Genomic DNA, 70,855 nt, shown 5'->3' with positions numbered 1-70,855 from the left:
CTTATTTTTAATGGAAGTGTTGTGAGCAAAACATAAACAATCAAAAACACGAAGATGGGCAAGAGTAGGAGGTGTTGTAAACAAAAACTCATGAGGTGATTTGCCATTTAACAAGGGGCTAGAAATTTTGTTAATGAGATAGCTGCGGTGAGAATGCATTCACCACCCCAGAAGGATAACGGAGATGAGCTTGAAAATGTAATGCTCGTACGTGTGCAACGTTGAGCAAGCGACGATGTTTTCTTTCAACAACAGCGTTTTGTTGGGGAGTAGCAACACAACTACATTGGTGGATAACCCCATGTTTGGAAAAAAAAATTGTTGCATGTTATGGGATATAAATTCGGATCCATTGTTGGATCGAAGGACTTGGATTTCATGAAAATGGTCATCAATGTTGCTATGGACAAATATGAGCGAATGTATTGTAGAATTAAATTGAGTATGAACCATGGCAAAAAAAGATTGTAAATACATAGCAGTTTTAGATTTGACAGTCATAAGATAAATTCATGTAACACAACTAAAATCATCAACAATAGTTAAGAAAAAATGAGCATTGGAATAGAATGGTAAATGAAAAGGACCCCAAATGTCACAATGAATTATTTGAAAAGGTCTAATAGTTTTTATTGAATAATGAGAAAACATACATTGCAAATAGCATTATTGGAACTAGAAATGAAAGGAAACTGCTTAGCTAAAATCTGCAAAGGCGTGGAAGAGAGATGTCCTAAGCGATAATGCCATAAATTATTGGTGGTAGAGTTGTGGGATGAGCAAACGGAAGCTAGTTGGAGATGGTAGAGTCCCCCATTAAGCCGTCCCAATCCAATCTTCTTCTTCGCTAACTGGTCCTGAAAAAGGCAAGAATCATTAGTGAACGTGACAGAGATAGGGTGAGACTTGACTAGTTCACTAATGGAAAGCAAATTAAAATGAAAAGTGGAAACAAACAGAACGTTGTCAAGATGCAATAAAGGAGAGAGAATAACACTACCAACATGAGTAATTAAATGGTATGATCTATCCGGAAGTTTAAGAGTAGAATGTGTTAAGCAAGTATGATAATGAGAAAATAGATATAATGAGGAACAGACATGATTGGTAGCACGCACCAGACTCAATGATCCATGCATATGGATTTAGAAAAACATGAGAGAGAAATACATGTCAGTCTTGCTTGTGAAGTGGTGCTACTTGAATCAAGCAAACTGAGAAGTTGGTTGTATGGTTTTGTGGAAAAAACAAGAGAATTGGAGTCCGTAGCAACCGAATTGGCTTGAGCAGGCTTGGGGGGATAATTGTGCAGTTTGTAATATGTACCAATATGATGTCCAACTCGGTTATAGTGATTGCATAATGGACGAGCGCGTGCGCGCTCTAGTTACCCTATATCTGAGGGCACGCGCACTCGAGGCTGTTGCGAACCAGTGTTTTGCTGCAGAGGTTTAGATGGGCCTATTTCGAAGAAGAAACCCAGTTGGTCTTTTGAAAGTGGATACTCAGGGCAACATCGTCTAGAGCATAAGGAAGAGAGAGTGCATGAGTCTCTTGTTGCTTCTCTTCTTGTCGGATTAAAGAATAAATCTTGGACATACGAGGAAAAGGATCCATTAAGAGAATTTGACTGTGAATGGATTGAAAACGAGCATCTAGGCCTTGCATAAATTTCATAGAACGACCGTCTTCAATCTCTTTGGCAAAAATATATGCATGACCACAAGTACAAGCAGGCATAGTAGACAAAGAACTTAATTCATCCCATAAAGATTTAAGCAAAGTGAAGTAAACAGATACCGGACGATTATCTTGTTTGAGAAGAGTGACAGAATCCTTCAGTTGAAAGACCTTGGGTGCATTAGTTTGTGAAAAACGGTCACCTAGATCTTTCCAGATTTTGGATGCAGAGTCGGCATAGAGGATGTTTCCACGGATATCTAGAGTAACAGAATTGAGAATCCATGAAGCAACTAGGTCATCACATCGCGACCAGTTGGATTTTTCTTTGGGAGTAGTGGGAGGTGTGACAGAGCCATCGACAAAACCAAATTTATTCTTTGCTCGAAGGGATCTAGAAATAGATTGTAACCAAGTTGGATAATTGTCACCGGATAACAGAGGAGAGACGAGAATAGCCGTAGGACTATCTGAGTAGTGTACAAAGAAAGAATCATCTGAACCTAAAGGAGAGTCATTATTGGTGTTTGAGGCATCGGCCATTGAGAATTGAGAGGAGGCGGAAGCTTAGAGCGGTTAGGGTTAAGGTTTGGATCGAAATTAGGCTAATACCGTACCATGATAAATTAGAGAGAAAGATTGAGTTGAGAGAATATTTACGTGATTAATTTCTACTGTTTACACAATTGTTTATATAGAGATTATAAGTTTCTAATACGTACACATTGTTTCTATCTACGTTAATATAAATCCTAAAACAAATAGGAAACAAACGGTACAGGGTGCGATACTGGAATGGAAGGCGTGTGCGCGCTCTAGTTGTTCGATGTCAGAGCGCGCACTCTTCTAATATTTTCCTCCTTTTTAACACATTTGAAGAATCTGTTTTCTAGTTTTTTATTTTCCATTGTGAACCAAACATTCAAAAGTTTTCAATTTCCTTGGAAACACTTTCTTTTTCTCAATTTTCTTTGAACCAAAGACAGCCTTAATTTCAAGTAGTTTTTTTGTAAGCTAAAAACATTGATTACAAGCTTTCCAATTCAATGAAATTCCTCTCTATTTTCTGGTTGGCAGGGGATTTGGGATGGAAGGTGGCGGCAACATTGTTGAAGTCAGTTGTTTCAAAAGTCATAACATTCCTGATAAAATACATAAAACACCACCTGGGGGGTCAGGTGCCACCTATCTCAGTACTTTTTCTTCAAAACGTGCCATATGACTTATATCATTTGGACTCGTGTAAAATCATAATTTGTTGCACAAAATTTAAGGTAGGGTTCTATACCTTCCACACTTGCCATTTTCAAAATTAATATTTTATGAACTACTCCTCATATCAAGTCAATTTCTGGTCTTCTCTCTTTTGCGCGTATAAGCTGTTTTCTACGTCCTATAGGCATTTATCTGTCACGAAAATATAGTAAAGAACTAATGAGAATCGTATCATTCCTAGGTTCCAGCTTCCAACATGTTCTTTTATCTTGTCTTGGCAATACCTTGGACTCTTGGAGGCCTGGACTGCTGGACACATTCAGTTAACAAAATGTATACCTCTGCATGGCCTCTGGGACAAAGCTTTGTTGTTGACTTCTTGTGGATCAGAAGCACTTTGTACGAACTAATTAGAGCAAAGATTATCAATGTGTGCAACCCCTTGCTGAAACTCATAAAAGAGAAAAAAAGGGATTCTGATACTATAACACTGGAGTATTAAAATGATATCAAGTGATATTAAAAGCATATCACTTCAGTGCTGTTGGGAAATCAAAAGAAAAAAGAAACAAGTACTGTACGGATGGGAAGTCCACCTTCCTGTTATGGTCAAACCGACAGCTACCAATGCCGGTGACAGTCCAAATCTATTGTCGAACGCCCAAATCTTAGTAATGGAATCCAGAAAACTACACTTTCATCCAGCTGTTTTTCTAACTACCTGTAAAAGTTTCAAATATCATATCAGTGACTCTATCCATGCTCATTCCTATGTAAGATTCAACACTTGGATAACAGATTTTCCTATTATTTTATATATACTAAACAAACCCATACTTCTAAACAGAAACATATAAATTTCGTACCACTCTTGGTAGTTACTAAGAAGCTCCCTCATTCCATACTTTAAAAGTCACATGTTTCTAATCCTTCACCATGACTACCTATATATAGTTCATACTCAATGTGATGATTTGAAGGCTTAAGGCTTAAACCTATATGAAACATTTCTGAACAGAATCTTTATCTCAAATCTACCACCATACTTCATGGATCAAAATATTATTGGTATCGGTGGCACGCAGTTCCCTTCAAATGAAAAATGTGATTATCGGGGAATTCGCAAGAGGAAATGGGGGAAATGGGTATGTGAGATTCGAGAGCCTGGAACAAAAAGTAGAGTATGGTTAGGGAGCTTTTCAACACCGGAAATGGCTGCCATTGCCCATGATGTAGCTGCATTATACTTTAGGGGACAAGGGGCACGACTCAACTTTCCGGAAATGGTAGATAGGCTACCCCGACCAATTAGTTCCAATCCTGATGACATTCGATCAGCAGCTCATGAGGCAGCTTCACGTCTTGTTGGTTCAGCAGGCGCTCTGCTTGAAGTTGAGTGTTCAAGTTCAAGTTCAGGTCCAACGAGAGTTAGACTCTCCCCAAGTCAAATTCAAGCAATCAATGAGTCACCATTGGATTCACCAATGTGGAATGAGTTAACACAAGCGCTGCAGATTGCATCGCCTTTTTCTAACTATACTGAATACAGTGAGTGGGAGCAACACGACTCACTTTGGGAGTTATAGCAAATACGAAAGTTGAGATATTCCATGTACCACGGGGAAGTACTCGATCTGCAGTCTTAATATATATTGATAGATAGGAACAAGGAGAGTGAGTAAGTGAGACAGTGAGTAACACAATATGACGTCAAATTAAAGTCCCTTCGATTATTAAAAAAAAAAATTATCTCAGTCTAGATACAGTATGTTGTGTGCAAACTACTACAAAATGTCCTCAAAAAGAGAATGTGACGAGGTCAGGAGCGCACTCTCACGAAATTGTTTGAATAATATGTTTGCTAATTTGCTATCATTATATCAGTGCAAATGTGAATCCGTTGAGTGAGTGAAGAGATTTGTAAGGTTCTAAATTACATAGCTTGTGGCCTTGTGCGTGTAAGGAAGGATTCAGAAGCCCCGAAGTGTTACCTGGCCGTGTAAATGAGGTGTTTATTGCTCATACATACATATTTACAAAATTACAAGTTCGGTTACTGTTGAAGATATCTAAATTAAATTTTTATGACTTGCATATCAAGGTTTTTTCCTTTCCTTTTATTTTGTTTTTAGATCATATGATTGTCTGATTGGAAGGAGAAGGGGGGTGATGGGGATTATAGTTTGTGGTTTTCCTTGTAACTGGAATAATAATGCAGGGTTCTGTGAAATGTATCCCAGACCTAAACATGATCCTATTCGGGCACTTGTGTCTTCTCCTTAAGTCCTTCCTGAATCTTGTAAGTTATAACCAAAACTTGAATCCAAAACCAATTTGGCCAAACCTCACACTTATTCAATGCTCAAATCCATACCAAACCCCTGCACAATATCAAAATGATGTAGCATAGCAATTGCCGTTGATGATCCATCCAACACTCACGCATCCGTCGTTACCATCTCGAGTCTCGAATCACTTCTACTGTATACGGAAATAATCAGGAAACCTGGGTAAAATTTTAAAATGAGGCTACTTCCAAAAGCTCCGAAAGTTTTGATTAATACGTTGGAAGAATACGTTGCAGACCAGAGAATACAATTTTACGAGAAGGTTATCCCCCCCACTCAATGGAAATATGCCCCCTATCAGGCTATCACCAATGACCAATCCAAACTGTTCTCATCACATACGTTATTCTTTTGATAAATTCAGCCAACATTTTCCTCTCAAATTTAGACAATATTTTGATAAACCATGCGGTAGCTCTGTTAAAAATCAAGAAGGTATGTAACTATTTGAACGTGTATCACTTTTTAACGTAGTACTTATCACTCTTGTAATTTACAGAGGTGGCAAACAATGTGGATTGTGGAACACATAAAAACACTGACTCCGTGACATTCATGCCTTACCATGCTTCTAAAACTAGAAAAAGATAACTCTTTTGCTCATTGACATACCTAAGTGGCTACGTCACACGGATGAGAAGCACAACCATGACGACTATACAAGTCATGAAAAAGATTATGAGCCATGTAAAGCATGTGGTTTTGAAACTTCATGAGTATGTCCCCATTGCCCGTGCATTAGCATGACCAGTACTTGCTAAGCTATGCTCCACTGCCTTCTCAGTAGAATCAAGTAGCTGTATGCAAACCACAACAAAGCTGTATGAGTAATCATCAAGGGGAGCAAAAACATGTAAGACAAAATATGTCCCCACACTGCTAGAGTAAACTTTGGTTATACAACTTTAAGTAAATACTATATAGGTCAGTTCTCTCATGTAACACAATTCCATTAGGTGAATTTTATTAGAGGTTAACACGATAGACTGAATATAATGAGTCCCTACACCTATGCTTCAGCTTCTATTATACTCAAAAACGAGAAAGCACTTCTTCACAAGGATTTTACACACACTTCTGTAAAGCCTACAATTATTTAAGCTTTTTAGGACTGAACAAAGAACCTACCTTAGTAAACACTGGACCAATACTTTCCAATATTTCATATCACACATCAGATCCTTCTTGAGAATGGAGAAGACTTCACTAACCAAGTTCCCATCAGTGAATACACGATGTTTCTGTTTTACTTAGTGAAAAGCAAATCAAATAAGCATTGGGCCCGACAAAATGATACATTGTCAAGCTCTCGAAACCAGCTTGTTCCAAAATAAAATTGGCTTAAATTGCACTTCAGTCTCTAGGCCAACTGGGCACTGTGAATAATGTTATAATGAGAAAATAATCAAAATATAATTTGACACGGGATCAGTGAATCATATGCCTTTTCCGTGTCTTGCAAGGGTTGATTCATCATGAGGCTACTCTCCTTAAGCTGTCGTGCCAGACCAACCATTTCATCTGTCAAGTCCTCCTGAAGCTTTCTGTTCAAAGAAAGCAAAACCAAAAATGTGAACCAACAGTGTGAATACACGAATTCTGAAAAGCACAAATTAACATCCATAGTATAAGTAAAAAAATTCCTGATAATGCCTTTCATTCCATGGAGATGGATATATAAGTATTCAAGCAGTTGTCATTCTGCTTCAAAGATATCAGAGTACCTATGCTTTTCGATGTGTGTCTATGCCCCAGCATCCAACTTGGCAGGGCTTGATGGATCAACTTCTGTAATATCATCATTTACATCTTCAGCTTTTGGATGAGATCTGAGCAGTTGACCACCACTATAATCATTGTAAATAATAAGATACACGAAAGAAAGAACAAGACCACCAAAATCGGTTGGGGTTACAGCTTAACTTGCATTCCTTCAATATATATGTTATGAAAAAGAGCCTTACACTAATCTCCTTCGCAATAGTGGAGGAGGAATGCGTGTTTTTTACTCCATTCTATGAGCTATTTGCTCATCTCTAGCCACATCAACAGCCTCCAAAGATCCTGGCATATCAAACTAGTAATGTTGCCAAAAAGTTGATTAAGGTGATGTTTTACCAAATATGATCAAAACACTAAGTGATGACAAAAGAGATGAATAACGTAGAGAAGTAGTAAGAAAAGTAATGGTGATCGAGAGAATGATGAGACTGTACCTTTCGATTTCCTACGTACCCAAATTATCAATGGGATCAAGTCTCAAGAATGTAGTTCTTTATCAAAAATAGTTTGGTATTTATATGTGTAGAGTAGAGATTTCTTGTAGCTCAAGTAATCTTGTAGCTTAAGTAATTGTAATTGAATATAATTTTCAATTGATAATTATTTCTTTGATAAGAAACGAATCTGGACATAAATTAATATACGTTAGTGGCAAACCATGTGGTTAAGGTTCAGCTTTAGACACATGAGTTAATGGGCATATACATTTATCGATGGTATTGCAAATTAGGTTTTAGCCCTGTCGATTAAACAAATAAAAATGGAGACCCCTACTACTGGATGTTTGCCACGTAGGTAGGGGTCGAAACAGGTGACATGCTAAAGTAGCTAATAAAGGAACTCAGCAAAAACAAATAAACAAAAAAAGAAAGAAGTACGAAACTTAGCAGATAGAATTGAGTCAAAACTCAGATCAAGCTAAATAACCTATTAAAGAGTAGGTTCGAGCATAGGATCTCTTAGCCAGTGTACAACAACCCAAGCAAGTCATTGATATGTCAAACAAAACCACTATGAAGTAAGTATTTTACATCTGGCTAAAAAGAGGCTCTCAGGCAGAAAGCATTAAAGAATTGGATCAGAGTGGGGGGGTCAAAATGCTGCAATTCCATTTAATAGCTCCAGACAGTAGAGTATGGATACATTGCAGCAGAAAAATGAGGAAATCAGACTATCATCTTAAAGCAAGTCCAAATGTCCAATGGGGGTGCTATATGGGCAATTATGGCAATTATCTTAGAGTATCCATACTTGCCATTGATGCAGGATAGGATACCTATACTCTAGATGATTCTAGAATAATATTATTAGGAGTTAAGTTATTTCTTAATTTGTGTCAAATTAGAATTAAAAGTAATTGTTGGGGGGGGGGATATGATGGTGATGGATCGCTTTCTAGATAGGAATCTAAAAAGTGTAGCTCTGAATACCAATTAATGTTGAACGAAGTAGAGATTTAGAAGAAAGAGATTATGAAATCTCGATTAGTAGAGAAGTGAAGAAGAAAGATAATAGATATAGATGAACAAGAACAATAAGTAAAAAGAAGATGAAGATTTAGAATACAATAGGGATGATAGGAAAGATAGATCAAATAAAATAAAATAAGATTAAATTCAATTCAATTGATAAATAATCATAATGAGTTGGTTCTTACAAAATACTAGAGAAGCCATATTTATAGATATGGCTTCTTGGACTCTAAGCAATGCAAAATAGGAATTACTTCTAATTCTAATTCGACACAAATTAAGAAATAACTTAAGTCCTAATAATAATCGAGAATCATCTAGAGTATAGGTACCCTATCCGACATCAGCCATCATCTTAAAGAAGGTAAGAAACGGTAAAATTTGTGCGATATGTACGTCACTTAGTATACATACAGAACAATTTTTGCCCTGAATGCATTTTTTTTTACATGCTAAAAATCCCCAGTGGAACATTTTCACCTGCTAAATATACCTAGCATGCTAAAAGTTTCAAATTGCTGAGTTGGCACCCTACTAGCATGCAAAATATACCATTCCCCATTGGACTTGCGGTTAGAGGTGATTATTAGAAGGCAAGTGGCTTAGTATTCTCAATTCTCAAACATCTTGGACCAACAGGCGGAACATAAAGTGGAAACCTAAGTTAATTTTCTGCCATTCCAAAATCCAAAGGGGATCCGTATAGACCAGATGTGTCTCTTAAAACAACAGCCTTATTTCTACGGGTGTCACCATGGACCCGGTCGTTAAAAGCATTTGTAAGAAAACTTGAAATGATATTATCCATATGGTTTTCTCAAAGGACTTAAACCATTACACGCACCGGTGGGTAGGAAAACCTGGCAGCAATGTCTTCAATCTTCTCCGAGTAGCCACTATCTATGATCTTCCACATGATTGTTTTCTCAGAAAATGAAGATAAAGAAGATATTACAGATTAGACAGAATTTACAAGACTATCAAAACAAAGAAAGTGATAAGGCCCTCATGTACATACAAACATAGCAGCCTCCTCCTATAATTCCCAAGTTTTAATTGGCCACATGCGTAGCAATGCCACAGCTTCAAGGGTTTTTTAAGGAGTCATCATTAAATATCACAACTAATTTTAGCCCTAATTGTTTTCACATAATTATTGCATACATAAAAAGCTATTGCATGCACATAGTAACACAGGATGACAAACAGGAGAGAAAAATATGCTAACCTTGGCAAGCCATCCGGCGTAGTCTCTGCCTTCAGTTGTTCCAATAACTCCCATAGTAAACAAATTTGTATTACTTACATGCATGAGCTTTGCCTCATTCTGTTGACGAGGTGCCGCGCTAAGCAACGTTAGCAAGTTTATCTCAGTCTTGCTGACTCCCATGACAAAATCTGGAACAATTAACAATTCTTTTTCAGATATCATCTACAGTCTTTTTTTTTTTTTTATTCCTTAAGACACTACATGGTCTCTTTTGAGGCATATCTTCAAACAGATTACGAAGAACCAGTAATAAGAACGAGATTGTGCAGTTATCAGCTTTCTGTTGTGGGCCTTTAATGTCTACGAATTTCAACAAGCGAAGGACAGTTATCGAAACATTCCGGTATGTCTCGTACTAGAACCATTAAAACTGATATTTTACGAAACGTTCTTCTTTGAAAAGTAAGAATAACAGCTGTTTACAGGTGTGATTTGGAGCTGCAAAGTAGCGTACGTTTTCTCTTTATGTTGCCATACTTTGATTTCATGTATGTCAATACTATTTTTTGTATTGCTTTGTGGTTACTATTTTAGTGTTGTATCGGTGTATTCTTTGGTTGAAGTTTTTATAAACTATGTTGCAAGAAATGTGCGTGATAGCTTTATATTGCTCACATATTCCATGTTCTAGAAATAGGCGCAACTGTTTTTCAACGCTGGGAAGGGTGCAAACGCTTTCAGGTTGATATATGAATGTAGGGATGGATAATTCTATATGTTTCTAGATGACCAATATGCATATTGCCGAGTTCTTGCATTGAATAATCCATGTACTGCTTACAGTTTTTTCTTTCTTTCAAATATATATACTTTTATGTTTATATGTAAAAATAAGTCACAATTATGTTTGTTTCATTATTTGCAATGTATTTGGACTTTGAAATGATATAGAGATATGTTTTGACGTATTTTTATGCTTGTTATTAGATCACTATTGTTGGGGTTTTGAGTTCTTGCTTTTTTGATTGGATGGTGTGTTAAAGGGGAAGAAAATTGAGAAAAATAAGCAAAAATTGTAAAGGAGATTTTTTTTTTACTTTATTATTATTTTATTGCATTATTGAACTTTTTAGGATGGGCATTTGGAATTTGGTAACAATCAATTTAAACCGTCAATTGAATTGTTTTTCAGGTCGGTCTTGTTCATGTGTAGACCTGCATTTTACCATTATTGTTGTTGTTGTTGAGGAAACTGAATATTATATTATTTGTGTTTTTTTTTAACAGAAAATTAAGTGGTTAACTGGGGGATTTAATATGGAGAAGGAAAAAGGAAAAGGAAGCTTGAAGTTAAACATTGCGATCATTCATCCTGATCTTGGAATAGGTTCAATTATCATCTCATTCCTTATTTAAGATAGTTTTGCTGATTGTGAGTAGTATTTTATCACGATGTTTGAATACATAACACTTTAGCTATTTATCTTTTACTTTTTAAGTATGGAAGTTGTAGAGTACCTTACAGATAGAATCTTTAGCTTAAGGAATCAGTTGACTAAGAATGGCTTTCACATCTTGGAGTTTAGTTCTAGTCACTCTCTTTAGTTTTATTTCAGTTTTTCTTTTTCTAGGTTAAATAATGAAGATATGTTATGTACTTTTTCAAAGAAATTTTAAAGTTGTAGTATTAGTGTGGTCTTTTATCTTTGATACATGCGTCGAAAACTACTTGAACAGTTGGATATTTTTATTTTTATTATTTTTTTTTTGTCCTACAATCGTTTACTTAAGGAAGAGTTCTATTGTTACCAATACCATCTTTTTATTGAGTAAAAAAACACATGATTTTCATCACTATTTTGTGAGCGGTTGATCTATCCTGTGTAGGTGGAGCTGAAAGGTTAATTGTTGACGCTGCTGTTGAACTAACATCACAAGGCCACAATGTCCATATATTCACTTCACATCATGACAAAACTCGGTGTTTTGAGGAAACTCTTGATGGTGTGTATTTTTGTTTCACTCTTCTTGAAGTTATTGTAGTGACTCTGAGCACAATAATAAATTATGTGTAAGAATAATTATGGCTGTGTTTGGTTCATAGATTAAGTTTCCACGGAAAGCTAAATTCATGGCTTCATGCAATCTCCCCCTCCTCTCTTTTTTCATACGATCTCTCCCTCTTATTCAGTATCAATGCAATTTTTCCTTATGGACCAAGCAAGACCATATATGACATTCATCCGTGTGATAGCCAGTGTTACCATAATATGACATGGTGATTGTATAAGAAAGAAGCTTGACTGTGGAAAAATCCTTGTTTAACTATTCAGGAAGTGATTAGTTATGATGAACGTGTATAAAAAATTAGGCATTTCATAAAGGCCCTGATGCTAAACACGAAGTAGAATAGAGCTGTTAGTCCACTAAAATATAAGACACCTAAAAGGCGAGAAGGCTACAAACAATGTAGAGCAGCAGAGGAGTCAAGGATTCAAACGGTTGGCAATTCTGCTGCCTTTAGTAGATTTGAGAAACTTCTATCATATCGTCTTCATCTTTCTTTGTTTTGTAGTGTGAACAATTCCCAAGATGCAACACGTTCTCGTAAACCATAGCTCTTATACAGTTGTAATGCAATTTTTCCTTGGGAACCAAGCAAAACCATTTGAGAATAAGCATGTGATTATATTACTTGTTCATGGCAAGTTGCTTCCTAATACTTATGAAGCTTCCGTATGCATTTATCATCCAGGTACATTTCCAGTAACGGTATATGGCTCTTTCCTACCTCGACATATAATCTACCGTTTCCACGCCGTCTGTGCATATTTACGATGTATCTTTGTTGCTCTCTGTGTACTACTAAGGTGGCGGGCATCTTTTGATGTTGTATTGGCAGACCAAGTCTCTATCGTCATCCCCTTCATAAAGACTATGAAGTCAACAAAAGTAAAATATAATTCCTTCTGATTTTTTTGGTGAAGCCTCGTGGAACTAGTTAATTTATATAGTGGCAGATAATCTCTCCAGGTTGTCTTCTATTGCCATTTTCCTGATTTGTTACTGGCACAACATTCAACTGCTCTGAGAAGGGTATATCGGAAACCAATCGACATGCTTGAAGAAGCAACTACTGGTTTGTTAATCACTAATTACACTTTCTCCATTCTCATTTGAAATGCATTTGCATCCACTAATTTCCATTTTATTCCATGCATATATCTGAGTGCTATTCGAATATACAGGGATGGCAGATCTGATTCTTGTTAACAGCAGATTTACGGCTTCCACTTTTGCCAATACATTCAAGCTTCTTAATTCACGGGGAATCCAACCAGCCGTTCTTTACCCTGCAGTTAATGTGGAGCAGTTTGATGAATCCACTTCTTATAAGTAATCAGCATGTTTGTATATCTTGGTATCTTGTAGGCTCAGCTGTTCTAACGTTATTCAGAGTATTTTGGTTATTCTACTTATCCTTGAAATGTCACATTTGAGTTACTTTTGTCACGCAGGAATTTTTTATCAATCAACCGTTTTGAAAGAAAAAAGAACATTGAGTTAGCTATTTCTTCATTTTCAATTCTTCGTTCGCTGCAAGATGTTTCTGAAGGTCAATATTTGGCCGGGGCTTCCCTGACCATTGCAGGTGAACTTCTTTGTCAATTTCCTGCTCATGACATCAACATGCAATATTGAATTGTTGAATCAGAGTATAGGATACCCTTAAGTCAAATCCAACAATCAGAGTCAGTAGTCCATGTCAATATGTCATTGTACTTTCTCTACCCTGAATCTTAACTCATTGACTAGACAATCTCCAGCAGGAATATTTGTTCCCGACAGCCGTAGGCAGATAAGGTGCCATAGAAAGAGTGCTTTAGGGATGGGGACGAGGATGCTCCTAAGGTTAAAGTTTTGTAAATGTGTCTTAGCCGAGTAATGAGAGTGCAATCTGGGAGTTCTTCTTGCACGTAGTTGTTCAAAGGAAGTTGAGTGGAATTTTCAGCACTGCAGGACATTTGTTGTACCGTGTGCAGACACATTTTAGTGATAAATAAGGACTTTGGGATAACCATGCGAGAGTTTTTTGTGCTTGGTATATGATGCTAGAGGGCCAGATATGGAACCCTTAAGCTTCCTATAAGTTTGACCTTATTGGCCTGTTGTTGATATTTATGTCTCAACTCTCAACCTGATCAGATTTTGTACCAATAAAAAAAAAATGCAAAACGTGATCAGATCTTGTATTGTGCTGATTTTGAGGATTATGTATCGTAGTGTGGATCAGCTGTTCTAGATAAGCTATATGAGTTACATTATTGTGCTTAAACATCATATTCAGTCGATTTTAGATGTACACGCCCTTAGATGAGATGATGGGAATTTTTTTGTGATAAATGCGTATGTTGTCTCGGTCTCTTTCCAACTTTCTTTTTAATGACCAGTTTTCCATATAAAATATCTGTCATTCCAGGTGGCTTTGATAAACGCCTCAGAGAGAATGTGGATTATCTGGAGGAACTGAAAAGCTTAGCAGAAAGGGAAGGAGTCTCCGACCGGATTAACTTCATTACATCCTGTTCCACAGCAGAAAGAAATGCACTGCTCTCTCAATGTTTATGTGTTTTATACACTCCGAAGGTGGATAGAATTTAATTTTGTCCTTTTATTTGGTAAGGTCCAAAATATGTTCAAAAGACAGGAATATAACTTTTTCCTAATGTAGGATGAGCACTTTGGCATTGTTCCCTTGGAAGCAATGGCAGCTCAGAAGCCTGTTATTGCATGCAACAGTGGTGGCCCTGTAGAGACTGTTAAGGATGGCGTCACCGGGTTTCTCTGTGATCCCACCCCTCAAGATTTCTCACTTGCTATGGCAAAGCTTATTAAGGATCCCAGTGTAGTAGATAAGATGGGTAGAGAAGCACGACAGCATGTCAGTGAGTCTTTCTCCACCAAAGTTTTTGGCCAACGACTTAACCAATATCTGATTGATGTCGTAAGGAGAAAGAGTGAGTGAGAAGACAAACACACACAGAATGAAGATTTTCTTTACCAAAATTTGCAGACTGCAGTACTTTGAAAATGAGTGGAGGTTGCATTTTTGTATCGAGACATTGCAGAATGAGAAAATATTGCTGTAATTTTTTGAGTTGCTGACGAAGGTATAGTTTCAAATTTCCAATCCACTAATCCACCAGTTAACTTAACCCAACTATATTAGCAATCAGCTAATTAGATAGAATGTTGATTTCATTTCACATGTTTTGGTAATTATTGCTGTCCGTTTCTGGTCACCTACTTGTTTTTAGTACGGGGTTGGCTGCTGTTGCTGTGTAGTAGTTGTTGCACTTGTTCCTTACGCAACAATTTTGTATTTCGGTTCAACAGTTACTCTTTTTGTCATTGTCAAGATTAATTCGCCTTATGTGAAGGAATAGGTAAGCAACCCACTGACATTTTCTTAATCATAAACAATTAACTTGCATGATGTATTGTTGTGAACCACTTGGTACTTAGAGGATCCCGACTATAGTCAGAGAACATGTATGGTTAGATTCCATTTGTTTATTTGGTGGAATCTGGCATATCTTATGCCAGCAATCAGGGAGAGGTTTCATATTTAATTTCCTGGATCCACTAGTGAGGCAGGTGCGAATGGGCTTTCATATCCAGTTGAGAGAGATGGATGGGGATATCACTTTTTCAACGACTATTTTAAGGGTCATGTTGGTCTGTGGAAATCTATCAGGTGTTATTTGTTGTCAGTGGCCATCAATATTAGAATGAATGTTTGAATGGTGAAGGTGTGGATAAATAATATGTTCTGTATGTCACGAAGTGATACGTTAAATGTTGGTGGGGGACGAGAAATTTGGCGTTTGGGTTATGCTGCTTTCTTACAGGTATTTCTAATCGGAAGCCTCTTTTCACCCAGGAATATCGGTTGTCGCTAAACAGGTAATTATTTCATCATGGAGTTAATTTGTCTTGTTTCATCAAACAAAACTAGATTTACTTGTATCATATAGGCATGTTATATAAGGTTGTGCTTATTATCGGAGAAAATAAATAAGATTGTGCTTGTTTACCTTGCAAATTGGAAAAACTTTCCCATTTTACCTTTCCAACCAAAAGAGTGACTCTTTCAAGGACATAGACACAAAGTTGTTGCCTTTTTTCCATCTTAGCTTTTGTATGGTGATTGCTATGACAATATGTTTATGATGATATATCATATATCAGAAGGTTTGTATATGTCCTATGTTGTACTTAAAATTGTATAGAGATTAATGCTATAAAGGTGTTAAATCCCGCATTGCGTCTTAACAAATGAGGTTTTGTTTGTCTTCATCAGGAAAGTTTGTTATGCTTTTGTTTTTGTCTTTATTCAGATTTAAGGAAAACTGAAGCTTTGTATTCATTCTGCATTTCTGCTAGACGCCACACCCCCCCCCCCCCCCAGGCATCAATTTGGTGTTATACTGTTATTAGCAAATTGTTTGCAGGAAAGGGTGGATTTAGTGCAATCTAGGGTCCCCCCGAATTGATAACTAAATTGACAACAGTGAGAAAAGATAATTTTATGTAATTTAGCCTATGGCTATTTTTATGGTTGCTTTAATTGTGATTTCCACTTTGTATTTAATTGGTTTTAGGCTGTAATAATATTTTAGGCTTACCACCTATGGCCAATTAGAATTGTTATCAATTAGGGATCGGCCATGAACGATTTGAAAATTCACTCCTTATCAGGTTAGGTTAAAACCATTTTTGACCCTTTAATGAGAGTTGTGCAGTTAAATTGCTACTCGTTTGAAGAGCGAGTAGGTGTAATCGGTCGGGTATTAATCGGGCAATTTTTCATAACACTATATTTTTTTACAAATACTTACTAAATATATTTAACTTTGAAATACCAACATAATGAAGCCAATTAAGAACCCAATCAATCAAATGAATCAATAAACAATTAAAACACTCAATCAACTAAAATAAATATGATTAAAGTGTAGAACTTTACAGAATCAAGGGTTGGTCGAATCAGTGAAATGTTGAGTTCAATGTTCAACATTAAAATAGTGAACACAATTACTCGGCTAATCGGCCAAGTACTCGGGGAGTTTTTAAGCCCGATTGTGATCGGAGATTAAACTGTTAGTCGGGTCGGCTAAATAGCGAGTTGCGATTACTCGGCGAGTACTCAACGATTTAATATCCCAATTCAGAGTGCATCAGACTCGTTGTGGTTGTGAAATACTTGGATAGTGTGCTAAAGGATGTGTAGCCACTTACTAGCTGGTAAATGACAAGGTTAGGGTGACAATGTAAACCTTGAGGTAGAGCTCAACGTACTACAAAAGTTTAGACTGGGGAAACTGTAATGGGTGAAAAACTGAAACTTTTAATTAGTAAGAAAAAAAAATCGTAAGAATTTAACGAAAAAAAAAAATCGTAAGAGTTAGCACAGTATAAGATTGACACTAGTTAAAATATGAAAATGGTCGTTTCTTAGTTTTCAAGACTTAAATTCCCATGCTTGTATATGGTATATGGAGTATGATGGCATTATGGTATTACTAGCCATGAAACTTTGATATTATTCCCCAAATTTATATGAATTTGGTAACTTACAGTCCTTTTTGTCGTCTGAAGGAGGCATATGAGGTTAGTTTCGTTTGTGAACAAGTTAAGTTCCTATCTTAATTTATTTGATACCTGCAGCAATTGTCAGAAATGTTTAATTTATTGTCATTTTAAATTTCCTATTTTTCCTTTGTCTCTTTTAGGAGTAATGGTGTGTGAATCTAGAAGAGTTACCAGGAAGGATGATTGCAGAGTTGCGGAATGGAGTTCGATGTAGTACCTTGTCCAGTCACATGGTAAATAAATATGGATGGTCTCCTTTTTTAAATGTCTTTTGTTGATCGGCAAAAGTACAGGGAGAGGATGATTTGCCTGTCTGTTGTTGTTTTGTGTCATGTTTGATTGTATGCTGATAGATCTGAGTGTTGAAGGAACATGTATCTCTATTTTGCAATCAAGTAGGCCACTCCTGGAACTGGGATCGCTAGTTGTATTTTTATCTGAAAAAAGTTGATGATTAACTTATAGTCTTATATTGTCTTTACATTGTTGAGCAATGAGCATTCTCTATTTATAGCTAATTATTGTGAGTCCGATTGCAGTGGCGATTTTGTTTTCATGGATTTGTATTTGATGCACCTACAGACACTGAAACACTTACAGTTTCATTTTTGACACAGGTCTGATGTCTTGAGGTTAAATAGGGAATTGTATTGGAATTAGGAAGTTACATACACTCTTAGTTGGTTGGGATTAAAGTTGGATTTGGAATACTATATATTGATTTAAAAATCACTTTCCATTCCAATCTATTTCTATCTATATCTTAATATTAAAGTTCCCATAAGGGATATTTTTCGAACTCTATTAAAATTCTACATCATTTCCTATTCAAATGGGAATCTTTTTTTACTACGAGAACTCTTCTTAAAACAAATTCTAACACTTCTAATTAAAGCGGAAATCATTCTCCTATTAAAATGGGAATTCTTCTCCTATTGAAAAGGGAAAATCTAACATATCTAATTAAAACGAGAACAAATTAGTCTTAATATTAAAGCTCCCACAAAAGGCATTTTTCGAGCTCTATTAAAATTACACGTCATCATCTCCTATTAAAACGGGAATTCCTTTCCTAACGGGAATCAATTTCCTATTAAAACATAAATTCCTCCTCTATTAGAAAAAATAAATTATAACACTTCTAATTAAAACGGAAATCTTTTTCCTATTAAAACAGGAATTCCTTCTATATTGAAAAGGAAAAATATAACATATTTAATTAAAATGAAAATTATTAAATTAAATCAACTATTAAAACGGGATTAAAAAATAGGTTTATAAAATTTAATTAAAACAATTTGTTAGAAAATTAAAACGAGTTTTTAAAATTTAATTAAAACGATTTGTTATGAAATTACAATAGATTAGCGACTAAAACGGGAATCACGATTTGGTAGAAAATTTCTATATGTATATAATTATGATTGTTGAACATGTTTACAAAAGAGACCGTACGCATGCACGGGCCTACTTTCTAGTTAAATATATGGAAGATATACATTTCCTGCTTCCTCGAATAAAGAAAATAAGCAATCACTTGATTACTAAGAATAATTTTTTATATATCTTTGTTATGTCTTTGGATTTGATTTGCGGTTTGGAATATTTCGTTCAGATCGATCACTTCAGTACTGCATTTTTTTTAGAAGTTTAGATCCTAAAATTTTTTGGTATTTAGTTTTTGCTGTCTAAAACTCTCTTTGTTGTTGACTTGTTGCCCAGTGTTTTAAAAGAAACAAATCACTACCATGGAAAAAGAAGTAGAACATCACGAAGAAACTGAAGAAAATGGAAAGAGAAGATAGCCATTTTTCAGAGCTCAGATTACCTCTCAAATCCTTTGTAAATGCAGAGGTGTCTGCAAACCATGGTATGATTTAATTGTTCATCCTAGTTTTTCCAAGTGACATTATTCAAAAGCATTAAAAACTAAATCACCTACTTGGGTTCTTCTTCGTTCGTCACTTCAATAACAAAGACTATTACTTAATTGATCCTAGAACTTTTGATAATTTTTCTACTTCGGCGACCGCATATAAGATTGGATTCCCAGAGTTTAAAAAAAATTACGCCTCTAGTAATAATGCACTTAATGTTCACGAAGTGTTGCCGCCGTTAATGGGTCGATATGTTTTTCTCCTGAGTCTTATATAATATTACTGAAGCCGTATTATATCTGCAATCCCATTACAGGATCGTGTTTCACAGTCCAGAAGTCGCCGAAGGTTGGCAGTAATTTGGGATATGGCAAAAATTCTGTACATAAATAATTCGAGAATTATTCGGTGATTCAAAAAAACGGTACTGTCAAATATTAGGTCAAAAATTCACAATACGGCAATTATGTGGTGTTTAATTAATACGCGTTTTAAAAGTTTGGTTGCAAAATTTCAAAAGTCAAAAATTCGTAATATTATGTTAGTAAATATTAATAATAATTGTCATTATTTACAACATCTATCTAACAAAATATAACGGGGTGGGACCTGAAGGCCCCATCTTCCTCACAAAATATGACATGGCAAATCGAAGTGATTTAGGAGTTTGTGCAATTTTGTTAAACCAAATTAGTGTCCATGGGATCTATCCAAAAAACACTAAAAAATCAACAATTACAGCTGGACTTATAAACACTGGACTAGCCCATAAACTATTGGGCCTCGAAATTTGACATGGTATTGCATATAGGACTGGCCCAATTGATGTTATTGGGCTGGCCTTGATTGGGTTTTCTGGCGCCAAAGACGTGATGAGTTGTTCAGTCCGTTACGGGCAAACCCTAGTAACAAACATATCTAAACAATTTAGCTACAAAAACATTGAAACCAATTGAATAGTCACCTTCATTTATTTGTTTTTGGATTGAAATTAATGTTCAAATTTCAAAATATACACACCATAACATGACAATTTAAATATTGTCCAAAAAGTATAAAATCAAAACGTTTTGATTAATTTATCACTAAAAATGTAAGAGTGAGGGACTTAAAATAAGAATGAAGACATAAAGTACATAAAAATAACAAAAACACAACCAAATTTTCATTCATTCATTTTTTTATTTTTTTTTAGCCGAATTCAAAAATTCGGCAAAATCTGTATTATTCGTTTCAAGACAAAAAATCGCGAATTATTGCAAATCTTTCAAACATTCGGAAGTATTATACGTTTTGTAATTCACTTCGCGAATAATTAGGTGAATTGCTAAGGGCATCTCCAATGGGGGGTGTAAACCGTATAGAGTGGAAATTTTACACCCCAAATATAAAAAAAACTCTCTCCAATGGGGGTACTATACCGTAGGTAATAGTGTATTAGCTAATAGAGAGGGTGGGGAATTCCCCTTCTCTCTATTAGTTAATAAAAAGCCCGGACGTCACTTCAACACACGTTTGAAGCTTTATTTTTCTGTTTGCGACGGTCTAAGTCCGTCGCTCAGTGATATATTAAACTTAAAAACACGGACGTTGCTTTGAATGACGTTTGAAAGTGGACCACTATTTGTTTTAAGCTTTTGCGACGGACCAAATCCGTTATTTTACATTATTTTGAATGGGCTGTGATAGTTTAAGTCCGTTGCTATCTATTTTTACACATTTGCCTCCACCTACTATTGGAATAGCCACAAATAGTAAATATACACTTTATGTATTTGGGATTTCTCTATAGTGTATAATCCTAATGGCGCCTATGTGGAGTCTATGTGGAGGTGGATTTTTCCACTCTCCATTGGAGATGCCCTTTAACAAGAAATTTAGTGGTGATTATAAGATTGTTCGGATATTGAAGAATTCAGCGAAAGAAAGATGGCAACGAGGTTGAGGTGTAGTCTGCATTTGGGCAGATGGAGAGAAGTATCGATAAATGTACCATGCCTTACTAAAGTGGTGCAAAGTAACGTACTTGTGAATGGACGATATCATTGGGCAGCGTATACAGTTGTTAATTGTGTGATTGTTTCTTTTGATGTGGCTACTGAGGAATTTAATACAATCCAACTGCCTACCAATTTCAACAAACGCAACAATCTCAACATAATCGATGGTTTAATGGTGTTAGGAGACTGCCTCAGCATGATTGTTGATCGTGCAAGGGGATATGGGTTCTGAAAGATTATGGAGTAGAGAGTTCTTTGTCTATGGATTATGTGATAAATATAGAGAATATGCTTTGCCAGGGGAGTCATGAAGTGATAGAAGATAGAACTAAGGAACGGTGCGCTCTTGATAAGAAAGGCATCGGATATTGTGACCCCCAGAAGAACACTTTTAGGCCTATCGCAATCCACACGTACAACAACAAGAAGAAAAAAGTACTAATAGATTTTGCTCGCAATAGCACAGGTGGGGAGCCCTATTTTCACCCAAGAATATTGGTCATGACTAAAGAGGTATCAAAATCCAAATGGATGTCGTTTTTATGCTCTATTTTTCGATTTGACAGTGAGCCCTTCAGTGTACCGTATAATCTATATGTGTTTTAAGGACAATACATATATTCAATAAAGAGATTTTGGTGTTGTTTCAAACGATTCTCTAATCTCTATTTATCTTAATTTCTCAATTTACTCTAGGAACTGTAGGGCTTGTAGGCAAACGATGCATATAATAATCTTAGGTTCATATTGTCACCAGTTCCTTAAGCATATCTCATCTTCTGTTTCTCAATATTAAACTTATCATTTTTATCATCCATGTTTGTGTATTCTCTTTGAGCAAAAAATTTAGACTCCACTCAATCTTCAGAAGAAGATATGGGCTGATCAGGATTTCCCAGCGCAAGATTAACGTATAGAATTTATGTAGACCACATTTGGTCGGCCTCAAAGATGGGTTGGACTTCTTCAAAGGCCCACTCTTGCAAGCCCAACCAAACACATCCATTTCTAGATAGCACCTGCTACTCGTTCTAAAACCTCTTGCCAGGGTTTAAGAAAGAAGAAGAGCTGGCCATGGATAAGATGAACAAAATGGAAGTAAAAAGGCTGAAGTAAATGAAAGACAAACCATTTCCCAACCTGCCCTCCGAACGTTTTCTTCGACAGGAATTTAATAGACTTTATGTCGATGTTATTAGTAATCAACTAATCAAGAAGTTGTTTCTTCTGTTAATGGGTTGATTTGTTTTTCCGTCGAGTCGTATATGTTTGTTCCCTTGCCGTATTATATCTGTAATCCTATTACTGGAGAGTATTTCACAGTCCCGGAATCGCCCCAAAGTTTATGAAGAACCTATGGCATCTGGGTTCGGGTTTGATAGTGTTAATGATGATTATAAGATAGTTCGGATATTGAGGAATATAGTGAGAAGGGGGAATGATGTTGAGGTTTATAGTTTGAGTTCCGGCAAATGGAAAGAGGTGCCGATAAATGTACCACGGATTACAGGCATGGTACTGTCTAATGTACTTCTGCATGGACGAATTCACTGGGCAGCCTATACGGACATAGGTTTTTTGATACTCACTGCACTTTCAATATGTCTACGGAGGAATTCGGTGTTATCTCTTTGCCTACTGGTTCCAGATTTAATATCGATGGTTTAATGGTGCTGGAAGAACGTCTCTGCATTTTGGCTAGTAAATTTTGTACTGACAAGGAGATATGGGTGATGAAAGATTATGGGGTAACGACCTCTTGGGCTAAGGAGTATGTTTTAAAAAGGTAAAAAATGGAATCCTGGATTTACCTTACCAGGGGAGTCATGAAGTGATCGAACTAGGGAACCGTGAGATCTTGACGCTTAATAAAGACAATTTTTTTGGATATTGTGACCTCCAAAATAGTAGTTTTAGGCCTATCGTGATATACAACCACAAGAAAGAATTACTAGAGAATTTAAATATGGCAATTGCACAGGTGGGGAGCCTATTTTCACCCAAGAATGTTGGTCATCAGTAGAGGTAACAAAATCTGGAAGCACGACTCTTTTATATATTAGTTTTGATGGTTGCATCTTTTGATATAATGATCTTTAACTGTACCATATTCATTACATATGTGCTTTCAAGGTTAATGCATTAATATTTCCATAAAGAGATTTGTCTGGTGAAGTTTAATAAACTCTGAAAAGCAGTTGTCTGATGCTATCTTAACCTTGTATGGTAAAGGAATCCTTCCAAAGTTCTATATTTTTTTTTTTTGTTTATCTGCCTTTGTTGTTGTTGTTGTGAATTATGGTGACTATCAAAAACGTATAATTATGATGTTAATTAGATTACATTCGGAGTTATGATTGAAATTTATCCTGCTTTTATAGTATTGATATGGTCGTTATCCCTTTACCACTCCATCTTCATTGGGTTTTTCTGCTTGATGGTTCTAGTAACTAGTATTGCTATGTATTTTAACAAATAAAATTAAGGGTATCTCTTCAAGAAACCTTGCTATTGTAAAAAGCAAATTGGACTTAAATGTTTATGTACTTGTATCTGCACTAAAGATTTTGTGTAGTTCTCCTACAGGCTACAGTCCTGTGTGTGCATATTTTAGCAAATAGATATGTAACACGTGGCAGCATCTTCTTAAGGCTCGGATATGATCTTGGTGTGGGTAGAAAGTACCAGAACACATTTCAAGTCTAAATCCTCTCACTTCCTAGGTTCGGAAGTGAGACACTTACTAGGTTTGGAGCAGGTTCGTGGGCTTTGGAACTAGTTGGAGTAGTAGATTCATATAACCAACTTCTAACTATGAACTCCAAATCTGGAACTCAACTACTAGGTTTGGAGCAGGTTCGTGGGCTTTGGAAATAGTTGGAGTAGTAGGTTCGTATAACCAACTCCTAACTATGAACTCCAAATCCGGAACTCAACTACTAGGTTCGGAGTAGGTTCGTAGGCTTTGGAACTAGTTGGATTAGTAGGTTCGTATAACCAACTCCTAACTATGAACTCTAAATCCGGAGCTCAACTACTATGCTCGGAGTTCTAACTACTACTCTGAACCTAAACATGTTTTTCTGTTATTTAAGTTAATAAAGGAAACCTATTTGACTTGGGAAAAATGGGGCTTCTAGAAGAGTCAAGATGAGACTTAACAAAAGACGGTCTCCTAGTTAAACACTAATTTGAAAACCTCATCTATTCTTATAAATAGAATAGTTGAACTACGCTTTGAGTTTGATTCCTATACACAAGATACGTAGGCAGCCATTAAAGATCGTGGTTCAACTCATCATCTTCTACATCCCTTATTCTTCCTGATCCAATACTTCATATTGTTCTTTGATCATCAACAAAATACTTGTGTTTCTAGATTAGGAAAAATCATCACACAATTGGCGTCGTCTGTAGGGAAGTCATACATAATTGATTTGATTTCTTGGTCGAAATTTTTTCGGTTCTAGGTTTTCCTACCCACCAATTTTTCTTGGGTTTGTTGTTCTTTTAAAAAATAAATAAATAATTCTTTTCTTCACTTTGATTCAAAATCATGGTTATTACAAGAGCCAACGCGAATCAAGGTAATGAGGGGAATCGAGATCAATAACCCACATGTTACTTCTCAAAAACAATCTGAACGTTGAGGAGATCATCGTTTTGGACAGGGGCGTGAAGAAGATGAGCCTAACAACGATACTCCCCAATCTGCCATAACCAACCAAGCAGTTATGGATATTGTGATGGCCGAACGTGGTCAGCAGGAGGCTCGTTTGCGTTTTTTTCCAAGACTACTACCGCACGGAGGGTCGTTCACCTCCAAAGGTGTTGCCTACTGATGGAAACTCGAGGGGGCAGTTCTGGCCACCAAGTCTCGACCATGGTGAGGGTTACGTCCCTACGCCTTATATCCCTTACTTTGTTGGGTATCATAGCGACCAACCAAATTCGGATTATAATCCAGAATTGGATCCAAACCGACACTCGAGTTCACACGGAACTGACTTCTCTTGGTATTCAAGTTCTCGAGGTACGAGGGATGGACGTCCGAATGTGTTTTCCCAGAATCCACAACTATCAAGGTCACCCTCGGTACGAAGAAGACTTTCAGTTCCAAGGGAACCTTCATTGCCTCAGAATCCCTCAGTTCCCCAATCCAATTTTGCAAACTCCTTCACTCGATCTTGGGAACCAGAACCACGTTGTTATCGAGATGAGAACTATGAGAGTCCAAGTTCGAGGTACAACAACGAGAGAACTCCAATTCATGAACCGACTACTCTTACACAACTCAAGGCAAATCTTTGGAACTCTGCGAGGTTGAAACCAACCAAGATGGATGAGTCAGTTGTTCAATCAGCAATCAAGGGAGACATTGGAACTCCTTTTTCACGACATGTTATGAGTAGATACATCCCCCATGATTATAAATCACCGAAGTTCTCTAAATTTAATGGCAAAGGAGATCTGGTATCTCATGTGCTCGTTTATCGTCAAGCAATGGTGGGTCTTTCTAAGAAAGATCATTATTTGTACCGGTATTTTGCTTCAAGTTTGACAGACTCGGCACTCATCTGGTACACGAAGCTGCCCAAGGGCAGCATTCACGAGTTTAAGGTGTTATCCATCAATTTCATTGTGAAATTCAGCTACAACCGACCCTACATTAAAACTGTTAATGCACTATTTGACATGAAGATCCGAAAGGACGAGCATATTAGAGATTTCACCAAAAGATTTAACAAGGTTCAATTGCATGTTGACAACGTCGATGAGACCCTCGCCATTGTGGCCTTTAGAAAGGGGTTAGATCCCACTTCTGGTCTATACATGTCCTTGAAGAATGAGAAGCCTACGAACATGACAGAGTTGCAAGCTCGGATCGATAAGTATGTGGAACTGGAAGAAGACCAATTGGATAGGGAATCTTCTCACAAAAGAGTGATAACCAGTGTCACCTCCGCTCCTGTTGGTAGGAGCTCTGCTAGTCATTATAATGATAAGAAGTCTGAGGAACCACAGTCAGAGCACAAGTTAGTCGACAAGAATTCCTATCAAGATAAGTCCAAGAGACAGAAGACTGGTGACACGTTCGGAAGTAATAAATTACCCCCCTCAGGATAGGGACTTTACCACTTTAACTTATCCTTATGAGGACATCTTTGAAGTTAACCAGGAACAAGATGTTCATGAAAGATCCTCCAGCTGTGAATCTCGATGCTAACATGTATTGTTTTCAAGTAATGTTACACTACTCTTAGCTTCTAAGAGACAAAATTTTCACAAATTTGGATCTGCTTCCACTATACTGGGGGCATGATCTATGCCAATCAATTCTCAATAAAAATTATATTTATCTTTTCAGAGCATTGTTTCTTTTATAATTTTCTGCTGGGATACTTTTTGGATGTTGGGGTGAGAGATCCCATATGTTGGCCAAAGTTGTATCAGAACCTTTAGAAAGCTTTCTCGGGATGATGAGTGAAAGATCTCATGTGTTGTTCCCTGTGTGATGGAGAAAGTTTAACTTAGCTTGGATTTTATCCTCCTAAGAGCAGTTCTAATATCTTATGCTTATAAGTGTCGGTTTATGCATTAGATATCAGATCATTTAAGGACTTTACAGGAAATAATACAGGGGCACACCCTACGTTCCTACAAAGTCTTATTTCTTAACAAAACTAAATATATTTACAGGAATTGACACAGCAAACCCTATTTTCCTACAAAGCCTTGTTTTTCTAAGATTCGGAATATAAATTTGTATAAAATATAATTCGACACTTTTGTCATTTTCCTTCAACGGTCGAATGTGCAACCATCATCTAAGAGAAAAGTGGGGAATCTGTGTATACATATTTATACAAATAAGGAGAAAAGAACACCACTTCCTAGCTAGTTTGGAACTTCACGTTCGGAACTTGTCCAAGTTCGAACCTCCACTTCCTAGCTAGTTAGGAACTCCACGTTCGAAACTCTACTTCCTAGCTAATCTGGAACTCCACGTTCGGAACTTGTCCAAGTTCGGAATTCAATTCACTTCCTAGCTAGTCAGGAACTCCACGTTTTGAACTTGTCCAAGTTCGGAACTCCACTTCCTAGCTAGTCAGGAACTCCACTTCCTAGCTAGTTAGGAACTCCACGTTCGGAACTTGTCCAAGTTCGGAACACCACTTCCTAGCTTGCCTGGAACTCCACGTTCGGAACTTGTCTAAGTTCGGAACTCCACTTCCTAGCTAATAAGGAACACATAAAGTCCAAGTTCGGTACTGTTCTCTCGAGTAACAAACGAAACTGTTATGTGGACAGAAGAATCCGAAACTACATTGTCAACTATAATACCCAGCCTATCCGAATTGCATTGTAACTTGACATATCCAGAACTGCCTCGACAATAGCATTGCCCAGTACTGGATTCAGAACTGAAATTTGTGGATTGAAGAGCCCGACATTGATTGGTGAGACATTGGATTTGGGAATACGCAATGATAGCAGTGGTACTAACTTGATCACTATGGACGTACGTGCTGGTTCACTAGCAAAGCCGATACTGAGTACTGACCAACACTAGAACTGATTGTTTAAGTTCTTAATATGGTTATTGGCTACCAAAACTTCGATTTCCTCAAGTCACCAATATATTGTGCTTTCGGCCCAATATGTGCATGTATGTGACGTTGCGAACAAACCAAGGCATTACTCTGTTGACCGAGACTTGGAAGTACTCGAGGGCATCTGCCATTAAAGAAGGCAAGGGGAGTCGAGTCCACTTTTCGCCAGATCCAAGGAATATCAAGGGACTTTCATCGGTTCCAAGGCCGGGTAGATCCAAAGTTTAGTTCCCCGATGGAGTGAATTCAACTCTAGATGAATAATATTGGGTGTAAATATAAAAGAAGCCGAAGGTTATAAGGAAAAGGAAATAAGACCAAGTCCGGATGGATTAGCAAGATATGTGCTGGGATTTGAGGGATTTCTCAACTCTGGGTCAAGTTCCAGTTTCGCAAGGCCCAGTTCCGGTTTACACTTCCGAGTCAAGGTGACTTAGTAAAATCTACTTAAGTCCGGGCCATGTGACCATGTTCGGTCTCTTAGATGAGCTAGTATTCTAGGTCCGGGTAAACGCATGACAGGTCCGGCTTTCACGAAGTTTAGTTCCGGAATGTAATCCAAAGTCCGGATCTTTGTGAAACATGGGTCGGATTGATCTGACAAAGTCTGGATCATCACAAAGCATGGCAGGACCAGTTTTCACCAAGTTCAGCCTAATATACAAGGCTCAAGGCATGATCATGGCAGGTCCGAATTTACAGTTTCTTGCACTGAAGGAATGCGAAATTTTTCCGATACATTCCACAGAGAAAATCGAGGCATAAGACGTCGCGTATATTTTTACCCGACCTTTTTCTTTAAGGGTTTGATTCACAATCCATGAATAAAAAAGGGGGCATCTGTGTGTGCATATTTTAGCAAATAGATATGTAACACGTGGCAGCATCTTCTTAAGGCTCGGATATGGTCTTGGTGTGGGTAGAAAGTACCATAACACATTTCAAATCCAAATCCTCTCACTTCCTAGGTTCGAAAGTGAGACACTTACTAGGTTTAGAGCAGGTTCGTGGGCTTTGGAACTAGTTGGAGTAGTAGGTTCGTATAACCAACTCCTAACTATGAACTCCAAATCTAGAACTCAACTACTAGGTTCGGAGAAGGTTTGTGGGCTTTGGAACTAGTTGGAGTAGTATATTCGTATAACCAACTCCTGACTATGAACTCCAAATTCGGAACTTAACTACTAGGTTCGGAGCAGGTTCGTAGGCTTTGGAACTAGTTGGATTAGTAGGTTCGTATAACCAACTCCTAACTATGAACTCTAAATCCGGAGCTCAACTACTAGGCTCAGATACTCTGAACCTAAACATGCTTTTCTGTTATTTAAGTTAATAAAGGAGACCTATTTGACTTGGGAAACACGGGGCTTCTAGAAGAGTCAAGATGAGACTTAACAAGAGACGGTCTCCTAGTTAAACACTAATTTGGAAACCTCATCTATTCTTATAAATAGAATAGTTGAACTACGCTTTGAGTTTGATTCCTATACACAAGATACGTAGGCAACCATTAAAGAACGTGGTTCAACTCATCATCTTCTACATCCCTTATTCTTCCTGATCCAATACTTTATATTGTTCTTTGATCATCAACAAAATACTTGTGTTTTTAGATTAGGAAAAATTATCACACAAGTCATATCCTTGGTATTTTCCTCCTCTTTAACCAATCTTTCAAAATCTCACTTTTAGGTGCTTTGAAGTGAAATGCTTTTATATGAAGTGAATGTTGAGATAGCAGATAAGATTTTTTGCATTCTAACAAACTTTTATGTGTATTCATATATAAAGAGAAAGGATTTACTGTCAACTACTTATGAGTTTTTCATAGCAGCAAAAAATATATATATATATATATATATATATATATATATATATATATATATATATATATATATATATATATATATATATATATATATCGGTTAGGCTATAGTGCCACTCTTATCTCACACCCCTCATGGTCCCTCAGATCTCTTCTCAAGATCATCAAATCTAATTCACTCAAAAATCGCAAAATTTTAAAATTTCGAAGTATTTCAAAAACAAAAAAACGAAAAAAGATAAAAACGCGAAATTGGTTTGGAAAACTCATCTCGGTCTTCTTCTTCTTCTCCAAAACCCAAACCCTTCAAACAAATTCATAAATTATTCAAACAAATCGGTTAAAAGAGGAAATCCAAAATTTCTTTATACAGTTGTTAAAAGAGGAAATGGATTTCGTAAGAAATCCAGGATGTTTATGGTAACTAATGAGCTAATTGTAGAGCCACTTTCACCAATCTCCAGTCTCCTTTGTCAATAAACTTGGTGTGCTACTCAGCGAATTAGAGGAACGAATTGTCAGCGTGGGTGAAAAAGAGGTAAATACTATGTCATCACTTCGCTCTTGAAATTATTTGTTCAAACTTGATTAAAGTGCAACTTTTGGTTGGATCTTGAATTTAGAAATCCTTCTGGACAAGTGAAATTGTCCATTGTTACTTCGTGTTACCTGTTAATACACCAAGTTCCCCATTCACACCAACTATCGCATGTATTTCATTGAAGGATGAGGGTTTTCCAACCTTCCCTCTACACGGAAGATTTGGATTCATTTATGTGAATCACTAAAAATTATTTTACTACTGAATTATTTGGCATTTATGAAATGATTTGTGTCAAAATGCATCTAGAACCATGTAGAATACTTAACTTGTAAACTTCAAATTTCATCCATATCAAAATCTCTATTTTGCCCAGCTAATCTCTACACTATATGACAGTCGGGTCATTCGAAAGCCTCCTCAACTCTCGAGTAGGCAAATTTAAATCTCTTTATTTACTTAATTTAGAAATACCTCCCTCACTAAATTTAGAATAAATCTCACTTTTATTAATATAATTTGAATAAAGTCATTTTTTTATTAATAATTTAGAAACACCTCTCTAATGTCACTTAAATTAACTAATTATCCCTATTTTCCATCTTGAAATTAAAACAATTTCTATTTTATTATTAATAATTTAAAATAACCTCTCTAATATCACTTAAATAACATAATTATCTTCTATTTTGTTTTAAAAAAATAAATAGATGAGTCTCTTTTATATAATTACAATTACCATTTATAATTAGAATCCAAATAAACCATATTAACTATTGACCTCGAAGGACGGTTTCAAGACTTAAAATAATCGGATGCGTAACCAGATTTGCATACTTGTTGAAACACGGGATCAGATATTTTAAAAATTAAAATACAAATCAATGGTACGGTGTATGTTTAGAAGACCATACGTAAAATTCTGGAAGGTCAGTACTGAAAAGCCCTATCACGGGTTCTCGTAATGATGAACTTGTGATTAAGAGAGTTCTAGTCTTTATTGAAGGAACCAAGGAAAACTGACTGGCCTATGGAAGAGCATTGAAGTTTAATCCTGACCCTTCTTGAGTTGAATTTTAGTCCACACTTATGTCTATTGCATATTTTGACTTCTAAATGATTATCTACTTATCTTGATTATATGCCGTTTTCTTGTAATCCTTTATCTTTCTGCAAATTTCAGGGGATCGAATTATAGCCAAATTCACATAATGGGCAACAAACTTTTTTTAACACTTCGGACATTGTGGTTTCCAATTTTAACAGTTTGTCATTTATTTATTTTTCTCGATAATCTCATTTTGTCATCCAAATCAGGTAATATAATGATTTTTTTTCTTAAATATATATTATTACACTTTATTTCCAAAATGTTTTTTATGTTGTGGTCCATTAAATTTAACTTGATATGACAATATCACATATGTAATTGTAGTTAAATGTAATTTTTCGGTTTTTTTTTTTCGGTTTTTTTTTTTTTAATCTTTTTTGCAATTAATTGTTTTTTTTTATAGTGGTCAATGTGTGTAAATGAGTATCCACATAAACTTTTGTTAACTATCCCCCTAGATGGGAAATTAGAGTCTCCCCCCTATACACACCGTTAACTTGGATTGGTTGTTAACTTTCAAGTCAAATAACTGAAAATGATACAAATACTAAACATATTCCAATAACATTTCAAAATAATAGCATTATACTAAATAACTGAGGAAGATGGCAAATGAGGAAGATCTACTGCGCATTCCAATAACATTTCGAGTAACACACATACCCCTTCCACTTATATTACCAGTAAACCTCATTGAGGAAAATTCTTCGAATGATGATAAGAACGTAGTCATATAACCTTATTCTAGTGTAGATCACGGGGGAAGAAGAGTGTACCAAAAGAATGACATTACATACTTTCCTGGTATGAAAAATTGTGACGAGGACGACGTTTGGTTTCAAAATAAACTGGAAATGCACTCTAACGGGGAGTTTCCCATTCACAGACAGAGCCAGGATTCTAAGTCAGGGGTGCGAGATTATATGCACACCCCACTCCCCCCCTCAAAAAAAAATAAGCAATTTTTTTTTTTTTTTTTTTTTCAGAATGTTTAAACAATAAAGATCAACAAAATTATGTATTTATTTCAATTTATAAAACTATAATACATTAACTACTAAGAATTTAATATGGACTGATGATGTTAACTACTTAAGCATTTAAGTCATTAATTGATACTACTATGTCTATATATATATACATAATCTAGTCTTCAAGTCTATGACAATTCAACAAATTGTTAACTTCCTATAACATATAGAGAAAACTATAAAATATTAACATTTTTTTTTTATTGGTAAGCCTGTTTTAAATGAGATAAGTAACTCTTTGATGCTGGCGGGGTTTGAGCCCCAGACCTCGGGTAGACTTAAAGGTTTTACCGATTTTGCTAGTCGGCACCTGCTAAAAAGATTAACATTGAAAGTAAAAAATTACCTTGTTTTGTTTTGTTTTGTTTTTTTAAGTGGAAATTGTATTGATAATGATAACGAGTTTTACAAATAATTAGGACAATCGTGGAATAAGCTGCGCCGCAAGTCTTTTCTAGATTTGTTTTTTGTTTTTTGTTTTTTGTTTTTTTGTTTTTGGTTGAGGTCTAACGCTTGTTTAAGAATTGAGAGCGAAAGAAAAGACGAAGAGCTTACGAGTTTGTTATGGGTAATTAGAATTATACAAACTAATCGGTTGGATTTTGGGGCCTTTGGCTATTTGTTTTAGTCTCATTAACCCATCAAACATTCAAAGACACATTTGTCTCTCTTTAATGATTTTGGACTCAAAATAAATGATGAATGATAATTTTGTAATGGTAAAAAAGAAAAGTAAAAAAAAACGTTGGTTTATTAGAATGTTTTTTATTAGTATTTTTTTTTTTTTTTGATACTAACTACTTTAAATATAATGGTTCGGTGAACAGTAGCTATTTACGATTATGTTAGAAATGAGGTTTGTAATAACACATGTGACGGAGGGGTAAAACCGTCTATTCTCCTTTAATTTATTACATTGCCCTCAATTTTACAAACAATTACGAGATTGCCACTGATGATTTTTGTGGATGGCCGGCCACACGTGCCAGTTAACTAGTCATGTATTATATGAAATGAGTAAGTGAATAACACACTCTCTCCATATACTGGTCAAGACGTCAAGTAATGCTATGCCCTTAATCTCGTATAGTTCTCTTAATAGAATACTATATGTATAAGAAGGCTCACTATACTTTGAAATAGCAATTTCTTTTTGTATTGTTTGATCTTGATTTCGTGAACATAATTTTTCTATGAACTTGTTTGAGAATACTTGTATCTAGCGCCAATTGCTTCCTATATCGAAAGCACTAGCGGTTCAGTAATTACTTCTGTATATATCAGCAATAACTTAAGTTATGCTACAATTTGAGTAAATGCTGTATTGCCATGCTTTGTAGACTGCAAAAGTGATTGGTAAATGGGATACAAGTATAAGAATTCTCAACTCACAACATTGGCAGGTGGTAAATGAGCGAATCTGAGTTTGCATAAATTATTTAAATTTTACTAGCCAGTAGTTGCAATATATATAAACATAACACATAATCATGAGATTGTATGTACATTATAATGTGACTGCTATCTAGATCATCCCAGAGAAATCAAAAGAAAGCCGATTAGATTAGTTTCCCTTACATAATTAGTGTATCTGGATTTTGCAGTTGCAATGTTTCACGGTACTGTACCAAACCAACAACGTCTGCATTATAGTAGGTTGTTATACTCTGACTTACAGAGTTGTTTCAAGGGAATATCCTGAGTGGAAGCTTATTGTTTAATAGTCTAGTTTGAGTATCTGAAAGCTTTCTGTCACCAAATATTATTGAAGATTGCTTAATGCCAGTTGATTTCTAATGCAGGCTCGCTCCATTCTCAAGGCATCATTAACCTCCAGGACAGCTCTTACCAGTGTATTTTGCCAGAAGAACTAAGGATCCAACTCGGACTGGAGTAGACTAGACTAGAAGATAATTCGAAGATACATACTAAAGATTGTAATACTTAGTGTTGTAATACTCTGACTGATCAAGATGTTGTCATACTTTGACTGATCGGAGGAACTCATCTTCACTGTTAAGCTTTATATTAGATACTTGATGAGACAAGTTTTTACTGGCATTCTCATTTGCTTTTGGTGTGTTTGAAATATTATTACCATGTGAAATTCAGGTTGGAATATTAAGGTTGTTCATACACGTAATGCAATCTCACTGATGTCTTTAACTTATGTTGATCTTATTATGAATTTTTAGTATTCCAAGTCACGCTTTGTAATACAACTTCTATTAATTACATATTTACATCATGAAAATTTAGTATCCAAAGGCCATAGAGATTTATTAGTCCCCAGCGCACTTCTAATGAGCTTGAAAACAGAATAAACAAAAACAGTACTTGTGATTACAAATTCCAAGTTAGAAGCCGAACTAAAACTCAACTAGCGGGTTTTAAGTTTTGACATGATGTTTACTAGCAGCGGGTCTGGATTTTGTGTTAATAAAAATAAAAGTTAATGGTGGTTTGGTTCTTCGGTCTTATTTCCAGTTGCTCAGAACTGCCAAGACAGCCGTTGCAGCTTGATTCCATAAGGTAAGGAATGTCATCCTGGAAAGTGTCTCATAACGAAAATGCTAGTTAAAACTCTGATAGAGTTCAAAACTCTGACACCGAACTCTGACAGAGTTCACCGAAAATGCTAGTTAAAATCTGACAGAGTTCACCGAAATGATGAAGGATGTAGTCAGGATATTTAAGTTGCACTGTACCTAATCACTCAATACCCAAACAGAAATCAAACTTAAGTTCACAGAAATAATTTCTACCTCGGTCATCAACCAAAGGAATCTAAACCATATTATACACCTCGACAGTAAGAAGTCTCACAATTTCACAATTTTAACAGTAGAAAATGTTCTAACAAAGTTATACAAGTAGATGACCTTTTCTAAAAACCAAACCCAGAAACAGGTCGACCCACAATGCAAAAGGAACTTTGGATATAAGGAGGAAACCCTAATATGAGCAGTAAATCAATCCATAGAGGCAAGTTATGCCTTTGCCTTTCCTGCTTGGAGAGCTTGAATCTTTTGTTGTAGCTTTAAGACCTGCAAAAAAACAAAATTCAACGTTATCCACATGTAACTTAGAAAACCAACTAGTAAATCTGCAACAAAAACAAATAACAAAGTGGGGGGCAACCAAAAGAACAAAGACTACTACTTACTGCATATGCCAAAGTTATTTTATACAAGAATTCCTGCCAAGCTAAGATAGCTTGGGTTGCAACATTGGCATACTGCATCCTTAGCATCCAACGAGCTGACAAAAGGAATGAAGTAATCTCTGCAAAATTTCTCCTCACCCGAACAGTTGATAGTCTTCGCCTGCATATACAATACCGTGCACATGTTACATTAAATCATATTCTTCAACTATAACATCAAACTTCAAGTCATGCGTGTTAGCACTTCAAGAACAGCGGTGAACATCAAACTTCAAATCTTTATTTCTTGTCTTTGACAATTTTTATCTTAATTCATTTGTGTAAAGAAGCGACATCGATTAATAGTGAAAAATATACAAGTAGAAGATCAAGGAATCAGACAATAGACCTACTAGGGAAAGTATAGTAAAACAAATCCAACCCATTGCAAAACCCACCGTTGACAGTAAAGGAATATATCAAACATCCAATAAACACAACCTAATAAAATTACCATAGTGACACCCTTATGGAAGACAAGAAATTACCATAGTGACATTCAATAAATTACAAGTTAAGTATTCTACAAGAAGGGTTCTAGATGCATTTTGACACAAATCATTTCATATATGCCAAATAATTCAGCTGTAAAATAATTTGTAGTGATTCACATAAATGAATCCAAATCCTCCGCGTGGAAGGAAGGTTGGAAAACCCTCATCCTTCAATGAAATACATGCGATAGTTGGTGTGAATGGGGAACTTGGTGTATTAACAGGTAACACGAAGTAACAATGGACAATTTCACTTGTCCAGAAGGATTTCTAAATAAAGTTGAACTTTAATCAAGTTTGAACAAATAATTTCAAGAGAGAAGTGATGACACAGTATTTACCTCTTTTTCACCCACGCTGACAATTCGTTCCTCTAATTCGCTGAGTGGCACACCCAGTTTATTGACAAAGGAGACACTGGAGATTGGTGAAAGTGGCTCTACAATTAGCTCATCAGTTACCATAAACATCCTGGATTTCTTACGAAATCCATTTCCTCTTTTAACAACTGTATCAAGAAATTTTGGATTTCCTCTTTTAACCGATTTGTTTGAATAATTTATGAATTTGTTTGAAGGGTTTGAGTTTTGGAGAAGAAGAAGAAGACCGAGATGAGTTTTCCAAACCAATTTCGCGTTTTTTCCTTTTTTTCGTTTTTTTGTTTTTGAAATTTCGCGATTTTTGAGTGAATTAGATCTGATGATCTTGAGAAGAAATCTGCGGGACCAGGAGAGGTGTTAGATAAAAGTGGCACTATAAGAGCATTTGCAATGCAGGTGATAGAGGGGGGGAAGTGAAAACTATCACCTACTTGGGTCCAAAATCTTTGTCTGTCTGCGGGGTGATAAACTTCGGTGATAATTTTCCCCTCAAAATAAGGTGAAACCTTCCACCGAAGTTTTTCATCGACTTGTTAACCGGACGGGATGTTGGATTCCGTCTGGATTACAAAACTCACCAGACGGAATCTAACATCCCGTCCGGAGTCCTAACGGCTAGTTTACCAACGGTAAAAACGGTCAAAATAAAAAACTTTGGTATATATACAACATTTGTTTCATTTCAACTCACACTTCCAACAATCATATATCATATTTCTTCTTCTTTAAAATTAGTTCTTAAAAAAACCAAATATCAAATGGCATCAACTCAAGCATCTCAAGCAAGTGGTAGCACTCAAGCAAAAGCAAGAGCTCACTTTAGCATGTCCGATGATCAAGCTCTATGTCTTGCTTGGATAAAAATTAGTGAAGACTCCATTGTTGGTGCTTTCCAAAATGCAAAAGGATTTTGGAATCGTGTAACAAACGAGTTCAATCAAGCACGTGGGTCGAATAGGTCTCCCGATTCAATTAGCGGTAGGTGGAAATATATTTCAAAAATGATGAACAAATTTGTTGCAATTGTGAATGCGGTGGAGGCTCGACATGCAAGTGGTACAACAATACAGAGCCGGGTAATTACAACATTGTCAATTTGGAATTTATTGATTATCTTAGTCTTAGTCTAATTATTTCCGTCTTAGTCTAATTATCTTAGTGTATTTATTATTTCCATTTTAGTCTTAGTCTAATTATTATCTTAGTCTAATTATTATTTTAGTTTAATTATCTTAGTCTTAGTAATTATTTTAGTCTAATTACCACCATTTTATTTTTTAGTTGTCCGAGGCAAGGATGACGTACCAACTACAACAAAAATCGGCTTTCTCACTTGATCATTGTTACGTTATACTCAAGGATAATCCAAAGTGGAGTAACGTTTTTTAGGCAAGGTCAAGCCGCCCCACAAAGGAAAAAGGTCGCAAAAATGATGGTGAAGATTCAACTTCTAATTCACCAAGTGTTGGTGGAGTTGAATTGGAGAGTTCTCAAGAAATAGAGCGTCCAAAAGAAATGGAGTGTCCTCTTGGATCGAAGAAAGCCAAATCCAAAAGGAACCAAGAAAAATCAGTTGGTATGTTGGAGGGTTACTTTACACGTTTAGAGGATACATTTTCACAGGATGCAAATGAAACACAAAAATGCTTAGAACTTAGGGAAAGGGAACTTGCATATGGTTAAAGAACTGTGATGGCAAGAGAAGAAAAAAATCGGATTCAAGCAGAAAAAAATCAGGTTCAATTGGAAAAAAATCGGCTTCAAAAGATGCAATATGAAGCTAGGATTTTAGCGACCAATACAAGTGTCCTCCATCCCGATACCGCTTTTATAATCGAGCAACAACAAGCTGAAATACGTGCTGAATGGGTAAGGGCTAGAGGTGGTTCTAGCTCTAACTAAGCTTATGTAATATCTAGTATTTTATTTTAATTAAAGCACTATATATTTTAATTAATGCACTATGTATTTTAATTTCAATCTTGCTCTTTTTAATTAATGCACTATGTATTTTAATTTCATTGTATTTTTAATTAATGAACTATGTATTTTTATCTAACTTTTTTTTTTAATTAATGCACTATGTATGTTCTGTCCAATATAATTATTTTCATAGAAATACAATTACCAATAAAATTAAAATACATTGTAATATAGTTCATTAAAACACAACTCATTAAACACATAAGAACTTATAGGAAATACATAGGAAATACATTAGGAAATACATAGAAAATACACTTTCATTTCCATTTTAATTTTTGCATCCTTCTCCCTCATCTGGATCCGACCAATTTGGATCATAAATTGGTACCGGATCTGCTGTTTCTTCAATGCCAGTCCAATTAAAAACATGTTCAACTAAGTCCTTTTGAAGATTAGTATGTATAACTTCATTTTACGATCTTATTTCTTGCTTCAATCATCGATAGACAAAATGAAAACCATCATCTTCCCCGAAATAGCGGTATTGTTTCTTTCCTCTGACCTTTCCAATTCCAAACTCCACTTTCACGTTCATTCTCAACAATCATATTATGCATTATAATGCATGCCTTCATTATATCTCCAAGAACAACAACACTATGACAACGTGCAGAAGCCTTAACAATATGCCATCGTGCTTGCAAAACTCCAAACGTCCTTTCAACATCCTTTCTTACAGCTTCTTGACGTTGAGTAAAGATCTTTTCATGCTTATTTCTTTGATAACGAATGGCTTGAACAAATGTGCCCCATTTTGGGTAAATACCATCAGCAAGATAATATCCCATATCATAGCCATTACCATTCACATTAAATGCAACAGCAGGAGCCTCACCTTGCTCTAATAATTCAAAAACATGAGAACGATGAAGCACGTTAATGTCATTATGCGAACCTGGTAGGCCGAAGAAGCAATGCCAGATCCAACAATGTTTGTTTGCAATGGCTTCAACTATCAAAGTTGGTTCCTTCTTGTACCCTACATGTGTTCCAGCCCATCCACTTGGACAATTCTTCCACACCCAATGCATACAGTCGATTGATCCAAGCATTCCTGGAAAACCCTTGCAGCATTTTCAGCTAATATCCTAACAGTGTCTGCCTCAGTTGGTCGTCTCAAGTACTCTTCCTCAAACGCCGTGATAATTGCCTTGCACCAACGCTTCATAGATACATTTGCTGTAGAATCTCCAATTTGTAAATACTCATCCGTTGAATCGGAAGAACAACCGGTTGCTAATTGTGCAACCACTGCGGCTAGTCCCTTTTGTAACCCGAGAAATTGCTTGCCGACCCAATCCATCCACCTTGTCTTTAAAGTAATCGTCGAATGATGCAACAAGATGCAACATATACATAAAAAGCTCTCTTGTCATCCCTGTACCTTCGTCTAAACTTATGAGGAGGCCACCTACAAGGTGTTGTGAAGTAATCCCTCATTATCTTTTGTTTCTTGAAATCACCACCATCTCTAAACGCGTGTACTCTCTCGCCTTCACGGATCCACCGCGTTTGTGCAGATCCACATCTTCAATTTCAATGGCTGCTTGAGTCATTAATGCCCCAGCAGTGGATAATAACTGCAACCTCCTCCTCCTCCTTCGCCTCATCATATCATTATGCTCATCTCTTACTCTTTCCATGTAGTCATCTTCAGCAGAAGTACCAGAAGATGACCCGGTGAAACCAGAAGACGAACTATTACTACTAGATCCTCCCCATAACCTTTGGTTATATGCAATTCTTTCTTTTCTAGACATTTTTCCTATTTTTAGCTTGGTTGTGGGGAAGAAGATGGCTGTGTTGTTTGTTTGATCTAAAAGAAAGAAGAGTAAAACGAAATATGAAAGGTAAGGTCACATATGATAAGGTCACATGTGATACTTCGATTTTGCTCCACTTACCAATTGACAACACATTTTATTAGATTTTTGTTCACTCTCCAAGTGACAACACATTGTATCCAAATGTCTATCCAAATGTACCCTCAATAATTCCAAATGGGTCACCATCCCCATCAATAATTCCATTGTTTGGAATAGTAAAATGTGCAGTGAGAAGTGCTTAAAAACCAAACGGGATGTTACATTCCGTCTCGGTCTAAAAAACCCAGACGGGATGTTACATTCCGTCTCGGTATCCCCATACACTATTCCTGTCAGAACCTGTCAGAACCAAACCACCTGCAAAAATGAGTGATATTCCAAACTCAAAATTTTCTGTTTCAACAAAGACAGGAAATGAGTGAAACGAATGTGAAACGAGCGAAACGAATGTTCCATTTTTGGAAACATACGAACTTATAAATTTTTAATTTTTTTTGGCCATAACCTCATTTGTTTTATTGACATATTCATATCCAAAACCTGCTAATATACTTTGAAAATAATAAATAAGACAAACAACAATCATGAACAACACCCAAGTCTAACACAGAAACTCGGTAAAAAAACTAACTTATAATTTCTAAAAAAAATTGGACATAACCTCCTTTGTTCAATGATATTCATATCCAAAACTCATCAAAGAAAAACCTGCTAATCAAAAATTCATTACAAACAACAATCCCAAACGCCATAAGACAAATAATGGCGCGCAGTTATTACAAACTACAAAAAAATATCTCTCGGACCTCCTCCCCTATGAGAAGGCTCGGTCGAAGAGCTCTCCCCCTACGCCGTTGTCGCCTCTCCGGTGGAGCTTGAGCTTGAGGTACTCCACTTCCAAAGATTCTCCAACTCTTGCACACGCCTCGGCCGCAAAGTTCGACACGTTCTTCTTGTAAGTACTCAAAATCTGCGACGAGAGGACTCCATGAAGGACTCACGCATGGCATAACCGAGAGAGTCAGTAGTTAAGGAGCTCGACCTTACTTCATCCCGTTTAACAAAACAAATGCATGTTAGGGGTTATAGTGAATACTAATAATAACAAATCATAAATAAATTCAAATCATACTAACCTCGCTAACCGCCGAATCTGTACTAACAAATCTGCTACCACTGCGGCATCTACCGGTGGAATAGGTATTCTCATATCTTGCCCCCGAAGTAATCATGCTCCAATGCCAAAGGTCATCATCATCAAATATCCGTGGAGTTCTTTGCGGCATCCCGAATATCATGAAATACCCTAGGCCGTGATGGTGGGCAACTCCACTCCTCCTCGGGAAATGAATGTCGGGCCTCAATGCTCCGTATAACCCTTCAAAATTGGTGCCCCGGTATACGCACCTAGCAAGAGACCTCGACCAACCCTCTTCCAATATAAGTCATAGTCGCCTCGTAAACTGAAAAGTCGATCGTCCCGCCACTCATTTGGGTTTGCTCTATAGTGTGAAAGAACGGCAAGAAGAATATCGAGGTCGCCATATCTATAGGTGGTGGGTAAGGTATAACAATCTCCGGATACTTGCCGCCAACATCCGTCCCCAAGGTGCCATCACGATGACGACCCTATAAGTATCATTCACCGAGAAAGAAAAACTTGCTCTGTGACACATATATGATAGTCTACGGCACTCGGTGTTCTCTGAACATCCGGAATATCTGCATAAAGGGTCCGAAAGATGAAGGACTCGCCCCGGGGTTGCCACTCAATTCGACTAGCTCCTAAAAGCTCAATCTCACGGACGAGTGTTATGAATATTATCGCGATAGGTCCCCATACCCCCCTCTCGCTTCACGATGAAGCCCCCATGCTTGAATACGTGGAATCGGTCATGAGTCTCATCCTCTTCTAACCTCTTCAACACAGGATGCATCACACGAAAATGTTCGTACTACCAATACTGTCATCAATAGATAAAATACAATATCAATATATATATAAACATGTCAACATTAATAATTAGATAAATAAATGAAATGAAACATTAACTTAATAAATAAGACTTACCGGTATAATCCAAACAAAGCCGCATTAAATTGCCTTTAGCGGCTTTTCGTCAATCATGAGGTCTAGCCACCGTAAAGGTATGCCAAGATGGATTGACCCGGTCATAATCCCACATCCTCTCTACGTCTGAGACAGCGGCCATCCACCCGATACGTAAATAACTATCAGCATATCCAAATAATACCGCACCAACAAAGTAGAAGAGGAAGGCACGTACATACTCGTGGATCGACTCCTCACCAATATGATAGTCTTTCGGCTTCTCCTTGAGTCTATTCAAATATCTCGAAGTAAACCAACTAATATTTATAGCTCCTCCCTTAAATTGCTCAGCCGATAATCTCAAAAATTCGTCTTGCTCATCATCTTCAACCAAATCAAAACCTTCAAAGAAACTCATCGCCGAATTAAAAACCTCTAAAGTTTCATCAAAAGGAACGACATCTCCATAACCAATTGGGATACCCGTGAGCATTGTGAAATTAAGAGGGGTAATCCCAAGCTCACCCCATGGGAAATGGAATGTGTGGGTAGTTTGCCACCACCGCTCAACTATCCCAAACAACAACGCCTGATCATTTTGTCCCAAATTAGAATTCAAAAAACTCCCAAATGGTGTGGCGGATATAATATCGGTAACCGTGACAAAATTAGAATCTGTTTTTGATTTCATACAACGCCACCACGACACAACATTTGAAAGTGCACAACGCACTTTCCATAAGTGTACTTCATACATTCAACAAACACGCAATACGATATAATTACAACTATTTTTTTTAAAAACAATGCGACAAATTCAAACTAATTACACAACAACAAACTTGATATAAACTAACATAAATAATAATAATTAACATAAAAAAAAAATCAAAAACTTACTTGAGACTCCGCCACTCGATTTGCTACGTGTCGGACCAATGTTGACGCTAATGGTGGGTGTTCCTCGATTTCACAACGCGGTGGAAAATTAAACCCAAGTTCAATTTCGTCCTCCTCGCCCACATTACGCGTTCTCGACGACGATCCTTTTTGCCCCTTTTTTTTGGAAATTTTAACATTTCCAAACCATCGGGAATGCTCTTCATGTGGTGAGGTTGGTGGGGATGGGTTGGGGGTTGGAGAAGTCATTATGAATGGAATTTTGTGTCAAAGGTTGTTAATGGAGGCTACAAAATCGGAATTTTGGCTGGAAAGGAAGTGAAAATGGAGCATGTTCGTCTTTCATATTGAGTCATCGGGGCGGATATTACATCCCGCCTCAAGATAAAATATCGACGGGATGTTACATTCCGCCTCGTATCAAAAACCTCCAGACGGAATCTAACATCCTGTCCGAAATATTTTTTATCACCTCTGCATTGCACAACTTCACCTTGTTTTTCACCGGGTTGGTGAAAAGGGGGGTGAAAAGTGAAGAGGTGGCGGTGATAGAGGGGGGGAAAACTATCACCTGGATTGCAAATGCTCTAAGGGTGGCAGTATAGCACCGTGTATATATATATATATATATATATACAGTCTTTCTCTTAAAAGTAGCTACTTAAGTTAACTTTAAAATAAATATGTAAGTAAAATTTTACCTACAAAATGAATTTAAACATATTTTTTTGTGGATATGATATACTCAATATTAAGATCATCTCTACAAAATTTCAGCTCATTTGGAAACCTCTAATATTGGCAAAAAACAATTACAAAAATTCAACATTTCTAGACCGTTAGATTTCTTTTTAAATATGACAACAATTTTTATCTATGTTAGAGATTTCCAAATGAGCTGAAATTTTGGGAAGATAATCATTATGGTGAGTGCTTCATAACCACAAAAATATAGGTTTGAATTCATTTTGTAGATGAAGTTTTACGCACATACTTATTTTAAATTAACTTAAGTAGCTACTTTTTTAGAATATATATATATATATATATATATATATATATATATATATATATATATATATGGGGAGGGATACAGACCACAGTCTTGTAGCCACATTATGGGCAATAAATGAATCTCGGCCTTTCATCCGGTGCAATCCAACGGATGTGACCAAAATTTGATCAAGCAATCGAAGTTCAAATCACGAAATATGGGAGGGTATTTTAGGAAACAAAATTTGACCGAAGCCAAAAATAGAATTTGCTCTCTAAATAGAATCGCGATTGCTCTCTCCTCTCTCTTTCTCTCTTTTGAGAAATTGAAAACAAAATTTTTCAAAGTGCAATCTATAATGGAGGTTCATTTGGCATTTTGGATCTTAAAGGTAAATGCTTAACTTTTCTCAGTAATTTGTTTAATTTTTTTCTGTAATTTGCCTACTACACTTTAATGACAACTAACGAGCACTTCCCGACCGACGATAGAGCTCTATTTTGAAGAAACAGAGAGGTTGAAGAGTTGTAGCTTTAAGTTAGTGGTATTAATGGAACTAATATTGAGAACGAGAGATTTTAGCATTTCTTCTTTTGAGTGAAATTTGGAAATTTGAGGAGTTGGGGACGAAGTTAAAGGGATTTGGGTTTTGAGGGGAGAGCTTGAAATTGAAAGTGGTCGTTTGGTTGGAGTGGAAGTGAAGAGGTTTTAGGTATTGACTCATGGGAATTAGGTAACAAGCAACATATATATTTACATTTGTGAATACCACTAATTTTGTGCATGGACAATAAAGTTGTGCTTCCTTATCACCGTGAAATGAGCTATGTGGAACCGAATTTCTGCAAATGTTGATGCTAAACAAGTATTCTAGAGATGCAATTGCCCCGAGAAAAATTCTCAACGAACTATATCGGGACTCCACAATAAAACCGAAATTACTAGCACCGGGGGCTTTTTCGATCGAAAATGGTTTTCTACCTTTCTACAGGGCTTGTGGGGCGATGTTGTCGGCACGAGTGATGCACCATATTTACAACCTTGGTCCGGTGATGATCCCAATCTAATGCACAAGATCCAAGACCCACTTTACCTTGATCGGATAAAGCGGACATACAAGGGCGTTGAGACAACACTTAAAAGTTTCCGTGGACATCTGCTTGGATTGGAGAAGCCGGTGGCGATACAACAATGGTGGAAAAGTCAGTATCACACTCCTTTCTCAATAGCTTTTGGTATGTTTCTCAAGTAATTAGTAACAGATTTTTATTATGTCGGTGTTCATATATTGAACATTCAGTGGTTTTAATCGCTTTCTCATGCTCTTGTTTTTTAACAAGTACTTAGATCAACTTGGTATGACATCAACCTTCAATCACAAGACCTTCGCGACAGACAAATAATTGGCGGAACTATGGTCTGCATTGAATACTACAAACTTTGTCCCCAACCCAGTTTACTATAAGTATGTCATTGCCTCATTGGAGTGAAACCTTGTCTCTTTTTTTTAGATAATAAGTGAAACCTTGTCTTAATCCAAATCATTTGCATGTAAGATATCTATCTTTGTCGCTTTTTGATTCCTAATACCTCTTTCTTCCTCTATCGGTGCTCTTCTTTGGCACAAATTAATGGGGAAGAATGTTCTTCGGCTGCTCATAACGGCTCTCTCCTCACTTGCTGTGTACTCTCATTGTTCCGGGACCAAGGTATAGTTTTAATCTTTATGTTTATATACGTATCTATCTTTTTCCATCCAGTTGTTTTTTATTGTTATCTTTCTTTTTCGCACTCTTTAACTTCTCTCTCGTTTCATAAGCTAATCAGCTATAAAAAGACATCCTTCAATTACGTGGTATGTTGGTTTAACTTTTATGCGTTTCATTTTCTATGACTGAACGCTCTAACATAGGTTTCATTTTACTGCATGTCTCAGCCAGGGATTACTCATTACTAATCAATATGTCTAACTCTACTTCATTCGATGTGTCGGTGGTGAATGATGTGAAATTACATCCGGCGATTGAAGAGTTGAAAGGTGAACATGCAAGAGAAGAATATCATTTGACACCCAAAGATGGAAATCTTCGAGTAATGTCATGTTGCTTAATGGGTCCCCTTTGGTGCTTACAAAATTGTTAGGCATTCCAGCCATGAATCCTGTTAATGCCGACGTTCTTCCCCAATACGCATTGCTCGGACTCAATTGTCTTTGCTACTTTGAGGGACGCCCCGGTTCTGCACGTGCTTGAGAGTGGTTTATTCTTGGTGCCAATAACTCAGATATTAAAAAGCAAGAGACGGTGCTATTAAAACCGACTCTATTTGCTATTGGTAGGCCATTGGAATTCACCCGAATAGGATTTAAAGAATCATGTGTATTTCACGATATACAATGCTTTGTTCAGTTCACCACTTGTTTTGGTAAAACTCAAATGAGTGACAACCAATATAGACTTACAAAGCAAAAATAAAACCAATATAGACTTACCCTTACCAGAATCGATTGAATCTCTTGAATACCTTTTACACACACCGCCTGTTGGCAACTATATAAAAGAAATAAGTACACGACTTGGTTACATTTTGAGAGCATGCAAATCAGATAAACTTAAGAGTACTCTAAACTTAATGCGATAAAAAACATATTAGAAGTACCATCCTCGATTGGGCAGACTTTGAGAATCAAAGACATGCTAAATGTAAATAATAATTATTGAAGCAAAGGTTGAAATTTATTGTTGACACTGTCAAACAAATTTTACAAATATATGGTAAAGCAATTCAAGCTTTCGAGAGAATTCCCATGAACTTAAAGTAAGATAATGTAGTGCACAACACGATTAATGCAGAGTCTCGATAAATGTGACCATTCGACACAACCGGAGCCTCAAAGTTCGGCAAGGCTATGAAGGCAATGGACAAGGGAATGACAGATAAAGGAGATTGCATATCGGTAAGAAGTGGATCCAAATTCGGGATATCTCCACTTTCATTCTAAGGAACCTTTCTTCAATATCAGACATCCTGAATTGTTGTAATATCAAATTTCCACAATTAAATGGAGGTCACGTGTCTGAAAAAAGATGACGGTGTCTTTTCTGGCCTATACACAAAAACATGCACCCATTCAACATGGCTAACTTTCATTCTAAGGAAGCTTTCTTCGATATCAGACATCCTGAATTGTTGTAATATCAGATTTCCACAATTAAATGGAGGTCACATATAGCTTACTGGAAATTTTTGTTTAATACAAACTGCATAACAATGACGATTGCAACCTGCAGTGTCACAAATTAGCACAAGTTGAGATTTAATAAGTAAGATCCCACCTATGAGAACCTTACGATAAATTTAGGGTGTCACTAGCTAAGAACAACGCTGTCTACCGAAACAAAGAAAAATTCACTAAACCCTGGATATTCTAATACTTCTACAAAATCAGCTCGTTCATGCATTCGCACCACATCTATGTGGTGTTGGAAGTTCATTTGTGAGCCAATAGTTTTATGATTCTGCAGTCCTTTTTTGGTGCAATTTAAAATAATAATATGGAACTCACTCTTCCTTTGGAACAATGGGCATAAACGCGTAAAATGGCGATGAATTGCTATCGCCAAGAATGACTCCTTTGCCCATAAACCGATGCCACAAAAGATTACAATCGAACATAATAAATCCATCAACGGAGGAAGGACATTAGAATTAGAGTATCACTCAAGTGTAAATGTCGTTTCAATCTCAATGAAAATTTTCTTGCCCTCGTAATAATCGAGATTGGGAACAAACGTTGTCGCGTCTTTGAGGAGACCATAGTTCCCACCAATTAAAGTCTACCTACGGTATACTTTAGTATTGTACTTGGATGTCATTCCCAATTGATCTAAGTACCGAAGTACGTATGGATATCATACAGAAAATCTTAAAACCCAAATCCCTTTAACTTCGTCCCCAACTCCTCAAATTTCCAAATTTCACTCAAAAGAAGAAATGCTAAAATCTCTGTTCTCAATATTAGTTCCATTAATACCACTAACTTAAAGCTACAACTCTTCAACCTCTCTGTTTCTTCAAAATAGAGCTCTATCGTCAGTCGGGGAAGTGCTCGTTAGTTGTCATTAAAGTGTAGTAGGCAAATTACGAAAAAAATTAAACAAATTACGAAAAGTTAAGCATTTACCTTTAAGATCCAAAATGCCAAATGAACCTCCATTATAGATTGCACTTTGAAAAATTTTGTTTTCAATTTCTCAAAAGAGAGAAAGAGAGAGGAGAGAGCAATCGCGATTCTATTTAGAGAGCAAATTCTATTTTTGGCTTCGGTCAAATTTTGTTTCCTAAAATACCCTCCCATATTTAAGTGATTTCAACTTCGCGATTGCTTCATCAAATTTTGGTCACATCCGTTGGATTGCACCGGATGAAAGGCCGAGATTCACTTATTGCCCATAATGTGGCTACAAGATGTGGTCAGATCCCTCCCCATATATATATATAGGGGAGGGATAGAGGCACATTCTTATGCGCACATTATAGCCACATTTTTCACATACAAATGAATTAAGGTCTGGTTTTTGGTGGAGATGATCTTCCCACCATAAAGATCATTCTCACAAAAAATTATAATATTTGGATATGTCTAACCATGTAAAAATTAGTGTTCATTTTTGAGCTCTTTATCTAACGGTCCAAAAATTTTGTGAGCATGTTCTAAGGTTAGATTTCTTTGAATGAGATGAATTTTTGTGAGCATGTTCTCCATGGTGGGGAGATTATATCTACAAAAATTCAGCATTTAATTCAACTTTTAAATCCATGATTTTGCTTAGATTAATTTACAATGTGGCTAGAATGTGGCTACAGTGAATGTGCCTCTATCTTTCCCCATATATATATATATAAGTTTTATCTTAGGAAGCAATATCTGGCTGCTTGTTTATTTCTTTTCTTTGTAACAGGCTATATTGGTCATAGAGCATGCTTTTTCATCTAAAACAGACACACACTCACATCGAGATTCTTCTTAAAAGCAATAGGCTCATTCAGATTAGCTGAAAAGTAATTGAACTTTCAAATTTTAGGAGTTTAGGCTAATCACTTTGTTCGCATTTTGTGTGCAGACTCTTTAGATCTAGGGTTAACTAATATTAAAATTAGGGTCTCTCTCTAAATACACACAAAAAAAATCAAATTGGCTCATCATGTGGGGGGATAATACTAGTTCACCCTTAGATCTATTTCAAATGATGTCTTAATGTCTTATTCTTTTATTACAATACAGAAATCTCCTAGTAATCCTCAATACAACTTGTTATGTTGTGTTACAATATATAGGTTTCCATCATATTAGGTATTTTTTTTTTTATATAAATTTTCATTCTACAAGTAAAAACTTAGAAATTTAGCAGTCGGTTAGTGCTTATTTTACTAGTAATGGTTTACACATAACTATATAAGCATCTTACTGCAAGACTGCGAAAGTTCAAACAGGCTTTAGTTTCTAGAAACTTGACTAACAAGAGATGTTTATGTCTTCACATTGCATGCTCGTTTGTTCTATTTGTCTTTGACGAAGTATTTTTTCAATTTTTCTCTACCAATATTACAACATAACACCATCTGTCACTTGTACGACTGTATTTCTAAGCCAAACTCAATCATATGACTTCTCTAATCTCTTTTTGTTTTTGTTATCAAAAGAACAAAAATCTCTATTTACTTCATTTTATTTGTTTCCAACATTCTTTTGTTCATCTTGACTCTTGAGGAAGTGTCGTTGAAGGTGGCATATAAATTTAGGTTCTTATTTTAAGTAGGATGTATCTCATCTCCTACTTACTCGATACTTACAGTCATAATTTCGAATTATTTGACTGCTGTTTTTTTTACCATCTATGTTGTGTATTATCTTTGAGCAGTGATGTGAGATGAACACAAAACAAGAGGATGGATGAAGTGGAGTTCCGGCTGTGAAATGTGTTGAGTGTTGATCACATGGTAGATGAATTCTCTCGCTTTTTGGTTTGACTTTCTTTGTTGTTTGTGTCATTTACTGTATGTCAGTCGATCAAGCTTCTAAGGAACCACTGTATATGTCTATTATGTGTACCTGTTGAATCTAAAACTATGAGGTTATGTAGTATGGCTGTGTGGACCATACACCCGGATACCAATCTTTTAACAATGAACTTTTCTATTTGTGTCATAATATTTCACCAAAATTTGCAGAAGATACTGTTTTTAACTTTTTATCTTTGAATTCTATAATACCTAGAAGCAATAGCCGTGGGCTTTTCCTTTTTTAACCGAGTAACACGAAGAGCGATGTTAGGATGTTGTAGTACTTATCAATATGGGGACATGGAGCTTGAATCTGTAGATGAGTTTATGCTACCTGGGTGTAAAACTCTGAACAGAGCTTTTGGTTTACCGACCTTAGGACACAGGGATTCAAGCTGGAAATCTGGTTTAGATGAAATTTGAGTTAGTAATGTGCTTTACTTGTGGCTGTTCAATTCTATTAGGTTTGAGTTAGTAATATGCTTTACTTGTTGTTGTTCAATTCTAATAGGTTTGAGTTAGTAATATGCTTTACTTGTGGCTGCTCAATACTTTTAGGCTGCAGCCTGTTATATTTTAGGTAATGTGAATCCAGAGTCAGATACATTTATCAGTAGGCATCCCTTTTTCTGGGTGTTGGCTAATTGCTCTGAAGTTGTAGTTACCAACTTCTCACTAGTACCCTAGTATTAGGGTGGAGGAGCTTGGGAGGTTAACACATATTTACTGATATTCTTCAGGCAGAGTGAATGATCCAGACCCAAAACTGCATCTCTTCATAAGTCAGGATTTCGTTTGTTGGCAACAATCTCTTTTATTTATCATTCACACTAAAGATACCGATATAAATTCGATATGCCAAAAATAAATCATCATCAATCGGTATTTAATTGGATGTCGGCATTAGAAAACGAGATATTAGCTGGGTGTTGAAGATAAAGGATTTTAATATTATTATTATTTAAATCCACGTTTACATGTTGATTTAATATTTGATAATTTATTAATCTCCAACATGTGATTGAGTGTGTGGAACCCGAACCACACACAGAGACACAGAAGAAGAAGAAGAAGAAGAGCAAAATCTTGAATGATTCTTGATTCTCATCCTTTAAACTCTTCTCTTTCAAACACACTTTTCTTTCCTAGCTTCAAAACCATCACACACAAAAAAAAGCCCATTTATTTTGAGCTAAAACCCAGGTTTCTTCACTCACCCTTTCTTTATTTGGTTGTTGTAATTCTTTTTTATGGATTGTGTTGTTGTTTTGAATCAGAATTGAAGATGGAAGATTGTTTCTGGGTCCTTCTTTTCGTTGTGCTGCTTTCATGTCTCTTTGGAACGCTTAACGCCAGTGCTGGTGACTCTGATCCACGATACCAGTGAGTTTTTTTCACTCTGAATGCAGATTGTGTTTGTTATATTGCAATATTGAGTTGGAGTAATATTAAAAAAATTGACTAATGCAGTTAGAGAAGGTACAAGGAGCTAGAAATCTTTTTTTAGAGAAAATGGTGTTAAATGAGACAGATTGACTTGACAAGGAGAACATTTGTTAATACTTGACAAGGAGAAAATGGTGTTAAACAACATTTGCTAATACTTTTGTGCTGTCGTGATACATAGAGACTCGTTCATTGGCTTCATCTAAGTTGAAGCACTTCTCTCATATACATCCTTTTCAATAGGGAAAATAGGTGACTGGACAATTGGGCTTGCGTCATTTAGAGCCATGTCTGTGGTACCAACTTCCACAGATTGAACCAACCTTGGTAGTTGATACTTGATACCAGCATTGTATCGTCCTATTTCAGCTAGACCTCTACAGAGAGTCTTTAGATCACTGTTATGTGGCACTTATACTCTTATCCTCAGGTCTAAAGTGAAACTAGGTTTCTCTAGTGTGCTGGTTTGCTATAAGGAACTTCTTTAACTGCAGAAGTGATAATCAAAAGCAGTTTTTACCACAACTGGAGTCAACAAGTTTGTGGGTACCTAAAGAGTTCACACATCAATTTCCCTTCTTCTAATTTACTTTCTATTAAGGATAAGACACAATCACACAAGTAGTGGCTTTCGACAAGTATATCTAGGAATTCGCTTGAAGAAATTTGTTATGTATGAGTTTCAACGAGAAAGGTATCTACAAAGTAACTGACAAATGAATCAATGATCTGAAAATAAAGTTAATATCAGCGGTAAATTCAAATCTGGATGATACTAAGCAGGGAATTGGTCGTGTTTGGAGCCGGTTAAGGTATATCAACCTGAACCCGAACCCATCTAGGGTCTCACTTTCAGTACCGAATCCGAAAATGTTATGTAACTCGGGTTATCGGGTCAGACCCAAATGATTGCATCCTTTATCAAATTCAGCATGTCAAATCCCAAATACAAGTAGAATCCATAACCAAAAACCAAATATTAGAAACTCAGAAGTTTGAACAAACCAAGATCTTTGATTTGCATCTCAAAAAGAGAAAAACCATAAAAAAGCTTGAAACATATCTTAAAAGAGAGAGCCAATTAGCACACCATATATGTCAACTTTATCTTAATAGCATTATTCAGAAGCAATTATTATCCTGCCACCAATAATTGTAAGAAAGTAGACGTCTTCAAGAGATCTGGCGCCTTAGCAACTAAGAAAGTTGGAATACAGAAAGAGAATGGAGATTGGAGAGGGGGAAGGTGATGAACAGAAAGGAATTAGAAATCTGTGCTCTACCTTTACACTAACACCGAAATTGAGACTTTTCGGTTGGTAACTGTATTAGATTGGCTTAATCAATGGGATGTATTCCAATTGTATCCCTTAGTAGTATAATTATTCTTTCACTCTCTGTAAGGCTTTCCGAATTTTATCGGGGTATTTGTAATTTTTTGTTTATTTGAATACGAACCCGAATCCTATAGGATTAGCAATGACTAACCCAACCCGACCCGAAATAACTATTCGATTAACTTTTCTCTACCAAACCTGCTAGATACAGGTTCTGGTTGGGTCGGCCTGATTCCTTGCCCTAGATGTTACCTATCACTCTCCAATTTCAATATTATATTATATGTAATTCTAACAACCTTGAATTGTCGTATTTTACCATTTTTGCTAAATATAAATTCTTAATGTTTTTGTTGGGTCTGTATTTTATGAAGTTTTGACATTTCTGGATGCAGAGTCTGCCTTGAGCAGTGCAAGGAAACTGGCTGTGTCAAAGACAAATGTTTTCAGCACTGTAGATTCTCATCTGACGGAGATTCTGTTGACGGCCCTTGGTACATGCAGGAACCAATGTACCTCCAGTGGAAGCAGTGGGATTGCCAGAGCGATTGCAGGTACCACTGTATGCTCGACACAGAGAAAGAGAAAGAAGTGCTTGGAACAGGCCCCGTTAAGTATCACGGAAAATGGCCATTTAAACGTGTCTTTGGAATTCAGGTAACCCATATGAAATACTCTATAATCCTTGATAACAAATAGGTTAACCCTATTCCATACTTCGAAATCCTCGATTACATATATAATTGTAGGAGAAACAATAAAATTTGCTATTGTGTTCAGGAGCCTGTATCTGTGGCATTCTCTGCCTTAAACCTTGCAATGCAGTTTCATGGCTGGCTGTCCTTATTCATTCATCTGTACTACAAATTGCCTTTAAGGCCCCAGAATAGAAAGCCATACTATGAATATTCTGGGCTTTGGTTTATATATGGGCTCTTTGCAATGAATTCATGGTTCTGGAGTGCTGTTTTCCATAGTCGGTAAGTATGTAGTTTTCTTTTATTATTTCCTAAATCTTGTTATACACATAAATTTAATAAAAGGAGAAAGTGGAAGCTGAGAGAGTTCCCTCCATATTCACCACTTCAAGTAGCTAGGTCCCTAGCTGATTGGCACTGCTGAAGAGTGACCAAGTGTGCACGCCATCGGTCGTGACAAGTTGAACTTAACTGGCAAATTGGCCTAGCCCTTTTTGCTGTCACAGTTTAAAAGTAATAACCAAATCATTATGCAGAGACGTGGATTTAACAGAGAAATTAGACTACTCATCAGCTGTCGCATTGCTGGGATACTCCCTCATAGTTGCTGTTTTGCGAACCTTCAATGTGAGGGGCGAGGCGACTAGAGTAATGGTTGCTGCTCCAGTTCTAGCATTTGTGACTACACATATCTTATATCTCAACTTCTTCAAACTTGATTATGGTAAATCTTCATTCCTTACTCCTTACAATCCCCTGCCGACTGAAGTTGATTATTATCTGAAAGAGTTGTTTAAAGATTGTATTTATATATTCTTTGTGTTTAATTCAATTTGAAACTTGTGCAGGGTTGAACATGAAAGTTTGTGTGGCCATGGGCATCACTCAGCTTCTACTTTGGGCAGTCTGGGCAGGTGTAAGTCGTCATCCTTCAAAGTGGAAGTTGTGGGCAGTTGTTGTTGGCACGAGTCTAGCAATGCTCCTGGAGATTTATGATTTCCCTCCATATCAAGGATATGTTGATGCTCATGCTCTGTGGCATGCCACCACCATACCCCTTACATACCTATGGTGGAGTTTCATAAAGGACGATGCTGAGTTCAGGACATTAGATTCCTTGAAGAAGGTGAAGTAAGATATAGCTTGAATCCATACTGTCACGTAACAACAGTGGATTGTATCATATTATGGCCGGCCTGCCTGATTGGAACTTGTTCTTTTTTTCCCTCTGGTTTTTGCAACTGTTTCTTGGAAGTGCTTGCAAGAGGGTTTCTTTGATTAACGTTTCGTTTGATTGAATGCTTTAGTGATTCATTGTCTCTCCTTTGAATGAAGAAAAGGAAACCACAAACACAATGGATGTGATATTTTCCCTTCTCATTTTGCAAACATATGAATATGCTGTACCATAAGAATCTCATTTTTCATAGTTATAATGTAAAAAATTTACATAGCATGGTCTTGGTAAAGAAAATGGCTCTCTTGCCTGAAGAATGACGTGCAATTACTGTTAGTGTTTACTGGTTTCCATAGTTTTGATAGTTACTGTTTTTGAAATATTTACAGGGTTAAAGGCATATCCACACTGGTTACATGGAAAGACCCTAGTCCGAAAGTTTACAGTGCCCGTAAGACCATCAACTCGGAACCTAGCCCGAACACTTTTGCACCATTTTGAGTAGACCCAACCATCTCCATCTTGTCTATGAAGACTTGTTTTTCGTTTATCGGGTGACCCATTGTAAGACCATCAACTCGGAACCTAGCCCGAACACTTTTGCACCATTTTGAGTAGACCCAACCATCTCCATCTTGTCTATGAAGACTTGTTTTTCGTTTATCGGGTGACCCATTGTTGTAGCATTATTCCATTTTTAAACCGAAAGTTCATTTGGTCCAAAGACTTGTCACATAATTACATAGAAAATAAATTTCAAGCAACACTTGGTGGGATTCGAACTTGCCAATCTCTCCTTGAGAGTGTATACAACCAATTGAGTTAGAAGGTTGTGTAGTTTTGATAGTTACTAGAACAATAGAGCTATACCGCGGCGGAGATCCACTGGATCAAAATTCAATCTAAGACAGTCATATTTCAAATTAAGACAGTATGTCAGGCCAACTCTTTTGCACTAGGCCCCACTGGATCAAAGTCCTGCTCCGCCACTGTGTACCCCACTACAACAGTTTCATAAAAAAAAAATTAACACACTTTTTTCTCAAATTCTGGTTCTGCTCCAACTTCAGTATATTTATCCCCACACCATTTTCTTTTCTAAGAACATCTTTAGGAGTGATACCAACTTAGCATCAAATACCAATAATTTGGTGTTTTTTTAACTTCAAGAGAGTCACATGTTGATGAAAACACAAAAAAAAAAAACACCAAACCAAACACCAAATCGGCCAATATTTGGTTCTAGCTTTGGTCTGTATCAAATCACTCACGCGGTTTTAAAAAAACCGCGCGGTTTTGCCAAATACCGCGTGGACTTGGGCTAGATTGTGGGATTCAATCACGCGGTTTTGCCAAAATTGCGCGAGAGATTGGGAAAGAAAAAAATAAGAAAATTGATTGCACGGTGCGTAGGCTTGGGCTTTTAAGATGGGTTTTACTGGCGCGGTGTTGGAAAAACCGCGTGAGCTATATGGCGCGATTTATCTAAAACCGCGTCATTTGATGTCGAAAATTTAATGTTGCTCCTAAAAATGGTTTGTGTTTTTTTGGTTTGGTGTTTTGTTTGGTTCAAAATTTTGGTGTTTTTTTTGTTGCTATCTTAAAGATGTTTTGAGAGAAACCAAAAAAATACTAAATTTTTGAACCAAACAAAAACACTAACTAATTTAAGGAGCAACATCAAATATTCTACATCAAATTACGCGGTTTTGGATAAACCGCGCCATATAGTCCACGCGGTTTTCTCTAAAACCACACCAATAAAGCCCATCTTAAAAGTCCAAGCCCATGCGATTTTCCAACAACCACGCATGTACTTTCTTTTTTTTTCTTTTTCCAAATCTCTCGCGCGGTTTTGCGAAAACCGCTTGATTGAAAGCCCAAGCCCATGCGTTGTTAGAAAAACCGTGCGGTTTTCCCAAAACCGCGTGAGAGATTTGATACAGTACCAAAATTGAAACCAAATTTTTGCCGATTTAGTGTTTAGTTTGGTGTTTTCATCAACATGTGACTCTCCTGAAAATGAAAAAACACCAAATTATTGAAAATTTGGTATTTGACGCTGAAAAAGTATCTCTCCTAAAAATACTCTAAAAGCGTTAAAAACGTCCTGTGCTGACCAAAATGATCATAAAAAAATTAGCAAAAGATATTGTTTGTTTAAAAGGGATACAGCAGAGTTGGAACTAACCGTTAAAATTTACAAAGAGACGCATCAACGCATGGATGAAGACAGTAAGTGAAAGCTAGGGCGTCTCTTTCACTGTGCAAGTATTGAAAGAACAGAGGGATCTTCTTGTGAACGAATATTTGAGTGAGGATTTTTTTTATGTATTTAGTTAAGTTGATATCAACTATAACAGGAAATTAAACTCCCCTTGGACCTTGTTAACTACATATTAAGATCTTATGGTGATGAGGTCATGAGGGTTTTACTTCTTTTATCATAAGAGGACCACCTTAGAAGAAGATGAAAGAGGATGGCTAGCAAGCGAAGTACTTTGTGAACTGCAACACGCCACTCACTAAAAGCACGTACGAATTTTGCCTTGGATGCTAAATTTGACCAAGCTGCACATGAAATATGTGACCCAATTATGGACACACTCTACTCTAAAATATAGTACTCTATCTTAGCTAGCTAGCTAGCTGGTTCTTATGACTTATCGAATCGAAAATTTTGTATATAAGGTGACCACGTTTGAGACCTTCGGAATTTTCGGAATTCCGAAAAATCTAAAAACCGAAATTTATTAAATTTCGATTCTTATTATATTTGGAATATCGGATGATTTCAAAATTTCAGATATTTTAACTCTATATTTAAAATTCTAATTTTTTGAAAAATTGAAATTTCAAAGAGAATTCTGAAATTTCGTTCGGAATAAAAAAAAAGATGAACTAGTGTTGCCTCCTACTAGATGAGCCAATTAGGATTTCTTCGCTACTAGATAAGAAATTAGGATCTCCCTCCTAAACACACGGTCACTTGGTTTGACCGCTTATTTTCAAGCCAAATAATTGAAAATAATATAAATATCTCTACCTAATTAAAATTGAATATTTTATTTTTGAAAATAATAAAAATATTTGTATAATTTTCAATTATTTGATTTAAAAATTAACGATCAAACTAAATTAACCGTGTGTTTAGAGGAGAGACTCATGAAAATCTTAATTCGCTCATACAGTGGGGTAATACTAGTTAACCCTAAAAAAAAAATTCTGATATCTTAATGACTAGCTAGATGCTGTACGAAGTATTATCATGTGACATGCATTATTACACAGTTTTACTGCATGTATAGCCGTTTAGGATAGAAGATTCTGACCACATGATTTCAGAATAGTCATTTTAGAACTACATTTTTAAGTCCAATATGAATGCAATCACGTGGAGTAGAATCTATACTGACTGCCCACCACATGAAAATGAACTGAAATACCTATGAACTCAAATATTTTTTTTAGTAACTACCTATGAACTCAAATATACACTAGTGGCTAGGGTGTTATTTATTTAATTGGAAACTCCAACTTCATATATAGTGAAGACTGAAGAGTACCTCCTTTTGAAGAGTCTGCAGTAGGCATGCATGTGAGAGCTGAGATTTACCATAAAAGCACAGTACGTACATTGATATCAATGTTTCTAATATTTCCAATGTTTCTAATATTTCCGAATCATATAGGTTGTCTCCTCTGCAAATTTATAAGGGCCCAATTTATAATGAGCATAAATAAACTGTTTTTGCCTCCTTGGTAACAAACCACTTGCCCGGCATGCTAGCTAGCTAGATGCCTAGATAAGCCACGTACATTTCAGCAGTCTTTATTGATCTGCAGATATCTAGCTAATATTTTAAATGTTGTTATTTTCATAACTTTCTAGGGTGTTTTATTTTCTGTAAAGAGGTGCGGCATGAAGAGATAAACTCCCAAGTGGGAATAGTTAACTATTTGTAGGCTGGCTCATCATGTATGCCCACTGCATACCAGATAGAGCAAACTTGATTCTGAGGCTAGAGATTTGCTGGGCGGTCATTAGAATGGAATCCTGCCTGGACCCTTGTTACCAATTCATATTAACATATTATTGAACATTCTTTCTCTAAATTTGTATCGTAACTTACTTGGTGGATTGTCCATTTGATAACTTACAAGGTTTATACTTATCGTCGTTATTATTGGTGTACAGCTGAATGCCAAATACCATTATCAATTCATACAAACGAATCCTAGACAGCTATCATCACATTAGGGCAGTTCACATTGCTCTGTATCACAGAGCTAAAGTCCAGTAATTAACTAGTTCACATTTTATTGGGTGTGAATGTTTGAGAACCTAGTGGTTCGCAATTGTGGATACAGCAAGGATACACATATGCTGATAATCTGATATGCTAGTTAGTTCTTTTACAATTTTACACGTACATACAAAACAACATATAAACAACAAGCAAATCAATTTTCCAGCTGGATAATAGATATGCATCTGCTGGAAGCCTCTCTTGTCATGTGATTGGATGGATCATCTATCTATGTATAAAAACAGCTCCCACAACCAAAATGTTTTTTGACAACCCAAACTATATAAAAATAAATAAATTCTTATTACCCATAGCAAAAAAAAAAGTTGTTTATCTTAAAACAGCTAATTAAAATGTCTTAACTGTAACTTAAAAGACAGCAAAATAGTAATAATAAAAAAAAAAAAAAAAAAGCTGGAGACAGGCTGTCAGCAACCCAAAAACAAGTCCTCTTCTTTTTTTTGCCTCTCTCCCTTTCTCTCTCTCACAAAAATATTTCTCTCCTCTCTCTCTGTGCTTCTTACAAACTTGTTTCTTTTTATTCATTTTTATCTTCTGCAACTCTAGGAATCTTCTTTAGAGCTCTGCAGATCTATATTCCTTTCATTATTACCTTTATTTTGACATACATTTCACCCTTGGATGTTCTAGATCCTTGGGTCTGTTTCAAATGCTGTTGTTGTGATTTGTTTTTGGCTCAGGTATGGGTTTTATTTCTTTTTTTGGTTATTGTAAATGGTTATTTATGAAAGAATTGATGTTTAAGTAGCTGCTTTAGATGGTAACTTTTGTTATTATGAAATTTTGGCTGAGGTGGAATTTGAGAGTTGGGTTGAATTGAGGATGATTTCATCATGGGGAATTCTGTTTGTGGAACTTGTTGAACAAGAAATTGGATTACTTGTGTGAAAATGAGAAACAATAAAATAATGAGAAAATGATGTGTGAAAAGTAGTATTAGGTCTGGATGTCTTCATTTTTTTAATGCTGATTTTGCTTTGTATTTCACGGTTGGTGTAGTTGTATGTTTTTTGTTTGGACAGCTTACTTGGGCCAATTGTACTCTTGTGTCTTGTGTGTGTTGTTAAAACTTGTAATTAAAATGAATTGATGTGCTCATTTCCGTGTTTTTTCGCTTCTAAAGTTTGATTATTATTCACATTGTAGGTGTTGTAAGTGGGGTAACTAAATCAGATTAGAGTAGGAGGACAGACGTGCCATAGAAACAGAAGGAAATTCTATTGGTTGGACAAGACAGTTTACCATGGGAGTGATAGGATTTGCAAAGAGATTTTGTCGTTGGTGATGAAAGATGTGATGATTGGAGTCTGAGTCGCAATTCTTCAGCTCCATTAACAATTGGAAGGAAACAAGTCTGGAATTTTGCTGGAGTTGTTTGAAGAAGCTTGGTTTGGTTGGTACGGCAGGGCTTTTTTGTCTCCATGCTGGTAGAGAGCATGCGTGGCATCCGTTCTTCGGGTAATGCCCCTGACAAGACTCATCGCCGATGCTTTCGGTGTGGTGACAATTTGTCTAGTTTCTCTATCAGTACTTATTGGTTTGCTATGCATCCTCTACATAGTTTACTTCCGTTATCGCATCAGAAGTCAAGGCTATAGTCAACTTGGATATTTCAACAAGCCTTGGATCATACGGATCACATTCATATTGTTTACAGTTTGGTGGGGGTTTGGTGAGATTGTCCGATTAAGTTTGTTGAGACATGAGAGTAGAGTAATTCATGCCTTTGACCGCAAATGGCAAGAGGCAGTCTGCAAATATTATATCATTTCGAATCTAGGTTTTACCGAACCCTGCCTGTTACTCACCATTTTGTTTCTCCTTCGTGCGTCCTTGAAGAGAAGGGAGTTTGGGGCATCATGTCAGAAGTGGAATGGGAAGACTGTTTGTTACATCCTTCTCTATTGTCTTCCAATGTTTGTCCTTCAGCTCACAGTTGTTTTGACTGGAGCCAGATTCAACAGTGGGAAGAACAACTCATGGAAGCTGCGACATTATTTCACTAGTACAGCTGCTGCTTCTCAGACTGATAGCAGCATTGCACTATGTACTTACCCCTTGATGAGCACCATTCTCCTTGGGCTGTATGCCACACTCTTAACTGGATATCTGTGTTGGCTTGGAAAGCGAATGTTATCTTCAGTGATCAACAAGAAGTTGCAAAGGAGAGTTTTGTTTTTGATCTCAGTCTCCATTTTATTTCCTGTAAGGGTTATTTTACTTGGTTTATCTGTCTTATCCCGGCCAGAGCATGTTACGTTCGAAGTTCTTGTGTTCCTAGCTTTCCTTGCCCTTTTAGGTTGTGCCGGGTTGTGTATTTACATGCTAGTGTACTGTCCAGTTGCTGATTCTTTGGCCTTGAAGGGTCTGCGAGATTTGGAGACGGGAAGAAGACCCTTGGACAACCACCATGATGCAGTTTCTTTTGCTGGTAACCAGTACCTTCTAGAGGTGAGCTCAACTACAAGCGGTGGGAGAAATTCTGATGATTCAACGAAACGTGGGTCAATCTCTTTTCGGACCATGCTGAAAGACGAGACATCTACTACTACGGAGGTGTATGAGGAACTCAGCCTCTTCTCTCCCGGCACTCATCATCTATCGTCCTATCCTCCAGGCTCTCCTCCACTTCCAGGCCAGCCCATGTTCCCTCCAAATCAAATTTCCAGTTAAGAAGAGAGGCTTGTTGTTGTTATATCAGTTTTGTGGTGAAGTTTATATGTAAAGGGGTTAGACTAACGATTTAATAAGGATTGTTTGTTCATAGAGATTCAGCAGCTGTGTTCTCAAGTTTTATTTTTATGAGATTTCAGTTCCTGCAATTTCGTCAAACTTGGATTGATTTTCTTTTCCAGTCGTTATTTGATACTTTATATAGCCTTTCATAACCATCTGGGAGCTAAAGTGTAGAGATATATGAACGGGAAAGCTTTGCCAATGCATATGGTATGGAGCAATTTAGTGTGATTGAGCCATCAACACTCAATTCACTTTATACTTTTGCTTCAATTACACCTCCTTCACGGAACTTTCCATTCTAAGTTTCTTCGCACAAAAAATGTCATTTGATCTTTTTACGATCATAATTCACGCAATTATAAGAACGCCTTATTCGCTTTTCTCCCATTTTCATGTTTTAATACTAATTAGAACTATTCAAAGTTGGTGCCATAAGAAAGACGGGCCAAGTGATCTAGGCAACATTGTGAAATCAGTAGGATTAATGCCAAGGAGCTAGGCCATTGACGGGGTAGCACGTTGAAAAGGTCATGTGTGTGTAACTTGGAATATTTATTTGTGAGGTTGTCCAATTGTGTCTCAGGTCTCAACTTTTGTCCTTGTTTGGAAGTGCCAAAAAAGCGCTAAAACGATACAGACGACATAAGTTTTGTTGTCCGTTCATTACTACATGTATATACTTAAATGAGATATTATGGCACAAACAACATAAAATCTGTCGTCCGTTGGTAGCTTAATGTTCAAAGGGCACAAAATCTGTCGCTTAAATTATAAAAGCTGCTACAGAAGCCCTCAAATCTCAAATTTGGTTGACTTTATAACCCCAGCCAAATTTAGAAATCGTATAGCATGCCCCATTAGCATTGGACTTGATCTTATATTGGAGTAGAATCATTGCAGTTTTTGTTCTACGACAAAGTCCATTCTGATTTCTGACCAACAGAATAGTTCCTCACCAGACAAAGCCTACCTCTGGTCTACGGAATTCACCCTCGTCCCCACCATGAAGCCTTTCTGAATTTTTTACTGTTCCCATGTGATGATTTGGCTATATCTTCCCAAGTAATAATGCCGAGCTAGTTTTTGGCACATACTCGCGTTGCAACCTAAGTTGAGCAGGACTAGTTAGAAATCGGCTGAACCTAAACCTTGCATACTCGGACTCGGCTTGGTCCTTTTACTCGCTCAGGTTCAATTGGGTCCAACATAACTTGAGTCTGAAGTCTGAACATTCTTTAAAACATGCGCCGAGCTTGAAAATACTGAAACTCGACTTGCTCTCTCGACCACTAACTCTAATATCGTCAGTTTTTATTCATATACATCAATTGTGTTCCTACTTCCTACCCACTAACCCACACCCTACACTACATAAATTGGATGTTTGCATTTGTCATGTCAAATCGCCTACTTGTATGTTGTATCTTCAAGTGTGGACAAGCTAATGGTTCAAGACTCTATGTAGAAAGTAACATATAGGGCCATTGACCATATTGGAAGAATTTGCTTTATTCAGTACAAAATCTGGCTCCACTTGCAAGAACTACGAAGGTGTTCACGTGATGGCGAAAGAAAAATGCCCCCAAACGATAAAATTCCATGTAAGCTGACCCTTTTAACGTCCCTCAAAAACCAAGACCAGTCTTCATCTTGCTTGATGAGTGCATATGTCATCACAGACAAGTCCACAACAGGATAATAGGCAGGTTTTAAGTTCTATGAGCATCTTTAGCGGTGATATCAACTTAGCATCAAACATCAAATTTTCAAGAATTTAGTGTTTTTTCAGCTTCAGGAAAACTACATGTTGATGAAAACACCAAAAAAATACCAAATCAAACACCAAATCGACTAATATTTAGTTCCAGATTTGGTGTTGTATCAAATCACTCACGCGGTTTTGCCAAAACCGTGTGGACTTGGGTTTCTAATTGAGCTTATATGGCGCGGTTTTGTGACAGAGATTGGGAAAAAAAAAAGTTTATGTGAGATACATGACGCGGTTTTCTCAAAACCGCGTGGTCTTGAACCTGTTAGTTGGGCTTTAGTGGCGCAATTTTACCAAAACCGCATAGTTTTTTTGATGTTGATCTTAAAGTTGTTTGATGTTTTTTTGGTTTAGTGTTTTTTTGTTCAAAATTTTAGTGTTTTTTAGTTGCTCTGCTAAAGATGCTCTAACTAACCTAGTTTCAAGTGTGCATTTCTTTTTTCTTTTTCTGTTTTTTGGATGAAAAGTGGTGTCCGAATTTGGTTACCATCCGAACTTCTCTTGCCCAAGAGCATAATTTTGCACCGTCTATACCATTCAGTCATTCACCTATGCAATGTCAACTTCGTATATTACCCCGACACACTTACTAGAAGGTTAAATGTTAAAAGTTGGTGGCATGGCACCACCACAATATGGCTAACCAAATGTATTATGTACACAAGGCTCATCTGTTCATCTGTACAGCTAGCCACAATATAGATGCTTTATGAATACGAACCATATCAAATTAATCTTTCACTTGATATTGTCAGCAGCAAGAGGCGAGTATCTAGTTACGTACAGGAAGTTCGTTGTAGATTGTGTAACCACGAAAATAAGTTGCCAAGCAAGCCTAAACTCTGCTGCTTCGACATTTCTATTGCATTTCTCATTATTGAGTCTTTGTTGACTAGTCTGTGGGCGGTTTTTGCTTTTTCCAACCAAGGCCTGGTATCTGCAAAAGATTATAAATAAATGATATAAGAAACTAGAGTAAGAAAAACCAGTCAGCATCAGTTAAAACATTCTCCAGCTAGTCAACCTATGAAGACAAATTCTGCTACAACATACTAGATAAATACATTTTGCTTGCTCAGTATTAATCTGAACAGACCAGATAAATGAAGATAACTTCTATACATGAATTATACAAAGCAGAATGCAAAATTTGGGAAGCCCATACAGTGTATTAGTGTTGTGCTGTTGTTTAGCTGCGGAAGTTTGGGGAAAAGGACGTGGTTCTGGACTATCCTGACATCCATGAATCCCTCACTGCGTTTTTCTCTTTTGGGACAACTTATGCCACATTGTCTTCTGATTGTCTTCTATATAGAGATTGGCCATGTTGGTCCATATCGGAATGTGCAGAATTTCACTTAAGACTACATCTCCCAGGTTGAATATATATAATAAGATAATAGCTCCTAATTGCAGTATTTTTCCTTAGGACGTAAGAAACTGAATCAAGACCATGGATCTATATCATTGCACTAAAATTGAGAATGAAATAGGCTGATGGGAAAATGCATCCTGTGCATAAGATTCACCAATTCACATGTTATGATGATAGTTCTTAAATATGTCCTGAATAACTTGTATTTTTTTCAGATCATGTAAAAATCCTGAAGAAACCTATACTACACAGGACACTGTGAGTTGTCACACTAACCTCAACGCCATTAGGACCTATCCGATTGCGAGAAATGAAATTCAATAAGAGGGAAGCAAATTCATCTGGTACATCCTCCTGCAAATTGAGATTAATTGGAATAAACAATTGTAAAGGCCTTCAAGCTATTAAAAGATTTTAGGATACGAGAAACTAAACCTGTATAGCATGACCAGTATGTCGGACAACCACCATCTGAAACTTGCCTTGCATTTGACCTATTGTGAGAGATTTGTCTAGCCTGTCGGTTCCTGCTAATAGAAGGAGCTTTGGTGCAGGAGATGACAGAAACAAATCGGATAGGCCTTCGTACCTGAATAAGAAAAGGTTTATGTTTGTAAATATTTTAATGGAAGTGATCTCTCAAACGAAAGATCATTCTTATAGTCTATGCATCGCTTTAAACATAGGAGTTAGCATTTGGCAACATAGATCCTACATCACCATTCAACCTTGTTGTGACCTACATTTTTTCACCAATGTGTGCGATGTCTTGTGTTTTCAGTCGAAGGGGAGGATTTTACAAAATCAACCATACAATAATTTTTATTAAATAATAACCAGTCTTTAGCTTTAGAAGACATGGAGCAACTAATTTGAGAAAATTAAGACAAACAATGCTCTCCTCATTCACATCTTTCATCATGCAGGAGGATGCACAGCGGTGACTATCCACGATGTCAGACGAGGTGTGTTGCTAAAGATGATTCAATTCAATGACTCTTCCAGATACTACATTTGCAGTATGCATGTCCAACATCAATCATATTAGTGTTCACTTTCCCATTTTGAGATCCTTCAAAGATTCGCCACGTGATGACTGTGGTTTGGTCATTGAAGGGCAGGCTAATGCAGATTCGGCGGGATCGCCATTATATCAGATATTAATTGGTATATAGCCTGGCCATTTTGTGGTGTAAAGGGCAGGATGCAAATTCTTGATTTAGTGCTGAGTAAAGTACATTATGGCCATACTGCAAGCAAAATTATGTGGAGTAACATCTCCACTGAAGAACAGATTCGTTGGCCTACGCATAAACCGGCAATGTGACAATCACCTAATCATCCTCATTGCAAACTCAGGGTCCATTTATCAGAAACTTAAGTATATTAAGGTAGACTGTCACTTCGTTCACAATATATTCACGAGCAAGCGGATTGCTTTTGTTCTCAGTGGAGCTTTAAAGAGTTAGCCATGCATGATCTTAATGTTTAAACACGAGGAGTGCCAGAATTTTATTCTGCAGCCACAGTTCTAGATTCTAACATAAATTGCTCCACAGTTTATAAGCTTCAGGTTTGTAATGTCAACTAAACACCCTACATCCTAAATGACCTATTGTAGGATTGGGAACAAATATGAAAAAATGAAACTTACCATCCCCTCCAATATCTTTCAGTTTCTTCTAGCTTTGTCCGGTAAGTGTAACTGCAATACACCTTTAATATCAGACGCATACTTTTCTGGAAGAAAAAACTAATACAGAAACAAAACAAATGGTATCATGAAGGCAGATGTGACATGTACTAAACCATTTAATGCAAGGCTTCAGTAGTATGCCTGTCTTTTCCTTAGTTAATAATAAGCAATTCTAGATCGAATAGCATCAACCCCAGATGCCTAAGTATGACAAAGATATTTTCTCCTAATTTCATGAGGCTTACAACCCACATCTTGAGGTTCATATCTTCTTTTGCCAATTATACAGTCTAGCGCCCTAGCTCCGTATGTTAATATTTATAATGTATCCATAGCTTTCAAAATAGAAGTTACTTACCACTTTTTTGAATCATCGTATATTAATGTGGATGGAACTGATAGACGAGCAGATTCAATGTTCCTTAAAGAGCCACCTTTCACACTCCACTCAACCTATCAAGTTTTTTTTGTTAAGTTGATTATACAAAAACAGCAGTAAACAACTGGATAAAAATAATTAAATAAAACTCCATAACTCCATATATAACAATGTTCCACTAAGGAAACATTTTTTTTTATCTTCATAGCAAGATGCATGAGATGAAAGTCGGGTTTGGGAATAAAATAGTTTACTTTACTCTCCTTTTATTCACATATTTATAGGCACAGTTTGGTCGGAAGAACACGTTGTAGCTTTGGATTCAAAAGAATAGCTAACATGGTCATTTCTTTACTAACCCCACCCTCCCCATAAATAAATAAAAAAATATAATTAAAATAAAATGTTATTGCAGTTATATTTTCCAAGGCCAAGTTAGCACTCCAACTTCATCCGATGAGAAACAGAATATCTTTCTACAATTAGGGTACCATATGTTTTATCAACTACCAATGCATGTGCAATTATTTTCAACAACAATATAATATGACAGACACCACCCTGGATAGCAGAGAGAATCACAATTACGTAGTGTGCTTAAACAAGGCTCAAAATGCAAGCCCTGGTTCAGGAAAAATGCCTTATTGTATGTGAAAAAAATGATCGATTTCAGGTATGATAAAGAGTTGAACAGAGGAATCTAGTTGCAAAGTATGGTAAGTACCGCTTTTTCAATGGTGGGAAAATGCTGCATTCTGCTTGATAGGATTTTCTGCATATGTATCAATGAAGCAATAGCTGTTCCCTGAGGTTTAAATAGTTGTTTTTATATATACCATTTGCCTTCATCAGGAAAGTCTCATGAAATCTTGACGTTGTTTGAAAGCAGAAGATCTAACCTCTACAACGTCAACAATGATTACCCCAGCCAATTTCGATATAACTTTCTTGGCAGCTACATGCACAGCAACAGATCCTCCCATACTGCAAACAACAAGTGCATAGGTTCCAAGTTTAAGTGTGGGTGCTCATTTAGTAATCCTGTAGTGTAAGAAATCCCCTCCTCCAAAACAAGACTTAAAATTATGGTGGTTGTATCATAGGCTGAAGAGGCTCTTTCAAGAATATGTTTACGTCACTTTTTTCTCGTTAAATTATAACATGAAAAGTTCAGTAGACTAGTTTTCAAGGGGAAACAAACCTGTGGCCAACAAGCACCACCGCAGGAGGAGAATCTCCATACATTGTCTCCAAGACAGCCAATACATCATTGCATAGAGTCTGTGCAATATAAACAATAAGTTAGACACATCAAACAGCCACTTGTAAAAACTCTTGCAGTTGCTATATAAGCATTACCTCTATAGACAAATCCATATCATTTTCTGTAAATGACTTCCCATGTCCTCTCAAATCCATAGCTACTACCCTAGCCTTTTCCTTAATTTTATTTGCTGACAATGCAAATGAAAGCCTGGAAAACAAACGATAATTACAAAAAACAAATGTATAATAACAAAAGTTAGAAAGACAAGACAGAGTTATACCCCGAATAACCGCCTCCATGTAAACAGAAAACAACTGGTCCTTGTGATCCTGCCAAGTATACGTGAAACACCTAAACAAGAAAAAAACAGTATTGCATTAAAAAAATATCAACAGAATAGTAAATATGATGACTCAGACTCACATCATTTGTTCCAGCAATGCTAACATCCTCCTCCTTATCAAAATAGTCCGACCATTCTAACGGAGAGTACTTATGTAAATAATTCCTACGTGGGCAACAAACAAACAAGGATTATAAATTATATATTAATTTTGTAAACAATTAATACTATTATTGCTACTTACTGGGTTGCTGGGCGATCAGGGAATGAAGAAAAAGCAGAAGGAAGAGGAGGAGTTTTGATTTCTTCTTCTGGAAGAGGTGGAAGATTTGCAGACTCTGTCATTTTTATTTTTTAATGATTTGGATGAATGAAACCTCAAACTTCAAAGTTGAGTAGTTCAGAAAAGTAAAATGTCAAAACACGTGGAAGAGTTCTGTATGTAACTTTTCATTCATGGCCTCACTGGACCAAATGGAGACCCCATTCCCCATACCCGCTTGAATCCCCCATACCCATTTAGGGAGAATACGTGTTTGTGGGCCTAAATGTCTCGTGGGAAATTTGTAACGAGGCATTTTTCAAGATAAAACTACACATCTCCATGCCAAGATAATATACACCCGCACGTCCATGTCAAAATTTTAGCATGTTGGCATGTGTTCCTTATTTTGCTTTGTTAAATAACGTAATAATAGAAAAGTCGCCAATTTAAAATTTAAAGGCATCATAGTTTATGCAACATGGAATTAGTGCAACGATAACTAGAAGGATCTAAGGGGATCTCACCCCCAAATTGTGTAGTTTAAGCACTAATCATGAGCAAGTCGCTCTAAGAGCTTATAGCGATTAATTTTAATCGGAATTAATCGTCTTAGTTAATTTATAATACATATGTCACATATAAGTGATATATCAACCTAAAACAAAATAAAATAAAAAAACTACAAACTTGAGTGGTGGAGTGCTAGCTGGCCTAAGAGTTTTCTTTGGTAGTTTTTCACTTTTTACGGTTTTAATTGTTTTTCCTCGTAAAACTAAACGTTTTCAATATATAGATTCGTGGGCTTTTCTTTTTTGGGCTTTTTTGTGGACTTAAATTTAAAAAAAAAAAAAAAACAAAACATGTAAACCTATTAGTCGGCGTTTTTTTTATACTGGTTTTCTGATTAATCGCCGATTAAGCAGAAGAAATCGCCTGTTTTATGGCTCCTGCTCAGACCTCTAAAAATTTTCTTGATCGGATCGGTCGAGAGGCACATAACACTTATGCACCGATTAAACGGCAATTAATAGACATTTAAACTGCCCAGCCCCCAAGTCCCAACTAGTATTAGAAGACTTTTTCAGGATGGAAACACAGACCTCATGGCAGCATTGCGGCCGGCCAATGCCTAATGAGTGATAAAGTAGTTACCAGTTAAAAACTTACAACGAGATCCCCGGACGGGTTGGCGAGGTTTACCCAGTGGCGGTGTCTTAGAACCAATGGACCATAGTAGACCACACTGGAGGTTTATGGACCCAAGGGGCCAAGGGGAACAGAATCAGATGCCCGACCTACTTCAACTTAAAGTCGCGAACTGGGGCTTTTTATATATGGACTCCATTTGCACCTGGCTTAACTTGCTGATATGCCACATTATAAGGCATGGACTATACGAGATCTCCAAGTCCGCTGACTAAAAACACCACAACCATGCGCATCGTTATCCCCTTGACTTGGTTTTCTGCATTTTCTTGATGGTTGATGTAGTTAGAATCCTTGCTTGTTTAAGCAAACTTGACTAATGTTGCACTAAAACTATATTACTATCCAAAACATTGAATTATAACAAATGAGAGTTCGGGACGATGAAAAACCCCTGTTTGCCTTGAGAACACAGTTCTGTCTCATGCCCTTATCCAAAAAAAAAAAAGTTCTGTCTCATGCAGGTGTTAGAATAGTTGTATGAACACAACAACTAAAGTAGAACAGAAGGAACAGTAGCAATGAAGAAACAAGGACAGCAATAACTGGGAATAACCAAGGCGCG

General features: G+C 36.6%; 5 protein-coding genes and 2 long non-coding RNA genes across 22 annotated transcripts; 3 read left to right on the top strand and 4 right to left on the bottom strand.

The window, feature by feature from the left end:
* Nucleotides 1-3,871: 3,871 nt before the first annotated feature.
* On the bottom strand, nt 3,872-10,109 carry LOC147491219 (uncharacterized). Of its 10 annotated transcripts, XM_086564412.1 has the most exons (7): nt 9,726-10,109; nt 9,342-9,422; nt 7,208-7,320; nt 6,968-7,090; nt 6,372-6,787; nt 5,856-6,040; nt 3,872-5,401 (listed from the first exon to the last, which is right to left on the bottom strand). In XM_086564412.1, exons 1-3 carry the CDS (start codon nt 9,927-9,929, stop codon nt 7,249-7,251), a joined length of 357 nt encoding a protein of 118 aa, XP_086420538.1. In that variant the 5' UTR covers nt 9,930-10,109; the 3' UTR covers nt 3,872-5,401; nt 5,856-6,040; nt 6,372-6,787; nt 6,968-7,090; nt 7,208-7,248. The 10 variants fall into 10 exon arrangements, 3 of the variants coding, with proteins under 3 accessions (XP_086420538.1, XP_086420536.1, XP_086420537.1); XR_015197682.1 differs by lacking the exon at nt 3,872-5,401 and having other exon boundaries at nt 5,684-6,040; nt 6,968-7,072; nt 7,208-7,307; XM_086564410.1 differs by lacking the exon at nt 3,872-5,401 and having other exon boundaries at nt 5,684-6,040.
* On the top strand, nt 10,092-17,846 carry LOC147491218 (uncharacterized). 5 transcript variants are annotated; one of them, XM_086564406.1, is made up of 11 exons: nt 10,197-10,217; nt 10,995-11,094; nt 11,595-11,711; nt 12,463-12,659; nt 12,741-12,846; nt 12,956-13,103; nt 13,226-13,359; nt 14,188-14,354; nt 14,440-15,674; nt 17,370-17,402; nt 17,504-17,846. In XM_086564406.1, the coding sequence occupies exons 2-9, from the start codon at nt 11,025-11,027 to the stop codon at nt 14,731-14,733; spliced, it is 1,233 nt and encodes a 410-aa protein (XP_086420532.1). In that variant the 5' UTR covers nt 10,197-10,217; nt 10,995-11,024; the 3' UTR covers nt 14,734-15,674; nt 17,370-17,402; nt 17,504-17,846. The 5 variants fall into 5 exon arrangements, with proteins under 5 accessions (XP_086420535.1, XP_086420532.1, XP_086420531.1 ...); XM_086564409.1 differs by lacking the exons at nt 10,197-10,217; nt 17,370-17,402 and adding an exon at nt 10,092-10,110; XM_086564405.1 differs by lacking the exon at nt 17,370-17,402.
* A 17,246-nt stretch (nt 17,847-35,092) lies between these two features.
* On the bottom strand, nt 35,093-36,737 carry LOC147491217 (uncharacterized). Its single transcript, XR_015198629.1, has 3 exons — nt 36,403-36,737; nt 35,529-35,688; nt 35,093-35,409 (listed from the first exon to the last, which is right to left on the bottom strand). It is a non-coding gene; the product is annotated as an uncharacterized LOC147491217 (long non-coding RNA).
* Nucleotides 36,738-51,215: 14,478 nt separating this feature from the next.
* On the top strand, nt 51,216-55,200 carry LOC147491216 (uncharacterized). The gene is made up of 6 exons (XM_086565117.1): nt 51,216-51,466; nt 51,541-51,646; nt 53,442-53,703; nt 53,827-54,026; nt 54,281-54,468; nt 54,593-55,200. The coding sequence occupies exons 2-6, from the start codon at nt 51,549-51,551 to the stop codon at nt 54,877-54,879; spliced, it is 1,035 nt and encodes a 344-aa protein (XP_086421243.1). The 5' UTR covers nt 51,216-51,466; nt 51,541-51,548; the 3' UTR covers nt 54,880-55,200.
* On the bottom strand, nt 55,145-59,035 carry LOC147491215 (uncharacterized). 2 transcript variants are annotated; one of them, XR_015198136.1, is made up of 3 exons: nt 58,488-59,031; nt 55,507-57,492; nt 55,145-55,393 (listed from the first exon to the last, which is right to left on the bottom strand). It is a non-coding gene; the product is annotated as an uncharacterized LOC147491215 (long non-coding RNA). The 2 variants fall into 2 exon arrangements; XR_015198135.1 differs by having other exon boundaries at nt 55,145-57,492; nt 58,488-59,035.
* A 464-nt stretch (nt 59,036-59,499) lies between these two features.
* Nucleotides 59,500-62,074, top strand: LOC147491214 (plasminogen activator inhibitor). The gene is made up of 2 exons (XM_086569026.1): nt 59,500-59,932; nt 60,399-62,074. Exon 2 carries the CDS (start codon nt 60,714-60,716, stop codon nt 61,923-61,925), a length of 1,212 nt encoding a protein of 403 aa, XP_086425152.1. The 5' UTR covers nt 59,500-59,932; nt 60,399-60,713; the 3' UTR covers nt 61,926-62,074.
* A 2,229-nt stretch (nt 62,075-64,303) lies between these two features.
* On the bottom strand, nt 64,304-69,317 carry LOC147491213 (esterase/lipase/thioesterase family protein). 2 transcript variants are annotated; one of them, XM_086565924.1, is made up of 12 exons: nt 69,064-69,317; nt 68,900-68,984; nt 68,757-68,827; nt 68,569-68,683; nt 68,411-68,490; nt 68,109-68,193; nt 67,934-68,014; nt 67,189-67,283; nt 66,789-66,839; nt 65,570-65,723; nt 65,411-65,488; nt 64,304-64,696 (listed from the first exon to the last, which is right to left on the bottom strand). In XM_086565924.1, the coding sequence occupies exons 1-12, from the start codon at nt 69,162-69,164 to the stop codon at nt 64,652-64,654; spliced, it is 1,041 nt and encodes a 346-aa protein (XP_086422050.1). In that variant the 5' UTR covers nt 69,165-69,317; the 3' UTR covers nt 64,304-64,651. The 2 variants fall into 2 exon arrangements, with proteins under 2 accessions (XP_086422050.1, XP_086422051.1); XM_086565925.1 differs by lacking the exon at nt 67,934-68,014 and having other exon boundaries at nt 69,064-69,271.
* Between the last annotated feature and the right edge of the window lie 1,538 nt (nt 69,318-70,855).

Source organism: Coptis chinensis, chromosome 6, assembly GCF_015680905.1.
Source record: "Coptis chinensis isolate HL-2020 chromosome 6, ASM1568090v1, whole genome shotgun sequence".
Lineage (NCBI taxonomy): Eukaryota > Viridiplantae > Streptophyta > Magnoliopsida > Ranunculales > Ranunculaceae > Coptis > Coptis chinensis.
Note: the sequence above shows the minus strand (reverse complement) of the source record. Positions and strands in the feature narration are given on the sequence as shown.

Excerpts from the sequence above, each read along its gene's own strand:
- LOC147491214 (XM_086569026.1), top strand. The coding sequence starts at position 60,714 with ATGCCCCTGACAAGACTCATCGCCGATGCTTTCGGTGTGGTGACAATT.
- LOC147491216 (XM_086565117.1), top strand. The coding sequence starts at position 51,549 with ATGGAAGATTGTTTCTGGGTCCTTCTTTTCGTTGTGCTGCTTTCATGT. Across the intron at positions 51,647-53,441 it reads GACTCTGATCCACGATACCA|AGTCTGCCTTGAGCAGTGCA; the intron begins GTGAGTTTTTTT and ends TTCTGGATGCAG. Across the intron at positions 53,704-53,826 it reads AACGTGTCTTTGGAATTCAG|GAGCCTGTATCTGTGGCATT; the intron begins GTAACCCATATG and ends TATTGTGTTCAG.
- LOC147491219 (XM_086564412.1), bottom strand. The coding sequence starts at position 9,929 with ATGATATCTGAAAAAGAATTGTTAATTGTTCCAGATTTTGTCATGGGA. Across the intron at positions 9,423-9,725 it reads ACGCCGGATGGCTTGCCAAG|AAAACAATCATGTGGAAGAT; the intron begins GTTAGCATATTT and ends TCATTTTCTGAG. Across the intron at positions 7,321-9,341 it reads CCAGGTTTTCCTACCCACCG|TTTGATATGCCAGGATCTTT; the intron begins GTGCGTGTAATG and ends CAACATTACTAG.
- LOC147491218 (XM_086564407.1), top strand. Across the intron at positions 12,660-12,740 it reads AGACTATGAAGTCAACAAAA|GTTGTCTTCTATTGCCATTT; the intron begins GTAAAATATAAT and ends TAATCTCTCCAG. Across the intron at positions 13,360-14,187 it reads GGCTTCCCTGACCATTGCAG|GTGGCTTTGATAAACGCCTC; the intron begins GTGAACTTCTTT and ends CTGTCATTCCAG.
- LOC147491213 (XM_086565924.1), bottom strand. The coding sequence starts at position 69,164 with ATGACAGAGTCTGCAAATCTTCCACCTCTTCCAGAAGAAGAAATCAAA. Across the intron at positions 68,985-69,063 it reads CCTGATCGCCCAGCAACCCA|GAATTATTTACATAAGTACT; the intron begins GTAAGTAGCAAT and ends TTGCCCACGTAG. Across the intron at positions 67,284-67,933 it reads TTCCCACCATTGAAAAAGCG|GTTGAGTGGAGTGTGAAAGG; the intron begins GTACTTACCATA and ends AAAACTTGATAG.